At 44.6% G+C, this 71,455-nt stretch overlaps 1 protein-coding gene across 2 annotated transcripts; it reads left to right on the top strand.

Annotated features, from left to right (window-relative positions):
* Positions 1 to 6,122: 6,122 nt before the first annotated feature.
* On the top strand, positions 6,123 to 31,446 carry NUCKS1 (nuclear casein kinase and cyclin dependent kinase substrate 1). 2 transcript variants are annotated; one of them, XM_079696599.1, is made up of 7 exons: positions 6,123 to 6,219; positions 21,556 to 21,605; positions 23,147 to 23,252; positions 25,993 to 26,048; positions 28,977 to 29,129; positions 29,898 to 30,044; positions 30,984 to 31,446. In XM_079696599.1, the coding sequence occupies exons 1-7, from the start codon at positions 6,203 to 6,205 to the stop codon at positions 31,181 to 31,183; spliced, it is 729 nt and encodes a 242-aa protein (XP_079552725.1). In that variant the 5' UTR covers positions 6,123 to 6,202; the 3' UTR covers positions 31,184 to 31,446. The 2 variants fall into 2 exon arrangements, with proteins under 2 accessions (XP_079552725.1, XP_079552724.1); XM_079696598.1 differs by having other exon boundaries at positions 6,124 to 6,219; positions 29,895 to 30,044; positions 30,984 to 31,440.
* The last annotated feature ends 40,009 nt before the right edge of the window (positions 31,447 to 71,455 follow it).

Raw genomic sequence — 71,455 nt, forward strand, 5'->3', positions numbered from 1 at the left:
CAACCACTGCGCCACCAGGGAGGCCCTGTATGTGTATGTTTTGATGGTGGCATCCTTGAAGTTTTCCCACATAAATATTCAGTAAGGTGGGAAGAAAGAGTAATTTATTAAATGGATATACAGGTTTTCAAATACTTTTATGATGAAAAATTTAAATCTACTCATTAAGGAAAATGGAGAAAAGAAGGAAAATCCAAACCACTACAGACCCACAACCCAAACAAAACCTCTATTTACATTTTGATAAATTTGTGTTCAGTCCATTGTTTTTAATGCAGAGATTTTTTTTGTCATGTACTTGTATTTACACTTAAATCATTTCTGATTACATACCTTTTATGTATCCAGTATTGCAGTAGGAGTTGTGGGGGATATAGAGATCTATGCCATAGAACTTCAAAGAAAGAGGGCAAGAAAGGTTTCTTAAAGGGAAGTAGGACAGGAGATGGACACCAATCGAGAAGGAGGTGGGATAGGATTTCAGGTTGGGAAGAAAGGGGGTTTCGAATTTTTACACAGGTTTGAGAAATAGCCAGTAGACCAAAGGGCTCATGTTGTAGAGCAGTGGGAAATAAGGTTAGAAAGACTGTGGACAGATTATATAGGTCATTAATTAAGCAATAGTGGCACACCTACCATGTGCCAGGTACTTTATTAGAAGCACGGGATGAGGCCTGGGGAAGAGCATTCAGACTTTATCATGGGAGCTGTAAGGACATATTGAAAATTTGAGTATAGGAATGCCATGAGTGCTGTGCTTCAGGAAGGTAGCATTGTCTGTTGTATCCAGCACATATTCCAAAAAGAGAAGAGAAGCTGTCGCAGTAGTTTAAGCATGAACTGGTGACAAGGGACATGGCGAGTGAAAAGTGAATTTGAGAAATGCAATGAAGAAAGAATCAAGAGGTCTCTACACTGAAGACAATGAGGGCTTGGGGTGGAGTCAGTGGCACCAAGGGGTTGAGCTCAGGTGATTAAGAAGAAGGTGCTGCTGGCAGAGGTGCAAGAGTCAGGAAAAGAATGTGGGTAGGGGAGATAATTTGTTTGGCATAGATAAATTGAGCTTGTGGGTATTCAAGTGGAAATATCTGTTAGGCAGTCAGGATACTCGCTGGAACTCAGAAGCAGAGGGGCTGGCAGTAGTTGGTAGAATGATGCCCATACTGGGCATGGTCGGAATACATCAGTTCTCCTAGGAATGGTTAAGAGAGAGTGGAGAAAGAGCGACAACGCCTTGGACATTCACCGTGGTCGAAGATGACTGTCATCACTTCTCACTGTCACCTTTTCTCCATCTGTATGCTGCGGGCAGTGTTCGTTAACTCTGTTCCCAGGGCTCAGGGATTGTTATGTTCTAGTGGAGGAACAAACCAGCTGTTGGATTTGGGGTTTTTCCTTCAGTGAAGACAGTGTGATCCATGCTGCCTCCCAGAGTGCTTCACAGTGTCCAAACTATTATACCTTCACAAGGGAGCCCTTTTGGTTGTTATTGTTATGCCAATCTTGTGAAGGCTGTGAGGACCAATATAATTATCCCCATTTTACAGGTGAAGGAGCAGAGGCACAGGAGTTTAAACTTTGCTGAAGGTCACCTAGGTAGTAAATCACAGTGCTCAAGGCCAGTAGTTTTCATTACAAGTTCAGTGCTCTTTTTTGTTATACCTTGGGGTCTCCCCTTTCGGTGCTGTTCACTTAAAAGTATTTGTTGGTGGTTTAGATGGATAAGGCTCTGTCTTCTTCAATGTTACAAGGGCAAGTTTTCTATGGATTTTATTGGTGTTGAGCAAAGCAACAAGTGTTAGTCTTCTGGGGTTTCTTCTTCAATTTATACTGGATGTCAAGTTGTACATCCTTTTTATTTCAGTGGTAGAAACCCATCTAAACTTAGCTCTTAACATTCTAAAAGTAGAGAGGAAGATGGAAGTCTGGAGCAGAAGAAATATACACTTGAGAAAATGAATGTAAAAGTTAAAACTGGGGACTTCCCTGGTGGCGCAGTGGTTAAGATTCCGCGCTCCCAACGCAGGGGGCCCGGGTTTGATCCCTGTTCAGGGAACTAGATCCCACATGCATGCCGCAACTAAGAGTTCACATGCCACAACTAAGGAGCCCATGTGACGCAACTGAGGAGCCCGCCTGCCACAACTAACAAGCCCGCCTGCCACAACTAAGACCCAGCACAACCAAATAAATAAATAATTGTTTTAATAAAATGAAAATAAATAACTAAAAGTTAAAATTGACTTTGGCCCAGTTTTTTTCTGGCTGTGACCTGAGGCAAGGGAGCATCCTCTTTAACCACGCACCTATCTCCAAGCAGGTTTTTGGCCTCTGGGGTTACAGAAAGACTAACCAGACACACAGCTCTTCTATCCCACCCTTTCTTGTGAGTGTTGTGATGGGGCAGAGAGTCAGCAGGTTGGAGATAGAAGAGTAAAAAAGAAAAAAAGCCTGGAGAATCTTTAACTTCCTGGCAGAGTCTTCAAAGACAGGTCCCTTTCTGAGCTCCTGTGGTCAGTAGAAGCAGTGTCTATCTTTAGACCTGGTTGGCTGTTTTTCATGAGGCCACAGAACTGGAAATGCCCAGCACAGAGTAAGTGCTCGAAAAGTTTTACGAAGCTCCTGGCAACTATAGTATAGCCTTGAAGGAAGTGGGTCCTTTTTTTTTTTTATTTTTGTGCGGTACGCAGGCCTCTCACTGTTGTGGCCTCTCCCGTTGCAGAGCACAGGCTCTGGATGCGCAGGCTCAGCGGCCATGGCTCACAGGCCCAGGCGCTCCGTGGCATGTGAGATCCTCCCAGACCAGGGCACGAACCCGCGTCGCCTGCATTGGCAGGCGGACTCTCAACCACTGCGCCACCAGAGAAGCCCAGAAGTGAGTCTTTGATAGGGATAGGGAAGAGCCATCAGGCCCATCACCCATACGCTGCCAGGTTTTTTTTGTTTTTATTTATTTATTTGGTTGTGCCAGGTCTTATTTGCAGCAGGCGGGCTCCTTAGTTGCGGCATGCATGTAGGATCTAGCTCCCTGACCAGGGATTGAACCCGGCTCCCTGCACTGGGAGCTCAGAGTCTTAACCACTGCGCCACCAGGGAAGTCCCTGCCACTTCTTACTGTCTTTAACATATGCAGGGGAGAAGGAAAAGGCTACTTCTCAAAATATAACTAAAATCCTAGGAGAAATTAAGCATTGGGTTTCAAAGCCCATTAAATCTCATTTCCAGGGAGAAAGAATAACTGTCTTTTCTGTCTCCTGAGCCTGTTTCGTTTTCACAGTTTCTCGTAGTTTTATTACATGTATTGTCTCTTCAAGGTTAACCGACATGCATCTAAGATATAACCTGTCATATGATCAGTGTCTTTCTTCAGTTTCCTACACACTGGCTGTGCTTGAGACGTGTCCATTGAAGATTCTCTGGGGATGCACTGGAAGGATCTGACCTTGGAGGCTGCACTCCAGGTTCTCCTGACAGGCAGGGAATCAGTGCCAGGGCTCTTGTAGGCATAACTCTGTACTTTCCCACTAAAAAGTAAACTAGAAGTTCAAGTCTTATGTTACTTCCTTCCTAAGAGACAGTGTTTGTTGAAATACTGAGCGAATAAACAAGCAAATAGAGGGAAGACGTTAGCCAGAGCTGAGATGAGGAGAGAGATAGGATACGACCCTCACCTTGGAAGAGGAAGAGCCTTCATTCAGTGGCCATCTATATATAGGCCTTGAAGTAAACTACAATGCCAAGGCCTGGAAGACCTGTTCTGAACTTTCCACCTGCCTGGACATGTAGACTATGGCCAGTTCCTTTCATTACCTAATAAGTAAGTAACAAGAATTCCTCTGCCTCATCTCACGATAACAAATATTGGTATTTGCTAAATAATGGCAATCTGACCTAATAAAAGAGCCTCCAACAAAGTCACTCATGATCACTGCACCACTCCAGCCTCTGCACTGGCATTTTGACAATAATATGGATGACAATACACTTAGTCAAAACAGATTCCAGCACCCATTATGCTCCATCAAAAAAAGCAAAATAAATGTTGACAAGATATGGAGAAACTGGAACACTTGTGCACTGCTGGTGGGAATGTTAAATGGTGCACCTGCTATGGAAAATAGTATGGAGATTCCTCAAAAAATTAAAAATACAATTACTATATGATCTAGCAAATCCACTTCTGGGTATATGCTCCAAAGAATTGAAATCAGGGGCTGGAAGAGAGATTTATACACCACATTCATAGCAGAAATTATTCACAATAGCCAAAATCTGGAAATGACCCAAGTATCCACTGACAGTTGAATGGATAAACCAAATGTGGTATATACATACAATGATATATTATTCAGCCTTTAAAAGGTAGAAAATTTTGATACATACTACAACATGAATGAACTTGGAGGACATTATGCTGAGTGAAATAAGCCAATCACAAAAGGACAAATACTGTATGATTCCACTTATATGTGGTTTCTTGAGTAGTCAAATTCATGTAGACAGGAAGTAGAATGGTGGGTACCAGGGGCTGGGGAGAGAGGGAATGGGGAATTAGTGTTTAATGAGTATAGAGTTCAGCTGGGGAAGACGAAAAAGTTCTGGAGATGTGAATGTACTTAATGCCACTGAACTACACATGTAAAAATGGTGAATTCTGTGTTATGCATTTCTTTTTTGCTATTCTTTTTTGCTATTCAGGGGCGAAAGGGTGGAGTGACATGGAAGAGGAGATATATAACTTGTTTAATGCTTTACTGGTGGACTGTGCTATTCTCTTCCCTTAGGGAAGCCAGATTTTACAAGGGGAGACTTTCAGGAGGCAATAGTGATGGGTTGGTTTGTTTGTTTATGGAGTGTAGCTTCAGTTGGTTATTAACAGGCTGCCTGTGATAGGGATTGAAGTCTATTTTACAATGGTCAGGTAAACCTTGGCCGTTCCCATAGGGATCCTGAGCTCTGCCTCTGAGAGTTTTATGCATCCAACAAATGTTCATGGATTTAAATGGAATGATCTGAGTTATCCTCAGTTATTTGACTTGAGTCTTGAGCCAATCCCTCCCCCATCCCCACCCAGGGATAAGGGATTGAATTTAACAAATACTTACATTGCACTTACTGTCTGCCAGAGACTGTCCAAAAGCCTTTTCATATATCAACTCATTTAATACTAATAATCCTATGAATTAAGTACTATTCCCCATTTTACACATGAGAAAACTGAGGCAGGCACAGAGAGGTAAAGCTATACAACTGTTAAGTGGTGGACCTAAGGTTCAAACTGAAAAACCTTCTGGCCCAGCGCTCATGCTCCTAATCATTAGGCCCCGAAGGTCCATGTCTGGGGCTTTAATGACCCTGAAGTGATCTCAAGGTCCAGAATGGAGAATGGAAATTGGTGGTTAAGTTATTCCTTGACTGTGATCCAGCCTCCCTGCTCCAGCAGCGGTTGGGCTCCTGAGGTCTAATGCTTAAGCAAGGAGAAGGGGCTTGTGGGTTTAAGGTCAAAATTTTTGAACCTATGGAATTTCCCTCCAATTCAGAATCAGTCCCTTGCTGACGAATCAGCTGCCTATCCCACGGGTTTTGCTATCAGTGGAGTTTCTAGATGATCAGGGCAGGCGAAATGATACATCATTAAGCTAACATTAAATGACACTAAACTCTTAATAAATCTTTTTTCCTAGTCATCCTAAGACGCAACCCAAGACGAATCTGCAACTCTGGAGTGGAAACCAGGGGGCGGGCCGAGCAGCGACCATTTTTGTTTTGCGGCCGTGCGCTCTCAGAGCACCTTGACTAACAGGACCTCACGGAGGAGGCGGAGCCTATCAGTGAGTGGGGCGGAACCTGGGAGACGTGATGATTCAAACGTACGAATGAGCTCTGCGCATCTGGCAGAAGCCGCCAATGACCGGTCGTGTTGGGGCGGAGCCCACAGGCCCTAGTGGCTTTGGTTGTACGGCGGCTTTGGCGCATTTTCGGCTGGTTTGATTCATCCATTTTGAAGAGACAGGGGAGCGGGGGGCTCGTCTGATTAAGGGGCCCTGAACCTAGGAGCGGCGGAGTTTGAGAAGCCAGCAGCTCGGGGCTCGGCGGCAGCGGCCCCCTCGGCCGAAGTTGGGGGGGGTGGGGCGCCGAGCGCGCGGGGTGGGGGGGGTCCTGGTCTTTGGCTTCTCGACTCGGTCCTGTTTCGACAGCGAACATGTCTCGGCCTGTCAGGTCAGTGCGGAGTCCGAGGCCTGGAACGGGTTGGAGGGGGTTGGGGTGAGTGGTGAAGGAGTGGGGGACAGAAGCCTAGAGTCGGCCCTCTCCTGTGCCACGCGCGGCCTCCTCCCTTTCGGGGCCCGCGCGCGCCCTTGAGCGTGGGGGGCCTTGCTGGCCCGCGGGGCTGCGCGGGGGTAGCGGCCGCGCGCCCATGCGCGCGCTCTTCCCCGCCCCGCGCCGTTGCAGGGCTCTGGGCTGCTTTGCTGCCTCCCCCACTCGCCGCACTGGAGCGGGCGGGGTGTTCCCTGAACCGCCAGCGGTCGGAGGGGGAGGGGTGTGAAGTCAGCGCCCCCACCCAGGCCCCACCTCCTCCGGCCCGGCCCCTTGGAGCCGGCCGCGGGGACCAGCGGACTGGGTCTCGGACCCCACCTTAATTGGGGGGGGGAGGGCGGAGACGCCGTATTGCCCCTTCCCCCCTCGGCTTGCGTGGGGGTGGGGGGGACTCAGCCCTTTTTCTCTAGCGGACGGGGGTGTTCCATGCAAAGCAGGAGGGGCAGCTCTGCCGCCGGGCCCCGCCTCCGTCCTCCGGGTCGCTGCAGAGCCCCGCCTCTCGGATCGGGCCGGGCGTGGGCGGGACGCGTTCTTTTTCCCTCCGCAGCAGAGAGAGTTCGGGACTAGGCCCTGGAAAATGACTGCTGTGTCTCCCCCAACTCGGAGTTTTGAGCTGGTTAACCCCCGCTCTCCCCGCCTCGAGTTCGTTCTTTGCCTCCGACTAGAAATGTCCTTCCTCGGAAATGTCCCTACTCAGGGAGGTGTGGGTTAACTGCACGACCTAAATCCCGTGTGGTTCTCGTTCCCGCTACCTCTCTCTCCTCTTCCTCGGCGTACACGTCTCGGATGTTTTTGTAATCTTATCTTTACCTCGAATAAGTTTAATAATAAACGGGCTAGATTCGGTTAATCGTTAGACTTTATTCTGAGAATTTCAACAAGTTTGCTGTTCCCCAGCGGATGGTGGAATCGCCCTTGGCCGTCCTCCCGGCTATCGTATGGAATGTGCCATTTATGGAGGGGTGTGGCTTAATCCAATCTGTTGAGGCCTTACGAAGGAGAGCTGTTGCAAATAAATATTACTTTTAATATAATGTCCTTGGCGCTTTCAATGTAAGGAATTGGCTACTTTGCATAGTGGTTTATGGATAAATAGGTTTAGTTTCTAAATGTTTTAATAGTTGTTGCTTCCCCTTCTTCATTCCAAGTTTTGTGAGGAACGGAAGTATTTTGAGCTAGAGCTCTAAAGGGAGGTTTGGAACTCCGGAAAGGGTTTTGTGCTACACCATTCTGTCTGCAGACTAGAACAGCAGTCTCCAGCTGGTGGGGGTATGGGGCTGCCTGCTCCTACGCTCGGGGTGGGCGTGAGGAGAGTGCTAACTAACTACCTGACAGCTTTTCTGCCTAATTTAAACCCGCATCTCCGATAACTCACCATCGCCACCGGGAAGAGTTTTGCCTACATTTTGGCACGGAGTCTGAATAGATATTTCGAATTATAGTTTGCATACTTTTTTTGGCATAATAAATGACCAGTGTATCCCATCAGTTTATGTAGAGTATTTTCTTTAGGATCAGGAGAAATAGACAATATCATAATAAAGATTTGTTTCATCTGGATTGGATCTTCTGTCTTCTGGGAGTAAATTACTGTGTGGTGAAATTGGACTATTACTTTTCTTTACCTTTTAACTGCAGTTCACTAGGTTTTGATGACTTTTAATTTTATTATTGTAATTTTACTCATTTGCCTGAGTTTGTACTCCCAAATTTAGATGCTGGAACACGAACAGAACTTTTTTTTTCTTGAAAACTTGGATTTTTAATGTCACCGGGTAGGGGTAAATATATTAAGCACGTTCTAATCAGTTTTTTGAAGGCATTGGGATTTGTGCACAACTTTTTTCTTGCTCAGTCTGTTAAAAGTAATTTTGACTGTATATTTGCCCCTAATTGAAGAATGAAGTTAATATATCATGGGCTTTTTTGGGGTCACTTTCAAGTTATTAATTTTAAAGCAACTTGGTTTTTGATTATATATTTTAGTGAAGAAATCTCTTTGTAACTTTTTTGAAAGCCTTTAACATACTCTTGACCAATAATAAAGCAGAAATAATTAAACTTGACTTTGGTGGTTTGTTAAATTTTGCAATAAAAAAGTTCTGCCTTAGGGAAGTGCTTTTGTAATTGAAGAGTCTGTGTACTTGAGGGAATGTAACAAAAAAAAGATAGATGTTGACCCAATATCAGAATGATCAACCTTGTTTAAAAACAAACCAAAAACAAGAAAAACATGTGTTGGAAAATGTGTCCCTGCAGCTTCTTTTGGGATATGTTTCTACCCTTAGGCCTGTATATAATTTTGAGGATTTTCTGCTTTTCATTTTTTACTGTGACTGTTATTTTCATTTTAATATTAACCTAAGCATTTAAGGAAGATTTAGAAATGTACTAATGGCTGCTTGACACCAGTTTCCAAATGGATGGAATGATGAACTGACCGGCTACAGCAGGGTTTTCCATAGACATGTGTGCAGCACATATCTAAGTAGTTTTGTTCACACTGTATTGCTGTCACCTTTTACAGTATCTGACTCATATATAAATGAGAGCTGAAATATTTTAGGCCTTGGATTCAAATTTATAGCGTAAAATTGCAGTCTTAGAGCCAGAAAGAAATTTAGGCAAATTCATTTTACGAGTGACAATGTGGGGACCTGGACAAGTGAAGTGCCTTGCATCACACACTAGTAGATGCCAAGATTGGGCCTAGAACCTAGATTCTTAATTTACAGCCCTGCTTATCCTCATCCTACCCGCTTTCTACATAATAACCGCTTGTCTCTTCTACCAGATAAGTGTTGATGTTATTTTAGTGTATGGCACTTTTAACTTTTCAAAATGCTTTCATGACTCTTACCCTTGTGAGGTAGGGAAGAAAATGCTGTTTCTTTTGAAAGAAAGCTCAGAGATTTACTAACTTGCCCAGCCTAGAAACCAGGTTTTTTGAAATTTACCTTTGTATATTCATTAGAGATCTTCCTCCCTTATTGAAAATGGTCCACATCACTCAGATCAGTCTGTTTGCTCCTTTCTTTATAATGTAAGTGTACCTGATGTCTTGTCTTCTTTTGTTTAGTACTTGAGACTGCAAGGAACCTTTAACATTGAAAGTTTAGATGTGAAAGCATAGGCTTTTACAGATTGATATAAAAATTTTTTGGTCATTTTTTATTTATGTTGAGAATCAGCTTCCCCAAGATTCCAGATTGCTTTCTTTTCAAAGAGAATTCGGTTGGAATGTGTCTGGATTTCTAAAAAAAAAATTGATATTCTCTCTTACCAGAAAATCAGTTTCAAAAAGCCCTCGGTTAAAGGGAAAAACTTGGAAACCTGAAAATTCAAGGTAGCTTGGAATTAATGATACCAAGTATACACAGGAAGACACTTAAGAGTTTAGTATACTAGTAAATGTAGTTTTTAGATGAGCCTGGTTCCTTGTATCTGATCTTATTCTCTATGTCCAGGTCGTGTGTGTGTTTGTGTGTGTGTGAAAGAAGTGTGATTTTATTAACCTTTGATCTGTACATTTATTATTACTTACATGTCACTTTCTTCTAAAAAGACAAACTCTTCTGTAGACTTTACCTTCAAAGATATCTCACATAATAACTTGGAAAGCCTGAATAATGGAGGAGTTAATTTTATAACAACACTTAAGTATTCAACATTTCCCAACATATATGTATTTAATCTGAAAATTACAAGAAGACAATGTTGGGAATTCCCTGGCGGGCCAGTGGTTAGGACTCAGCACTTTCCCTGCCGGGGCCCAGGGTTCAATCCCTGGTTGGGAAACTAAGATCCGGTGTGTGGCGAGGCCAAAAAATAAAGTGCCAAAAAAAAAAAAAAATTTAAAGTTTGATTTTTTTTTAGAGTAATTACCAAATAAACATTTACTAAGAGTAAGTGCAGAGTCAGGTACTGAGGATTTCACTTTATCTTGTTTTATCCTTATTACAACCCTGTAATAGAGGATTTTTTAAAAAATTCCCATATAGTAGATGACGAAATAAGCTTAAATAATATGTTACTCAAGGTCACAGAACTGTGAAACAGCCAAGATTTGAACCTAGATTTTCTGAATACAGTGCTGGCATTCTTTCTGTGGTAACACTCTTCCCTTCCTAGTGTTTGGCATGAAGATGGTCAAATGCTATTTTATTTTGTAATCTGTAAATAATGGTGAGTGCATTCTGTATGCACTGGTTTTTAAGCTCTATGTAGAAAATATTTGAGGGGAAATATATGGCCAAAATATTTTAAATAGCAGTTTTTTCAACTTACTCTTCAAAACAATTCTCAGAATAAGTTTTAATTAAAAGCATTTTTTTTTTTTAACTAGAAAGAACTTCTGAGATTAAGTCCAGTTCCTTCAGTTTACTACTGATGACTTAAGTCTAGGAGCTAAGGCGTAGAAATAATAGTAAAGCTGAATTTAGACTGCATGAGTCTTACCTATTTAACTCTCCATTAGATTTACATTTATTGTATACATTTGATTCCACGTAGAATGTTTTACAGGTCTACAATCCTTAGTTTGAAACCATTGGGGACTATATGTGTTCAGAAGTTCAAATTTTTTCAAAAATTTAAAAAAGATAACAGGGCGCCTATACTGTATATATAATGTACCATCACCAGTCTGGGGTAGTGCTCCTATAACCAAACACATTAATCTCTGTGGTAAAACCTAGGAATTTTCACACTAAAAGAAAATCCTAAAAAGCCCCTCTTGTTTGCCCCACATATGTTTACCACCATATAAATTATGAAAAGACTTGGTTGTCAGAACTTTTTGAATTTCTAAATTGTAGATAAGAAGACTAGACCTTTAACAGCACAGTTCCTTTCTCAATCTTCAATTTTAGAAAAAATAAAATTACTCGAAACTCAATAGAGCCATCACTTAACGAGCAACACTTTTTTTTTTTTAAGTTATTCTTTTTTTTTTTTTAATTTTTTTTTTAATTTTTTGGCTGTGTTGGGTCTTCGTTGCTCTGCACAGGCTTTCTCTAGTTGCGGCGAGTGGAGACTACTCTCCATTGCGGTGCGCAGGCTTCTCATTGCAGTGGCTTCTCTTGTTGCAGAGCACAGGCTCTAGGCGTGCGGGCTTCAGTAGTTGTGGCGCACGGGCTTAGTTGCTCCGCGGCACGTGGGATCTTCCCGGACCAGGGATCGAACCCGTGTCCCCTGCATTGGCAGGTGGATTCTCAACCACTGAGCCACCAGGGAAGTCTACGAGCAACACTTTTTGTGCCAGTTCTGCCGGATACTTCTCATGTTTTTCAAAATCTTGAACAACTCTGAGCAAGGTATATATTATCCCTTATTTCATATGTGAGAGGGCTGAGGCTTAAGTAAATTAAGTAACTGATCCAGTTCACCTAACCATTAAAAAGGAAACAGGAATTCAAATAGAAGTTGTGGCCAGTGTGATCTTTCCGGTCAGACAGTGCCACGGGGTGTTAACTCTCATGGTAGTAGCACATTTGGGGGTTATGGTTCATAGCAGGACTTTGGTGGGGAAGACCAACTTTAAAGTGAGCTGGGGGGGGCGGGGGTGGAGGAAAGGAAAATTTTTTCGAAGGAATAAGAATATGTGAAGGGGTTAATTAAAGGAAAAGACACCTGAATGTAGAGGAAAAAGCACTGAAGTAGTGTGAGGCTTTTGTGGGAGGAAACATGAATGTTAGATAAGTGGCATTTAAGTGCATACATAATTCAGGGACATTTCCCCCTGACCAAAATAAGTGAATAGATTCCAAAGCCACCTAAAGGACACCACAGAAAATTAATGGGCTCATTTTACTTATATGTATAGATGCAAGAATGCCAAACAGTATTAGCTAACTGAATCCAGTATGTATTAAAAATACATATGATCAAGTAGCATTTGTGCTGGGAATAAAACTTAAAATCTGTCACTGATTTATATTAAAAGACCAAAGGAGAAAAACCATAGCATTTGAAAAGGTTCAGCACCTATTATAAAACTCATCAGTATATTACAATTAGAAGGAAATTAAGATTAATAAATTGGGATTGATTTAACTTGACAAAAGTTACCAAGGTAAGTGGTTGAGTTTTTTTTTTTTTTTTTTTTTTTTGCATTACATGGGCTTCTCACTGTTGTGGCCTCTCCCGTTGCGGAGCACAGGCTCCGGACGCGCAGGCTCAACGGCCATGGCTCACGGGCCCAGCCGCTCCGCGGCATGTGGGATCCTCCCAGACCGGGGCACGAACCCGTGTCCCCTGCATCGGCAGGCGGACTCTCAACCACTGCGCCACCAGGGAAGCCCAAGTGGTTGAGTTTTAGTGTTTGAAATCATTGCAATACAACTAGTTAATAAGGAGAAAGTAGTTTTGAATAAAGAAAGGGAGATTGATTTTATTTATGTTTTTGGTCTGTTTTCCCCAGAAATATAAAAACAAGGCCACCATTCTGTGTAACTCTGGGACACCATCTATGTTACATCCACATTATAGTCCATGTGAATAGTGCCCCTCTGGCATTTAGAGACTGCGGTGTTGTGGACAATAAGAGAAAACATTTCATTTAGTATATGACCACTTTGGTCAAAATGGGGCATCCCTTTGTTTTGTTTCAAAAAATATTACTATCTAGGTTCTAGGAAGTGGAACTGATTGTTACAGAATTGCATTGCCATATTTTAAAATAACTAGTATCTAAATAGCCATAATTATAGGTCTTTGAAATATTTTTGGTGAAGAGACCACAGGTTGCCAAAGAGTGTTTCAACTGGCTATAGCATATTTTCAGGTGCTTCTTAGGGCCTATCTACTTATTGAACTGTGCACCTGTTCAGTTACCTGCAAAGCAAGGTGATCTTCAGGGAGATTTCATGTGTCAAGATAAAATGGCCCAGAAGATGAATTACTTGAGAAACTAAAACTTAGCTCCACTGAGAAGTAAAAATCCAGCCGGCTATTTATTGGCCTGGGATAACAGACTATCTTCCACAGATATGCTACAACTGGCAAGATTTATAACAATGCTTCTTTGACTACTGCTTTCCTGCTACGAAAAGATTCTCTAAAATCAGACTGTCAGAAACTTTGCTATTTGAAATTATATCAGAGTGAAACATCACACTTTTATCAGGAAAAGCTAACTCCTTTTGACACGGAGAGCTATCCTCGATTTACATTTTTAGAGCTTCAAATGAGGGGTTGCTGGGCACAAAATTCACATCTACCTTAACTTCTTTGCCAAGAAATAGGACCCAAGGTCCACTTCACTGTCTAGACCTGATGTAGACTCCTTGTCACACAGTTGGCTGTGCTTTGAGCCTATCAAGACACTGCTTCATTTAAATTTCACCTAAATTGTACCCTTTCCCGAATCCTTTTTAAGTTTTCCTCTGTTTGGTGAGATGCTCCACACTTCTAACGTTCCATCACCTTTATTGTAATGAGTCAGTAAATCTTTGTCAGGCTACAGATTTGTCCCTGGTAGTTGAGTTAAGACAATTGGAAAAGTCCACTGAGGGTTCCAAGACTCTTGCTGCAGACAGGACTCTACTTGGTAATGTGCTCATCTGAGACCCCTTTAATCTCACCTGCTTGAGGTTTACTCTGTTCCTAATTGCATAGTTTTTGCACTCAACTTCTGTTGGGAAAAAGCTAGCCCATTTTATTTACCCAGTGCTTTGTTATACTCATTGAAATTTGTGTGTGACTTTTAAATAAAATAGTATACTATATGGAGAGAATATGGTGGAACTGAATGTATTTTGGGAATAAGGAGTGCCATATAAGAGTTCATGTTTATTCATCTGGACTGAAATATTAGCAAGTTGATAAAAAACATTTGGGAGGGCATTGTGACAACTATCTCAAACATACCTGGCTCATCATTCAGAACTCCTTTATTCCCCTTGAGTGCAGAAATTTACTTTTTCCATTTGAAAAACTTTGAAGAGCTATTTCCTGTAATGTTCTTGATTTTAAATATTTACTTTAAAATTTTTGCTTTCTTGTATCTTGTGACTGTTTTTGAATCCTGTTTAATTGTAAAAAACAGAATGGTATAAGATACAGTCAAAGCAATATATCTTAGCCAGAAGGAACGTGAAGCTCAAAATAAGCAACTGTGAGAAATTACCCTGAATTGAGTTTAGGTATCCTGGCTTCTATGAACTAATTTTCTTATATCCTGAGAAAACTTGGCGTATGAAGAATCTTGAGGGATAGAAGAATGGAGTGAGGTAAATGTCCTAAGTTTTAAGGACATTTGATATGTAGAAACTTCAGTATTTAGCCTTGAAGAAAAAAGTGGAAACTGTCACACAAATTTTAAGGGCTGCTCTATGCAAGAGGGTTTAGATTTAGACCGTGGTGATCCCAGGAGCTAGACAAGACAGAATTGGTCAGTGGACTTTAGAGGCAGATTTCACCTCGCTGAGAAGAACTGTTTCATTATCCGGTTTTCTTGGAATTAGTTGCCTTGGGAGATCATGAAAGGTTCTCAGTCATGCCCTTCCAGGGACATTTGTTGATAGGATAACACGTTTTGGGTAAGATTGGGTTAGATTGTCTAAGGTCCAGTAGCTGTAATATACCTGGTGGTGTATCACCCTTCCCTCTGTCCCCCACGGGCCACCAAACTTCGATAGGTGTTATGAGTGCTTAAGTTTAAAAAAAGTGGTTTTCTTAAAACAATGAATTAAAATAGGAAGAGATGCTATACTTCTGTGGCCGTGGATTAATAACAAATCGTTTTTTGTAAAGGTGAAACTAAAAACTACTTTGGAAATCATTTTATTCTATAGCAGTGGCTCAGACTTTTTTGATGAAGTTCCTATAAGAAATACATTTTACATTACAATTTGCTACACACAAGAATACAAATAGCTGAAACAAGTTTCAGGAACTTGGCAGTTATTTAGGTGTAATTTTCTCTGATATTTTCTATTTGCTTCTTCTTCTTTTAAAATGCTGGTTATAGGGAATTCCCTGGCAGTCCAGTGGTTAGGGTTCAGTGCCCTCATTGCCAGGGGCCTGGGTTCGATCCATGGTCAGGAAGTAAGATCCCACGCGAGCCGCAGCCAAGAAAATAAAGTGCTGGTTATACATCAGTAAATTGATTTCAGGACCCAATAGTGGGTTGTGACCAATAGACTGAGAAACATTGTTCTAGATGTTTATCACTTAGGTGATTAGTGAAAAGAGCTATGTTAGCTATTTTGGGTTTCTCAAAACTCAGATTTCAAGTGCACTTTAAGTGCCTAATGAGAAAATTGCTGAATTCTAGAAAATTAGCTAGGTGTTTCTTCTCCTTCCCTGCATTGGTCAGAACAATAGGACTTCTTTAGGGCAAAAATGGAAGATAGCTTGATTGAGCTAAGTAATGTAGTAAATTGTCTAAAAGTCTCTCTGATTTGCCTTGAGAAAGTGATTTTGTGTTCTTTAAGTAATACAAAGCTTAGGGTGTCAATAATTAAATGTGGGTTTCTATTTTAAGGTTCTGCTTCCTCACCTGGAACTTAATTGTTTCTCCATGTTTTGATGTATTCTTTGTTAAAGAGTAGCACTGAATTTTGTGGTTTTAAGTTGTTTTCTCATCTTTAAGGTTCAAAGGGTTAGATGCGATCATCTCAAAAGATGTGGTAGTTTCCATCTCTGAAATACTGTTGATCCTTGATTCTTGAGAATGTTAGTTTTACATACCTCACATTTCAGGAATTGGTCATTTCAGTGATTTGGTCTTGGATGGTTGCTGCTGTAAGAAAGAAAAGGCATTTTGGGGGTAGACTTACCAGTATTTAGTAGAAAGAAGATGATTAAGAGAATGGAAGAAAAAAAATCCTATTGCTTGAGTTATCCACATTTGGTGCCAAAAATGGATTTTTAGTGTTCTTTGTCTAGCTTCCAACTTTACCTTTCATTTTTGCACTTTGATGCAAAAGTAAGGGCTTATCTCAAAGCCCTCTGGTGATCATCTAGGAATTGGTTCATTTGTGACCAAGGTACCTTTAGAATCTAAATATAGCGATTATGTCAACTTAAAGTAAGAGCAGGCACATAATTGAAGTTTTTTTTTAACTTATTTATTTTTGGCTGCATTGGGTCTTCATTGCTGCGTGCGGGCTTTCTGTGAGTGGGGGCTACTCTCCGTTGTGGTGCGTGTGTGGGCTTCTCATTGCGGTGGCTTCTCTTGTTGCAGAGCACGGGCTCTAGGTGCACGGGCTTCAGTAGTTGTGGCGCACAGGCTTAGTTGCTCCGCGGCATGTGGGATCTTCCCGGACCAGGGATCGAACCTGTGTCCCCTGCATTGGCAGGCAGATTCTTATCCACTGCGCCACCAGGGAAGCCCCTTAGTTGAAGTATTTGTGTTCTTATAGTTTCTATTTTAAACATTTGTTTTCCTTACTGGGTTACAGTTCTGTTTTCTAGTGCAAACTTTTAGACTTACTTAGATGGAACTCCAGTTGATCTGAGTGATAGAAATCGATCTAACTTAAATGGTGGATTTAAAATAGCTACTGTTGCTACTTTATCTGGCCTAAATGGCAACTGAAAACTTTATCATAAAGTTGGAATTAATATAAAAATAGGGGGTTATTTTGATATTGCATTTTAATGAAATGAGCAACAAACTCTTAAAGACAATCTAAATAGCACTAGAACCAATACTCTAAGACATAACATTTTATTTTATTTTAATTTTTGAGACAATGGTTTTAAAAGGAGCAGCTTAATCGTGCTGTTCTAATAAATAAGAGTGTTACTTGTGTATTCACATGGGTTCAAGATTGCAGTAATATTCTGGGTGGAACAAGTAAGTGCTTACAAGAAATAGTGGCTGCTATTTATTGGATAATTGTGTACCTGGCCCTCGAAACAATCTTGAGAGATAGGTATTGTTATTCCTATTTTACAGGTGAGGGAACTGAAGTTCAGTGAGGGCAAGTAACTGGCAGAGCCAGGATTTCAACCCAATTTTAAAAATCTGTGTTTTTAACTTTTATGCTATATTGAAATTTTGTGTTGTCCTCCCAATTCCAGTTTTTGATGCTCATTTTACACTGAAGAGTTGGTTTAGCTTTGGCATTTAATTTAAGTAATAAAAATGAGAATGTTTCTTTGTTTGCAGCTAGAGGTAGGACTTCCTATGCCTTTAGACTTAAATATTGCCTTCTTAATTTCAAGTTTGCATAGGAATAAGTTCATCAAAAATACATATCAACCCTGAATAAGGTAAATCTCTAAGTAGTGGGAAACAGTATGTTTTGAATAAGCATCTTTAGAAAGCAGAAAATGAACCAAACTATTATTATAAATCATTATAATGAGTTTTTGTGAATGACCCTTGTTATCATAGATCTTTTAATTAATTAATTAATTAATTTGTTTACTTATTTTTGGCTGTGTTGGGTCTTCGTTTCTGTGCGAGGGCTTTCTCTAGTTGTGGCAAGCGAGGGCCACTCTTCATCACGGTGCGCAGGCCTCTCACTGTTGCGGCCTCTCTTGTTGCGGAGCACAAGCTCCAGATGCACAGGCTCAGTAGTTGTGGCTCACGGGCCTAGTTGCTCCGCGGCATGTGGGATCTTCCCAGGCCAGGGCTCGAACCCGTATCCCCTGCATTGGCAGGCAGATTCGCAACCACTGTGCCACCAGGGAAGCCCCTTTTATTTAAATTATGTTTTCTTTCCCCCTCTTTAGCATTTATAGATGGATTTTTTTTTTGACTAGTTACCCTTAAGACAAGAGTGCTTCTATATTCATATTTTGCTTTACTCAGGTTTTACAGTTTTTGCGATAAATAACATTTATTATGTAAGATAATTCTGGCCATTTTCACATAATTGAAAGTTAAAATATTTTGTGTTTCAAGGGAAGCAGTAGTCTTTCAATTTAGTTTTGAAATTTTTAAATTTAATTGCTTATATAATGTCAGTATAGCCTATGTGACATTTTTGTAGTTTTCCTGTGTTGAAAACTAGGATAGAAAAAACGTACTAAATAATTGCCTTTTAAATCTTTCCTTTTTTTTTTTTTTTCTTTTTTTGGCCGCACTGTGCAGCTTGCAGGATCTTAGTTCCCTAACCAAGGAGTGAACCAGGCCACCGCAGTGGAAGTGCCGAGTCCTAACAACTGGACCACCAGGGAATTCCCCTTTTAAATCTCTTAGATTTTAAATAACAAGTTTTTCAGTTTGGAGAAAACTAAGTTTTCTTTTGTCATTGGCAGTGGGATTAAATGTCTGATAAGTTGAAAACTCCAGTGGTACATGCATCCTCTCTACTGATTCCCTTTCCCACACTAATCCTTTGCAGATGCCAAGTCCAAGTCCATTCACTCATCAAGCCTTCCTTGAATTTGGTGTTCCAGATGAAGGAGAGACAACCCCTGTCCTTAAGATGTTCAGATATAATAGGGAAGACAGACATTTAGTAGTTTATGTAGTATCAATAAGGGATTAAAGTTGTTGAGAGGTGAGGTTATATCTGATATGAGTGAGGGTGATGTGAATAGCATTCTAAGCAAGGGAGCTGCATGACCAAGTGGTAAAAAACAACCTGATTGGTAGAATTAAGCCTCCTGGGGTTGCTTGCTTGTTAAGTGGCAAGAGATGAGATCTTAAAAGTCTTTAAGGTGATTGGATATTATCCTCTAGAGTATTTTCTAAAATTAGGTTTCTAACAGAGCTCTTAAAATTTGATCCTAAGAGCAAAAAGTTCAGAAAACATTTGAGTGCCTACTTTTTACCTTGTTCTGTACCAGAAATGTGGACATAAGACATGATTGTTACTTTCAAGAAGCTTAAGTTAGTGAAGAAAACAAATGGTACAGCGGTACATGTTAAAATGTATGGTGTGCAAAAGGATAGTTGACCATTTACAACTGAAAAAGTCATCTTTTTCATTAAACTTTGATAATTTAATTTTATAGAGCAGCTTTTTAGATCTCTCAAGCAACTTAGGTCATCAGTTCCAACAGATGAGGAACTGAGGCCCAGAGAAGTAAGTGATTTGCTTGAAGTTCTAGAACCCAGGATTCCTACTAACAGATTCTGTATTTTGTACTATATAATTCCTTTTTGGAGTGTTTCTAGTGATAGACTAAGGAAGTAACTATCATTAGTAAACTGTTAGGAAGTTCTTTATATTGAACCCACACTTAATCTGATCACCAAAGCTAACATGTTTTCCCTTTTGCAGGTTAAAAATCCCAGTTTATTCAATAGTTCTTCATATGATCCTTTGCCATATGGTTACCCTCCTTTATATAGTCTCGTAGGATGTATCTATTGATACCAGAAATTGATACCGGAAATTGTACCAGTATTTTAGCTGCAATTCCACCAGCTAACCTAAAATTATTATGCCCGCGATTTCAGAACCTGTACATAATTGTTAGAGATAAAGATTTAAAACTCCCTCTTCTGGATCCTTTTTCCCTGGTTCCATGTCCCATTTGCCTTGATCCTAAGTAATGCAGAAAATGGTCATCTTTGCACTGTGTTCATAATACTGTTTTTCATGGTATCTGTCATTAAAAATCACTATTTCCTGCAACATGATAAGCATTTGATTACTAGCGCCCCCCAAATAGGGTTTTTTTTTAAGAAAAAATATTTTTATTTTATTCTTTTTTTTTAATTGTGGTAAAATAACATATTTACCATTTTAACCATTTTTAAATGTACAGTTCAGTAGCGTTAAATACATTCACATTTTTGGGCACTCAATTTCCAGAACTCTTCCTCTTGCAAAACTGAAACTGTACATACCATTGACTCCCCATCCTCCACTACCCGACCCCTGGCAACCACCATTTTACTTTCTATCTCTATGAATTTGATTAGGTAACTCATGTAAGTGGAACTAATAGCAATATTTTTGAAATTAACTTTTCTAATAGAATGGTATCTTTAATATATAAACTCAGTTTCTTATAACAAAATATAGTTACAACATATTTTATAGTTTTGCATCTGGCCTCATTGAGGCAGTAAAGTCAGAAGATAATTCATTGTCAGTAGACTAAAGAAAAACAGAATACAAAATTCCTTAAGAGCCTTTCTTTTTTTTCTCTCTCTCAAATCAAGGATGTGGCTATACCTTCCTCCACATCTAAGCCCCAAACGTGTGTTCAGAATTCACCCCACCCTATCACTTTCTGCATATTATATAGAAGTTCTGCCTGCACTTGAATTCCGACTCTCCTGTTCTTGCATTTAAGTGGTGTCTTAATCTATAAAACCAGGAATAGTCCTCGACTTAGGTTTAAGTGTAGTTAGTGGCATGTTTCCCTTATAGTTCTTTCGGTTCACTTGTTCAGTTTCCATTTAGTTACAGTACATCTAAGGCTCTTTTAAGTTCCAGGCTGTTTGGATACTAACATAGAAGCTCTTATATCTCTCTAAGAGAGGAATTTTAAACTTTTAAGTTTAGAATATGAAGTAGGAAAATGGAAATTAAATTTGTTTGAGATATTAAAGATGCCTTACCTAGTAAGAAGTACTTAAAAATCACTGAGTCAAAAAAAAATCACTGAGTCAAGTAAATACATAAATTTGTATCTTTAATAAATGCTCTTTAGGGAGTTCCATGTAGCCTAGTGGTCAGGATTCCAGGTTTTTCACTGCTGTGGCCCGGGTTCAATCCCTGGTCAGGGAACTAAGATCCTGCAAGCTGCGTGGCATGGCCAAAAAAAAAAAAAAAAGCTCTTTAATAAAGAGCATCTTTTGAATGAATCCATGTTTTTCCATCCCTTCCTATGTAAGGCTTAACTTACCGTCACCATAGTGACCATAATTAACTATTATATTTAAAAGTCACTTTGCCGTGAAAAAAAACTCAGTAGTAACCTTATTTATCAGGTGTACACGTGTATAGCAGTAAGAATAAAGTAACATTTACAGTTTTGGTTTGTGTGCATATGATATCATCTCTGTATAATGAATATTTATGGTAGTTTGGCTTATTTTGCTGTTTTATGTACTTGTGGGAGGTTGTTTTGTAGGAAAGGATAGTATTTGGGCTATGCCTCAGATAAGCAATATGAAAATTGTCATTTGAAATACTTTTGGTTTAAGCTATACTTTCCTATAACAAAATGTGACATTTTTTGGCTGAGGTAGGGGCTTGTTGAAAAATAAATTTCAGAGAGCTAGTTCTAATTCTGTTTGTGAAGTAGAAATGTGGGTTCTGATATCTTAGAAAAGTCCTACATTTTTGTGATCTTAATTAGAGTCTCTTCTTTCTACAGAAATAGGAAGGTCGTTGATTATTCACAATTTCAGGAATCTGATGATGCTGGTAAGTTTTGTGATTTCAATAAGTTGTGAATTCGACTGACTAGTGGAAGAATACCCAGCTTGTGTACATTCTTATTATTCTTTTGAAATAGGTTTCATTTTTTATTTTTAGACTGTTGATAAATTATGTCAATCTGTGTCACTCAAAACAGACGTTGAACTTGCATGGATTTTAACTTTTCCTTAGTAAATCATTGAAAATAAACACTTGAATAATTTTTTTTCTTATCTGGTTTTGGAGTCCAGAGTTTAAATGTGCGATAATTCTGATGCAGTGTTTATTAGTTTAATATATCTCCTGCTATAATCACGGTAAAACTCGTACATTATAATAGGGAGTATGTAAATTTTTTGCATAATAAAGTACGATGAGAGTATTTTGTGAAATACCTTTGACTTGTGAACTAACTCAGAGTGAGTAGTGTATCTTAAATTGTAGCCATAAAAGGTCTTTTTAGAGTATGTCCTTATTCTCATTTTCCAGATGTGTTTACTATTCTTTTTCCTTTATTTTTTTAAAATCTAATTTTACTTTATAAACATAATATTATGTACCTTGGGAAAACCTAGAAAATGCAGCAATGTATAAAGAAGAATAAAAACATAATCCACCCTCCCAGAGGTAATACTAATATTTATTAAATGCTTACTAAATGTTTGCACTTACTCATTTAACCCTTAGATCATTCCTGTTAAAATGGGATTATACTATTTTTATTTCCATTTTACAGATAAGGAAACTGAGGCAGAAATATTATTCAAAGTCCTTTAGCCAGCAGGTGGCCATTTTAACCTTTTTGTCCTTTTTTTCCTTTTAAAAATATAGTTGACATCTTGCTATAGAATTGAGTTCTGTGCCCCTCCCACCCCATCCCTACTTATCTTGCTTGTGTTACTAAAAGTTTATGTTGGTTAATGGTTGTATGGTATTCCATAATTTATAATTATTCAACCATTTAATAATTGCTGAAGCTTCAGACTATTCTAGATACTCATGATTATATATGATGGTGTAGTAAACAGTTTTGGAATAGTCACTTTTTAAGGTTTTATAGGACTTTTTAAATTGGAGGTATTTTCCTCAAGTGCCAGAGTGTGCTATATATAATACTTTAGTTTAAAAGTAATTTACTTGATAACAGTAATTGTGTTAGGATTGTAGAATTGTGGGTTCTTTAAAGTCTAAAATGCTTGTAATATAACCATATTACTATAATAGTTTCCAAATAAATATGAAGATGTGGAAACATGTACAAGTCTTTAACAAATTAAAAGGGTAGAATATAAAGTAAGATATTTGACTGTGGGTATATTAAAATATACACATGAGGACTAGAGAGTAATATGCAAAAATGGAAACGATTTGAGTTAAGGTGGAACTGGAGTAGAAAAGATTTTTTTTTTAATGAAAGAAAATTATTTAGGAAATTTTGCCCTCTCACCTTTTAAATAGCATGAGAGAATTATCAGTAAATAGAGTGGTAATTTTGACATGTAAAAATCATAATATAGTTCATTGAATTTGAAAAATACTTTGCTTAGATGAAGATTATGGAAGAGATTCGGGCCCTCCAGCTAAGAAAATTCGATCATCTCCCCGAGAAGCTAAAAATAAGAGGCGATCTGGAAAGAATTCACAGGAAGATAGGTAAGAGGCATAAGTCTGATTCTTCTTACACTGTCACCACTCAGATGAGGATAGTGTCTGGTCTCTAAATTGGTAGGATCTTCAGTTACTTTGGGAAAGTGCTTATTGTTCACTTAATATTGTTTTACATGTTTCATGTTATCTCAGACAGTGCTTCTGAGTCTAGAGGTTAGCCTCTTTAAGGTCATGGAATCCAAGGTGAGCTCCAAGTATGCCAGAATGACTTTGGTGCTACTTCAAACCTCTGAACAAAGGCAGAAAGATTGTTTAAGTATATAATTTGTTGCCCAAGGTTAGTATTGGCATTTTCATTGTAGAAATGGCAAAGAATAAGTGACCTTTCCTATTCAGTCACAAATCATTGGCAGAATCATAACTAAAGCTTATAGAATGTTGCATTGCCTGCCGAGTTTTACTGTCTATAGTCAATTCTACTTTGTTTAAATAATTTAATCATTTTGGGCTGTTTCCTTTCCTTTAGTTTTATAAATGAATTCAGATGAGTTGTATTTTTAACTGTAATTGCCTCATGAGACCAGGGTATTGTAGCTTTCATCTCTGCTCTTACAGCTATACACATTCATTCACTCTCGTACTCAGTGTAGCATAACTTTAAGACCTCCTTGGTGGTGGTGGTGGTGGTGGTGATAGTTACCGTTTATGACTATTATGTGCCAGTATCTATTATATGCTAATTTATATTCATTATCATTTAATTCTCACAAAACCTTTATTAGGGTAAGTAATATTAACTTAGAGGGGTCAGTGATTTATCCAAGGACCAGCAAATAGACCAGTAGGTTTTGAAACCATGTCTGTTGGACTCCAAAGTCCATTTTTTTAACCATTAGGCTATACCACTTCCAAACAATACTATTAAGTATGAGCAGTTCAAAGAAATGAATTAATAGTTCTCACTAGTTCTTCTAAGTTATTTACTTTTGAGCACTAAAACCACTATAATCCCTAGGCAGAAATCTTTCCATTCTGAATTCACAGAACGCTAAGTTTGTAAAAATAATACTAATTAATAAATGTACCTAAGTATTTTCTGTTTGCTTGAATTGCTAACATCTAATATTTTCTTCCCTGGAGAATTTCAGAAATGTGGAAAAATTTTGAGGAAAAATAAGACAAAATTATACTGTAGGGAGACACATTTTCCATAGTTTCAGAATATATCTCTCTAATCCAGTTTTGTATAGCAGCCCAACTTAGAACTACCTTATATTATATTTATTTTATTATATTTCTCCTAGGAATGAGCATCTTCATGGCCTGTTGTAATGTCTCATCAATATAACTGATATCTAGCCTAAATTTTTCCTTGTTGCAGTCATCTGGCTTTATTACTCTCTGCGAAGTGTCCAGGAATGGTTGAAATAAATATAGCTTTTGTTGCCATTTGTATTAAGTGCCTTGTACGTTTATTCCCTCAGACCAATATTATGTTGCTTTTCTTGTTGGTCTCTACTTAAAAGTTTAGCTTTTACTTGACTTCACTGTAACGGGGCTCAAGGATTAATGGTCTCTATAAACTCAATAATAAAAGAACTAGAGGAAATGATACCGTTCTTCATCATTGTAATAGACTTGTGAATTAAATGCTTACTTTTCAAAAAATATTTATATAGAACAGTCACAGGTTTCAGAATTATAGTATATTTGGATCAGATTACTTAGTAAAGAAATGTGTTCGGTTTTTCTTTTTGCTTAGGAATCTTGGGTTCAGTAGGTTGTCATTTGAGTGTGGTCTAAATTACAGGAATACCAAAAGAGGTTTACAGGATCTGCTGTTTGAGAAAAGAAAGCTATCAACTTTTATGTGACTCCTTCTTTTTTTGTTTGTCAGAATTTCTCATGGAATCATAAAATTTTAGCACTGAAGAGTACAAGTGATTTGCCTAAGATCATACAACTAAATAATTCATGCCAAAGACAGAACACTAGAACCCAGATTTCCAGTTTAAGATTTGTGAAGATATAAAATGTGCATCTTTGTGACCTAAAAAGTTACTTTATAAAACTTTCCATTGAACTTTGAAGCTCCTTAACTTCTTATTTTACTCTGCAGTGACCTTTAGCTCGCTTTTATTTTCTCCATGATACAAGGCATGCCTATGTGTTGAGGTTTCTGATGTATAGAAATATTGGACTCCTAAATATTAATATTAGGAGGTAATTAATTAATTGATTTGTTTTCATTTTGTTTTAGATAAATTTTTTAGGCGTATTGTAATTTATATAACTAAACTCCAGTTTCCTTTAATAATTATAAAGGTGTTTTCTACATCTATATTTGGGGCTATCCATTTACTTGCCTACTTTACCACCATTGATACATTATATAATTTATTTTCAGTATATTCATACTTTGCCTCTGACAACAAAAAAATTTTCTTAGTAAATGTTCTCCTGAACCAGGTCTTATCCATAGGTGAAAAGTTTTTAGCCTATGTTGAGATACCTTCTTTTTTTCCTTTGGGTCTTCAGAGGGAGCAGTGTTTTCTAAAAGTAGATAAAATTGTTCTTAATCACCAGCATTAAAATTGTTCTTAATCACCAGCATTCCTATGAAGTAGGGAAATAATGCAAGCAGTTCCACTCCTCAGCATCTGTTTGAATATTTTATGTATAAAAGAGGTTTTCTTCAGCGTTCTTCTCCAGTCAGATACCAGAGTTTTATGTTCACTTGGATTTTGATCTAAGATTTTTAATCTTTTCCCCCTTCCGCTTACAGTGAGGACTCAGAAGAAAAAGATGTGAAGACCAAGAAGGATGATTCTCACTCAGCAGGTAGTAAAGAATTTTTAATGTAATAGGTGTAATTCTATTTATATATTTATTTATTGGACATTTTAATAAGTGGTTTATTATAATGCCAGGCTCTGTGGTAAATGCTGCATTACAAACGTGTTTCCACCTTCAAAGAGCTCACAATGGTTCTCAATCCTGGTGGCTTATTACAGTTTCCTGTGGAGGCAGTTTGTTTTGTTTTTTGTTTTGTTTTTTTTGTTTGTAGGTTTTTTTAAAAAAAAATTTTATTTATTTATTTGGCTGCGCCAGGTCTTAGTTGCGTTGCCACATGCAGGATCTTCATTGCAGCATGCGGGATCTAGTTCCCTGACTAGGGATCGAACCCGGGCCCCCTGCATTGGGAGTGTGGAGTCTTAACCGCTGGACCACACTGGGAAGTCCCTATGGAGGTTTTTTTGGTTTTTCTAATTAATTAATTAATTAATTAATTTGGTTTTGGCTGCATTGGGTCTTCCTTGCTGCATGCAGGCTTTCTCTAGTGGCGAGCGGGGGCAACTCTTCGCTACGGTGTGCGGGCTTCTCACTGCGGTGGCTTCTCTTGTTGCGGAGCACAGGCTGTAGGCGCGCAAGCCTCAGTAGTTGTGGCACACGGGCTCAGTAGTTGTGGCGCATGGGCTTAGTTGCTCCGCGGCCTGTGGGATTTTCCCGGACCAGGGCTTGAACCCGTGTCCCCTGCATTGGCAGGCGGATTCTTAACCACTGCGCCACCAGGGAAGTCTGTTATGAGGTTTTTATAACATACTTATATCCATCCCATCCCAGGACTTCTCATTCAGTAAGGTCTAGGTGGGATGTTGGGGCTTTGTTTTGTATAAGTATTTACAAATTATTCTCATGCATAGTCAAAATTGAAAACCATTTACATGAACAAATAAAAGATATCAAACTAAATAGAATAATAAGAATCAGGGGGAGTGATGACTCCAGTTGGAAAGCAAACAACGATTAGTTTCAATCTGACTCTTTTTACCTGGGAAGTAGACCTTTGAAACAGTAGCCACAGAGAAAGTTTTTTTGTAAGAATTCTAACTTAAAAGAATTAATGAGGGGCTTCCCTGGTGTCGCAGTGGTTGGGAGTCTGCCTGCCAATGCAAGGGACACAGATTCGTGCCCCGCTCCGGGAAGGTCCCACATGCCGCAGAGCGGCTGGGCCCGTGAGCCATAGCCGCTGAGCCTGCACGTCCGGAGCCTGTGCGCCACAACGGGAGATGCCACAACAGTGAGAGGCCCGCGTACAAAAAAAAAAAAAGAATTAATGAGGAACTGACTAAATTAAATGTTAAATCCTGATTACTCATTGGTATTTATTTTTTAAAATGTAACTCTTAAAAGAGTTGAGAGTTTATTCCATCTTGCGCCCAACCATTTTAGTTGTGGTCTATATTCCCCTGCTTTTGCCTTCCTGGATCCCCCTTTAAATGAGACTGCTGGGCTTCTCTGGTGGCGCAGTGGTTGAGAACCTGCCTGCCGATGCAGGGGACACGGGTTCGAGCCCTGGTCTGGGAAGATCCCACATGCCGCGGAGCAACTAGGCCCGTGAGCCACAGCTACTGAGCCTGCGCTTCTGGAGCCTCTGCTCCGCAACAAGAGAGGCCACGATGGTGAGAGGCCCGCGCACCGCGATGAAGAGTGGCCCCCGCTTGCCGTAACTGGAGAAAGCCCTCGCACAGAAACGGGGAGCCAACACAGCCAAAAATAAATAAGTAAACAAACCAATGAACCGACATTAAAAAAAAAAAATGAGACTGCTATTTAGCTAATATGTAGAGAGGGTAGACAGAGTTCCACTGGATTCACTCCACTGAGCTATTTTGCGTTCCGTTTTTTTTCCAAGTCTGCTAATTGTCTGAAAATAAATTATATTAACCTTTTGCACTATCTAGTGCTGTTGTGATAATGTAACGTACACTTCTATTCATCTGCCTTGTGAATTCTAATTTGAATCTCTTACATTTGTAAGCATTTGAGCACTTCAAGATGAATAACTCTGTACTAGTGTTAAGCTACTGTGAGGTGCGTTTAGTTTTGAGTCTACCAAAGTCAGTTCCGTTCCCTGTGTCTGTTTGTCTTCAGGTGAGGTTTTGGGTAGTGAAAGTGATGACTTGAACACTGACCATGGCAAAGCTTATAAGACTCGAGTGTTTCCAGAAGAGTAACAGCTAAACCTTAACAGAATAAGGGAGCCTCAAAGTCCAGGAGAAGGGCTGTAGGTAGAGACTAATAAAAATATAACTTGGTCTAGAGCCAATAGGCTGGCATCCTGTTGTTTAACCAGATTTATGCACAACCACAACTGTGTGTTGAAAAGAACTTTTAATTAATAAACTATAGTATATGAAAGTAATTTTTTAATAAAATTGTATTGAGATCTAATTGATATTAATATGTGTTTTAAAGATTTCCCTCAATCTCCTCTAAACTGAAATGGCCACACCTCATTCACTGAAAAGGATAGTAGTTTGGCATTATTTTAGGTTCTGTATGTTTTGTATCTTAGAATAAATATCATTGGAAGACAATCTTCCCCTGTTCTAGAAAAATATTTTTCTAACTTTAGTTTCTAAAAACTGTGTAGGTAGGTTTGAATGTGATTGCAAATTTCAGGGCAAAGCAATGGTACAAGTTTAAAGTATGTTATAGGAAACATGTGCTCACACCTTAATTCAGCTTTATTATTACTTAGAACTACATGCCTAAGTTATTTCATATGTACTAGTAGGTGCATAGTCTTATTCAAGCTCATTCTTTGAATTTTAGCTCTTTTGTATATTTTGTAGAAATTTTTAGGGATAAAATTTACCCTTTTTGAATGAAATAAAGCTGCAGGTTATATCTCATATCGGCTTTTCTAGTCAGCTGTCAAACCCATAACTCTTTGATCATTGCATTATAACTTGGATATTGCAGAGGACAGTGAAGATGAAAAAGAAGATCATAAAAATGTGCGCCAGCAACGGCAGGCAGCCTCTAAAGCAGCCTCTAAACAGAGGGAGATGCTCATGGAAGATGTGGGCAGTGAAGAAGAACAAGAAGAAGAGGATGAGGTGCCATTCCAGGAGAGTACGTAAAGCTGCCTTGTTACTTTGGTCATGGTTGTAGTTCGTGACCTCGATTACTTCCACGTTTTTGTGGATGCTCAGTGTTAAAATCAGTCGCTTAAATTAGATACTAACTATTAAAAGAGATGACTGTTTTGATATCTATGTATATTTTAAAAGGTTCAGAGATTCTCATGATCATTATGTCCATCATTTCTACTCAAATACTGAATGAACAATTGTTAGACTAACAGTTACATGGTGGGTGTTGTGATTAAGATTTGTATTTTGGCTTGGTGGAGAAGGGTGTAGACCTCTCCTTGCAAAAAAAGGTGTTAACTACATTTAGATGTTTCACAGGTTACTCAGATTAATTAATTACATGTCTATCTGCTTTGTATGTAGTTTTCTTACTTCATTTGTTTTTGGGCCAAACACACCAAATCAGTTCAGTTTCATTTCCCTAGTCTCATCAGGACTATATAGGAGTGATGGAACTACTAAAAGTTACTTGATGGCTTCAGTTTTTATCCAGATTAAGTCTTACCTTTTCCTGTTTTCAACGTACTCTTCAAACAAGTCAGTCATGTAACCCTCATGGTGCGTGCTAAACCATTTTACAGGTGGGGCCAGTGACAGCTCCAACCAGATTGGTAGTACAGCTGCAAATAGAATCCAAGAGTGTTTGACTTCCAAATCCATTCTCCATTCTTAGCACTCTCTCCCTTTGTTCACTTGGAAGGCTGTATACATTAAGTTGGACGTTGAAATTCTTCTTTCCTCTCAGAAGATTCCGGCAGTGATGAGGATTTCCTAATGGAAGACGATGATGATAGTGACTATGGCAGTTCAAAAAAGAAAAACAAAAAGATGGTTAAGAAGTCCAAACCTGAGAGAAAAGAAAAGAAAATGCCCAAACCCAGGCTAAAGGCCACAGGTGAGCTCTGCAGAAGTCAGATTAAATTACTGCTTTGAAAAATGTGAAGAACCAATAAACCTTCTCTACAGAAGTTCTTCATTAGGGCTTGGCATTGGCCACGTACTTAACAAAAATAAAAGGATCCTGTCTTCTATACCTGGAAGTATCACTTATTTATTAATAAGGACTCCAGCGCCTCTGAAAATCTGGTGGCTTAGCCCTGTTCTTCAACTACTGCCATACAAAAGTCAAGATTTGGGAATTACCTGTTAGTGTCAGGTACAGTGGTAGAAACACCCCACCAGCATAGTTACTACTGCCCTTTTTTCCCACTGATATCACAATCCCAGCAGCTAGTAAAGACTTGAAATTGTGAAAATACACACCTACAGTAATACATTTAAGTTCTGTGTTCTGATCCCTACACCATCCTCTCTGCTAGCAGAATAAAATCACACTTGACAGCATAGATTCATTTTCTTTAGGCCCTTGTGGTTTCTACCAGGTATTCTCCTGGTTGAAGCTAGTTGGTGATTAAATCAGAAAGCTGGATTTGCTTTTTTTTATTCTAGCAAATAGAACTTTTACTCATCATGTCTTAGTGTTAGTAATGATGGAACTGTTAAAAGTTATTTGATGGCTTTAGTTCCTATTCAGGTTAAGTTGCATCCCCTCTTCTTCACCCGAGTTTTAAACATAAACAATTTTTAGTTTCACAAGCCACTAAGGATGATGTGCAGTTTCTATAGCATCCTGTTTCTCTATTGTAAGCATTACTGCTAACATAACATTACAGTGTTGGTTAAAAGAGTTTGGAATCCAGTACCCACCTTCATTTTTAGTAAATTAGGGTGTTGTCTTTATAGATTTTTTTCTTACAGATTATTTTCTTTAGTAGCTGACTTTTGTTAAGGATGCTTTCTTCCCTTCCCCAAATTGGTATTTTTCTTCTTTCAGTGACGCCAAGCCCTGTGAAAGGCAAAGGGAAAGTGGGTCGCCCCACAGCTTCAAAGGCATCAAAGGAAAAGACTCCTTCTCCCAAAGAAGAAGACGAGGAACCAGAAAGCCCTCCTGAAAAGAAAACATCTGCAAGCCCTCCACCTGAGAAATCTGGGGATGAAGGATCTGAAGATGAAGCCCAGTCTGGGGAGGATTAAAAGTGATGATGGTTTGGGGAGAGATTTTATTAAAAAAAGAGAAAAAAAAAAGAAAAAAGAAAAAAAGAGGGAAAAAAAAAGAAAACCTACTTAAGATAGAATATGGTTTTGGCTATGGCTTGACTCATGGGCTTTCAATGCTTTTTTTTTTTCCTTTTGTTGAAAATAACATTTTCTTCTTTTTCTTTCCTTTTTTTTTTTTTTTTAAGAAAACCATTGTATGTGTAATTTACCTTTTTTGTCTCTGGGTCCCTTTATCACGACCCCCTCTTCTCCCTCCCCCTCTTTCCCAATGAAAGCCATGTTAAATTAATCACTGGATTGACTGCTTCATCTGTTTACTTTTAATGGAGGGTATGCCACAGTTGTAAAGCAATAAGATTTGAGGTGAACACTATGGAAAGTTTGCTTTTTGCTAAATGGTAGCAAGTTAAACAGTAATCAGAAAACATAGAAGGTTTTAGTTAAAAGTGATTGTTTCTCTACCTGAACTTTTTAAAAAAAACCAGTTGTCATCTAATACAAGTTTATATTCTATATACAAAAATATGGATGTCTAGAAAGATCATGACTTTAAACTTCCACTGATGGGGCAGGTAGGAGATAAAGATGAATTACGAATTGTTACTAAAAGTATTCATGTTTTTTTATCCTGGGGCAGCACAGGGAATTGAGGTTACCTGACCTTGTTTGAGGGTGTGGGTTATTTTTTTTTTTTTTTTTAATTTCATCATGTGTTATCTCTAAGAGACTCGGAGCCAGTGATCCTTTATCCTGCTACAGTCTTTAAGGAACGTTAAAAAAAAAAGTAAGGGCCGCCAAAACTTAAATCTTTCTTGATTTTCTATTTCATTCTCTAATGGTTCATGTTTTAAAATATATATATGTATCTATTCTGTTTCTTGGATAAAATTTTACCAAGGATCAAAAGAAGAAACCCTAGAATTTAAATGGGGAGATCTATATATCACAATGGATTTCTTCTCAAACTGACAATGTTTAGGTTTTAAGCAAATAAAGTACCAGTTAATGTGAAACTCAATCACAAAGACTTGACATTTTTGCTTTATGAAAACAGAGAATTGAAATTCTTGTATGCCATAAATGTGCATTCAGATCCCATGAACCATGCTCTGTTTTTATCTGGGGATAGAGTGTTTTCCTTTTCATACCCCTGTCTTCCCATTTCTTCGTAGAAACATGGTATGAAGTCATCTCTTGGATTCCTGCTAGTACATAGGACACTTCTGCACAGCCCCACCACTAATGTCTACCAGCCCTGCTCTAGGACATGAGTTCTCCTGGCTCTGTTCTTCACTTACGTTACATCCTGTGCTTGATGGGAGTATGTTAAATGCTGCTCCAACACTATTCAGTTAGCAGTTATCTTTTTACTGGTGCCCTTGCTCACTGCTCATGTTGCTTAAAGCAGGAGTTTAAGGGGCTCTGAGGGGCTGGAGAAACCATGCATTCAGGAGGTCTGTGTGTAGTTGATAACAGCCTTGTTACATGCCTTATGAAGGCAGTCACAAGACAGATCTGTAGGTTTGCTCCTCCATATTCTGGTACCATGAGCTAATAGGGGGTCTTAGTGTGCTAATAAGTTGAAAAATTAGTGAAATTTAACCTCTGCCTTTTTATCTAGATTTGCTTCCTCAATATTTACGTACACAGTTTTCTTTTACCTGTTGAGTTACAGCATACTTTTCTCTCATACAACCTGGTTCTTACAGATGTTCATAGAGCAAAGGTTATTTAAGGAATATTTTCACTCTGGTTTTTAAGACGGTGTAAGGAATATCCTTACTCTGTGATTTTTTTTTTTTTTTTTTTTTTTTTTTTTTAAAGAAAGCTCCCAGTGGCAGAGAGTCATTTCACTGTTGCACTATGCGTGTAAAGAATGAATTTGGAGATTTTAGTACTCGGCCAAAAATGTAAAACTTGAACATAAGTAGCAATTGGATTATTGTCTTTCATGAAGGTTAACTTTATAGTTGTGAACTTTGTAATGAGGTGTTAAAGATTATTCTGTTTGCTGTATGGGTTTGTTTAGGTATTTTAACAAGAAGGTTTGTGTTCACGTACTGAAAAAACCTATCAGTGTTTCCACCGTGCACTTCTATTTTTAGGGGTTTATAACTTTTGAGTCTTACATTCCTAGTAACATTTGTGCTTTCCTTAGATTATATTTCGTGAAGATTGGGGGCAAGTGTCTTTTAAAACTTTAGCCTTGGTATTTTATGTAACACAGTCTCTGTAATATATTAATCTGCACTAACATCTCTGTGATATATGCACATCCTTTAGGGGTAATCACATCTTCTAGGTTATTTGTGTGCGTTTGGTTGGGCTTTTTGTTTGGGATCCCTTTTTTAAAGATTAATTCATGAGATTGAAAAATGTATTATATATTTCTAATAGACTGGACAAAGGATCTGTGTCCCCAAGAAAGACAGGCTCTGAATGACCTTTGTTTTCTCCACTTTTTGCTAATGATTTAAAAACACTGGTCTTCCCTTCAAATCATGCATGCCAATAGGACAGTTGTGGTGTCTCAACTGGAAACAGGTGCTCAATAGTCAGGCTTGATAGTGATGTCAGAACGGGTTACAACCGATAAGCTGATAGTGACTGGCCATTGGCACCATCCTTGACTAAATGCCCTCTTTCTCTAGTGTGCCTATGGTGAGGTGGCAGTAGCATTCACTGTCTTGTTTTGCAGTGCTCAGGAAGTGGGACCTTCACTTTGAACGTGCTTGTTTGTATTATCTCAATTCTCTCTGTTAGCTCTGTTAGGTTTACCTCTGGACATGGATTTCGGCAGCTATGCTAACTGACACTACGTTCTAGTTCTTAAGATTCTTTTTTTCAGACCTCCCCAACGCGCACGCACACACACACACACACCACACACACACACACACACACACACACACCACACCCCCCAGAAATGGGTAGCGTCCATCTTATTAAATCTGTTTGTAGCCTGCTGCTGCTTTTAGCCTTGCCCACCTCAGATTAGAATCAATGGAGTGGGCCCAAAGGATACATCTTAATTTCAGTAATGGTATATTTGTCCTGCTTTCTAACACATCTCTCCCTTTCATATCTCCATGCCCTATTGAGTCCATGTAGGAAAATTAATGGGTGTGTCCTCCTTTATGGAGGTAGTGAGTGAAAAATCTTTAAATCTGGAAGAATAGTAGTTGATTTCCCATGTTAGAGCTTTGATATTTTTTTTTTTTTCTCACAATAACTGGTTTGCTCCAGGTTCAACCCTCAGTTCAATACTTACTCTTGGTACTGGTTCAAATAGCATTTTCTTATAGGTAACTAATCAAGAGTGGAATTTGAGGTTACAATCTAGTCGTTGTTGACATTCTTGTGGATATGATCAACTGAACTGAACTTGACACTTTTTTTAACGTTTTATTTTTTTTTAATCCATAAACATTCAATAACAAGTGGCTTTTAGAGTAGTGGTTGAGGAAAGGGAATAGTGCTTTTTTCCCTTTCCCTAGGAGATGCTTTGAGAGGGTTAGAAAGGCAGGAGCAACAGGGAAGGCTTTATTAAAGGTCATGTGGCCATTGTGGCTTTTATGAAGAAAGGGAGTTTTGATTTGAGCAGTTCTTTCTGTGCCTGCATCACCAGGAGCTATGCTGAGGAGAAGAAACTACCACTTCAGGAGTTTGGAAAGGAAGAAACCTGGCCTGTGGTTTTTATGGCATAGAGACAGTTACTTAGAAGGAGTGACACTTTCTGTCATGGGATAGCTCTTGAGGTTGGAGAGTTGTCCTTTTCTTTGTGCATGGAGCTGGGTTTATTTGAAAAGGGAGTTTATTTGAATATTGGGACATCAAACTACCCATAGCAAAATTTCAATGTCCAACTCAGTTTCCCTTTTTCTTGAGATAAGCTTGATACAAAATGAGTCTTTTTGAGTCCCAAATCCCTAAATTACACTTTTTTTTTCAAAGCCTAATTCACAAAATTCACAGTGGTGCTGTGTATTAACCACTATTGGGAAAAATCCTGTAAACCTGCCTGTTGCCATGCCAATGGAGTGACTGAACTGGTGGCATCTGTTTGAGCATGCTTTGTGGCTGGTGGAATGCCACCATTGTGCATACACTTTGTACATCAGGGGTGAAGGGAGGGTTTTCTAGATTATGGGGGGAGGGTAAAATTGGGATTTTTTTGTTGTTCTTTTTTGGTGGGGTGTAGGGGTATAGTACTCAGCTTATGCCCTAAATAACTTGTATAAAAACCCCTGAAGTATTGTGTGGGTGTGTGTGTGAGTGTGTGTTTGTTACATATCTGGCAGTTAAACCTTTGTCTTCTGGAAATTAGTGAATTCTTTTCTTTTTTTCTTCCAGAATTATTTGTTACAAGATTTGTAAATAAGAGCTCTACTTAGTTTGTTTACCAAGAACATGTTGCAGCAAACCTTATACACCTGATTCCCTCAAGGTTGAAGACTTAAGACTTGCCAGGTTAAGCAGCAGCCAGGTTCTCAGTAATTGTTCACCTTAATTCATCTTTCAGACTTCATTTTGCCAGCTCTAAAATTCCCAGTCTTCCTTAATTGTAGTCCTTAACCGTTTACGTTCTGAGCAGGAAGGGTAAAAGAGAAGAACCTGCTTAAATGTATTTAATTGTCCTTGGGCTGAGACCGGGGCATCCCTTCATACTGCAGTGTTGCTGGGTACATGTGATCAGACACCGAGGGTTGGGCATTCTTGCAATACCTTAACAGTGCTGAAATCTGCAGCATGGTACTAAGGAAGTTAAAGTTTGAATGTAACCACTTTATTTAAAAAAAAAATTTTTTTTAATTTAAATGAAAAGGGGTTGAAGTGAACATGATTTTGTTGACCATGTTCGTGAATTATAGATGCAACATGCATTGGTAGACTTGTGTGATGGTCTTTTGTGATACTTAATTTTTACATATCCCAGTCTCTGTATGTATCTACATAGACAAAGAAAAAAACAAATTCCTGCTTTCTCTTATTGAAGGGTTTCCAGGACTGCGTGTCTGTTCCTGAGCTCTGTTTTAAGTATGTGTATCCTTTGCTTGTATTTTGTATTAAAAAATAAGAAACCGAACCCTTTATTGTTGAGCATGTTGGCATTGTCCCTTTTATTTTTTTCTCTTTTTGGGACACATGAAGCAAGTTATTCTTTTTCTGTATCTTTTTTTCTTTTGTAAACTTTTTTTTGTTTTGTTTAAAAATGGCTTTATAAAAGGGCTTTTGTAACCCAGATGCGTGCTCTGTGTACTTCTTGTAATACTCTCAAGCAAATACACTGACTTACTATACAGCTGATCACCTTGGTCTGGCAGCTCCCAGTCCAGCCTGACTTTAGGGGGAACCCACTATCTGAATGAAATCTTTAGAAATTAGCAGTGACCATCACTGGTGTTGGGAACAAAAAAAGTATGCCTTGTCTTAATTAGTACTTCAGAGTAAGGAATCAAGAAAAGGCAGTATATTCGTTAACTTTTGGTTAATCAAGGGAGCACTGGGCTTGTTGCATGAGGATCCCTAGTTAGCGTTGTTTCTCATATTCATGTCCAGGTTATGAAGTCCTATGGAGGGAAAAATTCTTTAAATAATCATATATAATAAAGGATAGTGTTTATACTCGTAAAACAGACATTTGCGTTCATTTTCAAATACCTATAAAAACTACACTATCTTGCAGTTTATAGTTAAGTATTATCTCTTAGATGGAGAATATGGTACAAGATACTGTAGCTATTAGGGATTTTATCCTTTTCAACCTTTCCCCTTGTTCACATTCTTGCCTTGTCATCTGAATATTGTAATTAACATACAAACTCACCTTGGCTTTGAAATTAAGTGCTTTTTGCATGCTGTTACCCTTTAGTGACTAGCTAACTTGGCATTTATTTCTTACATTGTTGTTTGTCCCAGGTCAAAGTTTACTTCGGAAGAACGTTAACCAGCCACTTTTCCTCATAATCTTCAGGTGTTTTATGATTAACATTATCAAATTTCTGTTTCAGTACAATGCTGAAGAAATAGAGTCTGGTTTAAAGGACTTCAAAAACCATCAGGTAGGGCTTCCCTGGTTGGCGCAGTGGTTAAGAATCCGCCTGCCAATGCAGGAGACATGGGTTCAAGCCCTGGTACGGGAAGATCCCACATGCCGTGGAGCAACTAAGCCCATGTACCACAACTACTGAGCCTGCACTGTAGAGCCCGTGAGCCACAACTACTGAAGCTCGCGCGCCTAGAGCCCGTGCTCCGCAACAAGAGAAGCCACCGCAATGAGAGGCCCGTGCACTGCAACGAAGAGTAGCCCCCGTTCGCCGCAACTAGAGAAAGCCCGCGCTCAGCAACAAAGACCGAACTCAGCCAAAAATAAAGTAAAAAATAAATAAATTTAAAAAAGGAAACCATCAGGTAGACAGACTCATAGAGGTTGGGTTTGGTAAAAAACATTTGGAACTCCCTCACTCGACTCATCCATGAGCATTACTCTACAGTAACTTAACACTGTAGCTGTACAGCACTTCGCAGTTTATGAAGCCTTTTTATTTACATGGTACCTTATTCAGTTTTCCCAGCAACTGTGACTGCTCAGGAGTTGTTCCTCCAATTCTGTAGAAAATAAACTGGCTCAGGATGTGATTTGACGTGGCTAGTATGTGGTACAAGGCTTGAATCAGGTCGTTCTTTAAATTGTCACAGCTGTTCTAAAACCAGCTCCCATTATCTTATGTAAATGCATCCCTTGGGGCTTCCTACTGATAATAAACTTTTGAACATATTGCTGTTGTTCAGTATCACTACGTAACAGTGATACTTGAACCAGTCCAATGAGTTACGTCAAAGATTTAATGTGAAAAATGTCTTTTCAATGAGATATGAAAATTTCTCATTAAATACTTAAATTTACTTGAAAATCCCTGTGGTCCCTGCATACGAAGCTCCAGTTTATGTAAAAGCTTTCATTTCTTTTTATTTTTGATTATGTTTTAAGGTAATGGCTATAAAGAGGAAAATAGGTCATCTTGACTGCACCGCCCTTATCCTTTGCCAGTAGAGGGCGGTGTTAGCTCTCCATATACTTAGCTACTGGGGACCATTGCTTACCCCATCTCATCTTTAGATATCGACTCCTGGGCTCAGCGACCACAGGTTATCAGGACACTCTACCACCTGCTTGGGTTAGAGATGTTCTGTGATCAGTGTGCCCACTTAACACCCTAGTGTATGCAGCAGCAATATTTTCTGATTTCAAGTGCAAAAATAGGATCTCAATTCATGCACATCTGTCTGCTTATGTTGTTCCCTTTTAACAGTTGTAAAAGATGAAAGTATATGTTGAGATTTCAAAAATGCAACTGTGGATGAAGTGAGAGAGTGGCATTGACAATATATACACTACAAAACGTAAAATAGATAGCTAGTGGGAAGCAGCTGCATAGCAGAGGGAGATCAGCTCTGTGTTTTGTGACCACCTACAGGGGTGGGATAGGGAGGGTGGGAGGGAGATGCAAGAGGGTGGGGATACGGGGATGTATGTATACGTATAGCTGATTCACTTTGTTATACAGCAGAAACTAACACAAAATTGTAAAGCAACTATACTGCAATAAAGATGTTTAAAAAAAATGTGTCTGTGAGCTCTTGGCCCCGTTTGGAAACAGGTGTTGCCTTTTGAAATTGCCCTCCAGCTCAAAAGCCTCATTTCTTGCACAAGCAGCACTGGTAACATGTTCGTGTACAGCCATACTGAGACTTCTTTTCAAGGTAACATGGTACCTTGTGTTCCTTTATCTTGCTGGCATGCTTCTCTTTCCCTCCATTATTTTAGTAGAATGGACAGGTACCCATTCGAGATGCTTTGGCTGGGCCACCACGTGGAGAAATCAGCATTGCTCATGGGTGTAACCCCTGTTTCAATATTAAAGTCCTGGACAAATATAGTGAAATAAATGCTGTGTTGATTCTGAGGTCAGAGAATGAGAGTGCAGCCAGAGTTTACATCCTAGTAAAGAAAGTAGTTACTTAAAAATATGATAATATAAAATGTTAAAAGTAATAGTTTGCCTTGATTTAGCTCTAAGTTGGCACCCAGAAGTGATTTGTTTAAAAATCTAACTTTGGGGGCTTCCCTGGTGGCACAGTGCTTAAGAATCCACCTGCCAATGCAGGGGACATGGGTTCGAGCCCTGGCCCGGGAAGATCCCACATGCCTTGGAGCAACTAAGCCCGTGCGTCACAACTACTGAGCCTGCGCTCTAGAGCCATCATTACACAACTACTGAGCCCGCGTGCCACAGCTACTGAAGCCTGCGTGCCTAGAGCCCGTGCTCCGCAGCAAGAGAAGCCACTGCAGTGAGAAGCCCGCGTACCGCAACGAAGAGCAGCCCCTGCTCGCCTCAACTAGAGAAAGCCCGCGTGCAGCAACGAAGACCCAACACAGCCAAAAATAAATAAGTTAATTAACTTAAAAATAAAAAAATCTATAAGGAATAAGTAGTAGATCAAGGAAGATCACATATATATTATTATTATTGGTAATGTTTTAGCTATTAAGTTGAATACATATATATAGAGGGATAGGCGTACACACACACACAAACCCTTTTAATAGAATGTGTAAGACCACTTCTTTGGCCAATGTGGAATGTAATGTGCCTAATGGATGACACTTTTTCCACCCTGACTAGGAACAAGAATACATAAGGCTCTCCTGACTACATGAGATTAGGGCGGATGAGTTAGGTAAGGCTCTGAAGGAGGTAGAAAGTCACTGGAACAGGAAAAATGATGGCCTAAATTTTAGGGTAACTACCAATTTGGTAACTCTAGATGATTGGTTATGTGATAAAAATTGATTCTCATCAATGAACTCAATGTGTATAGTGATATAATTAATAAAAAGTAGATCGTGAAACAGTTGTCTTTACCCAAAAAGTGTATAGAGGCAGTTACATACACTGGGTCCTCACTTTGTGACTATAAATTTGTTCTCTAATACGACCTAATGGAATAAGGTACTGATCATTTAAAAAATATGGTTTTACATCTAAAGTAGTTAAGAAGAATGAAATAGCAAAGCTCTTTTCAAAGACACTAAATGTCTTTAAGAGTCACAGAGGACTCAGCTAACATTCTGTTTAGATCTTGGAACATAATCTGGGGCTTCAGTAACCTAACTTCATATCTAATGCATGCCACATCTCAGTTACAAACTCCAAGCTCCTCCTGTTTGGTCTTCTCCTCCTGCCTCTGACCTAATACACCACTATCTCTCTTTTCCTTTTTTCATTTTTGTGAATGAACAGTTTCTATGGTGTTAGTGTTTCTGAGGTAAATATATTGTTTATACATGAACCAGATAGCCCTAGAAGTGATTGGGGAACCAGCTGTCCTGTAGAGAGTCACAGAGTTGGCCCAAGTACAAGATAAATAGCATTTCCTGGTAAACCTGGACCAATGCAGAACTTAGATTCCAAAGCTCCACTGTAGGGCACTGCTGCTGCAACTTCAGGTATGCAGGATATACACGGTGCCTAGTCAAAGAGAGTGCTTGTTGCCCTAGACCTTGCACAATGGGCCACTCTTGGGTTATCACAAAGCAGGTCACTCCTTTTCTCATCTTGCTTTCCCTCATTCTCTTCCCATGCCCTCAAGTGAAGCAATAAGACCTAATATTTGGCTCACAGGCCACTCACTCCGAAGAAGTCAACAACACTGAGCAGTCACTGAGAAGCAGATGCCCCGCTCTGGGAGATCCAAGTCTAAGCGCGGACACACTCCTAATGCCAGACAGTAGAAAATGGAGTTCCTAGTACATCTGTTGCTTCTAGAGTTAACCTCTGAATTAGCCAGCAATTGTCAATAATGAAAATTCTGGTGACTATATTCCGAACCCAGAATTGGGACCTGTGGTATGATGAAGAGTTTTGTCCTACTCCTCGTTAGGAAAAAAGTCTAAGATACAGTCTGGATCTCAGAGTATTAGCATTTCTGTGATATTTTTATAGTTTAAGGAACTAAAGCGTGAAATATTTAAAATGGGATTACTCCAGGAAATGCATGTGACCTGTATAAAAAGTGTAACAGGGCTTCCCTGGTGGCGCAGTGGTTGAGAGTCCGCCTGCTGATGCAGGGGACATGGGTTCGTGCCCCGGTCCGGGAAGATCCCACATGCCGCAGAGCGGCTGGGCCCGTGAGCCATGGCCACTGAGCCTGCGCGTCCAGAGCCTGTGCTCTGCAACGGGAGAGGCCACAACAGTGAGAGGCCCACATACCACAAAAAAAAAAAAAAAAAAAAAAAAAAAGTGTAACAGGTGTTAACAGCAGAGTTGAGAATAGCATGTAACACCTACTAAAGGATGAGTTTGTTTTACTGAAGCCCACCATCGCCTTTCCTCATCTTGAGACCTCCTTTAAGAGAAGCTTTGTGGCTGGTTGTGGATGAAGCAGATCTGTTTAGAGAGTGATCTTGGGCTAGTCACTTACCCACCCAGCCCCCCATCTCTCCACACCCTATGCCTGTTTCTCCTTTTTATAAAATGGGGATAATAAGAGACTGACTTTCCTCTTCTTCAAAGGGACGCTGTGAGCATGAATGAGGCTGTGTGCACGTAACACCTGGAACCTAAGTTGCTGCTGGCTTTGTAGACTAACCGGCCTCAAAAGCAGCAAAGTACCTCTAGGCAAGGTACAGGGCCGGTGAAACCCTTATTCCTGCAGAACTCAAATCTCTTTAGTTTTGTCTCTGAAGTACAAATGAGTTATTTATTAGTGAGAACACTCTTGCAAAAGGGTAAACTTTAACCAGTCCCTCATGTAGGGTGGCTTTAGCGGGGAAGGAAGAGTGACAGTGATTCCCAAGTCACCTACTCTAGTGGACGGGTTTTTTACTAGTGGAGGTACACAGAACTGATTGGCGTTCAAGTGTTTCTTCAGCTTCTCATAGGAAAAAAAATTCCACCCAGTGGTTACAAACTATATTCCTAGTTATGGGACATACATTTCAAATGAGGGAACACTCATTTTCACTGGAAAACTGATTAGAAATACTTATCAAGAGCATATTTCTGGTGTATGAAGTCACTATATTTTTGTATCTTTGGTTTTTCAAGTTTAATACCAGAAAGGAAACCACAACACTATCTATAGGAGCCATTAGCAAGGACAGAACCCCGGGGCTCAACTGAACTGTTTTACTGCTGCAATGTGATAGCCTGTGTTCTCATGATCCTGGAGCCTCACTAGGATGCTTTCTGTGGAGGGCCCGTATCAGGAGACCCTGATGTTTGTTTCTTTTTCTGTTTCATCTTTATAGATGAAGAGCATCTTGCAACTGAACCCCAGGGATGAGCTGCAAGATGGATGCCTCCCTCTTCCCCCATAAATTCTCTTCAGTCTGTGGGGGAAAAAGACCCAATTTCAACAGATAGGGAAGAGGCCTTTTTTTATTTTTATATTTTATTTTTTTAACGTATTTATTTATTTATTCGGCTGCATTGGGTCTTTGTTGCTGTGCGTGGGCTTTCTCTAGTTGAGGTGAGCAGGGGCGGTGCGCAGGCTTCTCACTGAGGTGGCTTCTCTTGTTGCGGAGCACGGGCTTTAGGCGCAAGGACTTCAATAGATGTGGCATGTGGGCTCAGTAGTTGTGGCTCGGGGGCTCTAGAACGCAGGCTCAGTAGTTGTGGTGCACGGGCTTAGTTGTTCCGCGGCATGTAGGATCTTCCCGGACCAGGGATCAAACCCGTGTCTCCTGCATTGGCAGGGGGATTCTTAACCACTGCGCCATCAGGGAAGTCCAGAGACCTTTATAAAAAGTTTGATTTATATAACTTGAGTAACAGTCGGACTGTACCAATACTGAAATTCTGGTCAGCAGCCTGTTATCTTGTAATACTCTCTTCCATCAGATTTTTAAGAACACCATTTGTGCTTCTTGTGTAGATAAGATAACTCCCAGAAGTTGAAAGTCCCCACTTGTCGTGCTATCTTGCCTAAGGAGATAGAACTGGTTATCTGGGCTTTAGTAAAATTTTCACTTTTCTCAACCCAGTTAGCATCTCTGAGCTCTGTTAACGTGCATGACACATGCTTCCTCCTCATTAGGCGTTTTGGATAAGTGTCAGCATTTAAGGTCATGAGAACTAGAATTTTGTTCCCTCTTAAGAGTATGGTATTAAGAAAACTTAGCTGCACACTGGGATAGCTCTCTCTCACACACACACACACACACACACACACACACGCAGCAGGCTTAGCTTTCACAACATTCTTGTAGAGTCAGAATGCGGGCTGGGGGCAGACAGACAAACCAGGCAGGTTCTCAATAGGAAAGCATCCAATGGTGAAGGGCCAGCATGAAGAATAAGGAGCCCGCCTTCTTGAGCCCCATTTCTCTAATCACCTGACAGACCAAGTCAGTTCTTGCGTGTGTCAATCAGACTTTCAAAAGAGATTTCTTTGTTATGGGATGTTTGTTTCTTTTCCTGTTTTCCACATGAAATTCTTAATTGAGAATACACATATTCATTTTCTTATCAGTGTAATAGACTTAAATGACTAGTAACTAGGACTTCCCTGGTGGTGCAGCGGTTAAGAATCTGCCTGCCAATGCAGGGGACACGGGTTCGAGCCCTGGTCTGGGAAGATGCCATGTGCCGCGTTTGAGCCTGAGCTCTAGAGCCCACAAGCCACAACTACTGAGCCCATGTTCCACTACTGAAGCCCACGCGCTTGGAGCCCATGCTCCGCAACAAGAGAAGCCACCGCAATGAGAAGGCCGCGCACCACCACGAAGAGTAACCCCTACTCTTCGCAACTAGAGAAAGCCCATGCGCATCAACGAAGACCCAATGCAGCCAAAAATAAATTAATTAATTTTAAAAAATGTCTTTGACAAATCACAGATATTCATGTTCAAGAACAGAGCAAAAAGAAGACCATACATAGTAACATCCTTTAATAGTCTACATCTCACCCTGGAAAACTCATTTGGGCTGTACATCTTCCAGCCTTAAGTCTTTTTTTTTTTGTGTGGCCGAGCCGCTGCGCTGCATACGGGATCTTAGTTCCCGGACCAGGTATCGAACCCACACCCCCTGCAGTCAAAGTGCGGAGTCCTAACCAATCACTGGACCGCCAGGGAAGTCCCAGTAGCTCTTGTTTTTAAGTGCTTATGTGTAAGGAATCATCTTGAATGTTTATCATCCCTTCTATCATTGAATCCTCACAACAGTCCCATGAGGTCCAGGTAGTATCACTATCCTCAATTTACAGAGGAAGAAACTGAGGTCTAGAGATGGTTAAACAATGTGCTCCAGATCACATCTCCTGACAAACACAACATTCTGCTAATTTTTTTTTTCTGCTACTTTTTTATTGACTAAGGCCAACGTTGATCAATTGCATTAGGCTATTCCCCAGAATACCCAGCCTCTAGCTCAAATATCAGGGAGCAGTGAATTGACCAAAAATAGATGAAAAAGAGTGATATAATGAAGAAAAATAACAACTTTAGACAGAAAGTCAGGGATCCGGGTTTGAGTTCTCATTCTCCACCAACCAGACACTTACTTTCCCGGAGTCTCAGTTTTCTCAGACTGTTAACTATGTCAGTAACACCTACTTCTCAGGATTGTTAGGAGGACCATAAGTGAAACTGCCCAGCAAGAGGCCTCATGGTGGTATTTCCCCCCGGGGGCGGGGCTGTGGAGGAGTGTGGGATGAGAAGCTAATAATGCATCACGAGCACGAACAAGAAGCAGCCTCAGTTGCCGAGAACGGGAGAGCCCTTCATTCGTGCTGCAGAGGGGCGTTACATTTCTCTGTGTTTTCTCTTGAAGGTGGGATGATGGTGCAGTCCAGGTGAATGAGGGGATGGGAGGAAGGGCTGGGAACCACCCAGCCAACTTGTCTCAAGGCTCCTAGCTGCCTATCCTCTGTGCCTCCCAAGTGCCTTGCTTCAGGCACTGTCTGTTTATTTATACTTGTCCTGTGAAATAGCTGGCAAACAACAGGCTTCTTATGTACATTTCGGTACTTGTGGATGGAGCCAGACAGGGGTCTCTGTTGGAATGCCCTAACATCCAGGAAGGGCACAGGCCAGGCCTGCCTCAGAACAACATTCTCTTGGCTGGTCAGATCTCCTTGGTTAGGCAGTGGGGGTGGTGCATGGTGGAAACATAGAGAAACATCTAATATCCCGGCTCCGACTAGGAAAGAGGACAATAACAATGTGGGCTGGGGAGGAGGGGGGATGGTTGGGAGGGGTGTGAGCTCCCACTCAGCCCTCCCCCTCCGATGCTGCAGTTCCTATAGAGGAGGAGAGCTGGGGTGGGGAGGCCTGGAGTTTCAGCCATACCTCAGTGGACAGGCTACAACTGCCAGCCTAGCGCAGGCCTGTGGGGTCTCAGTCTTGGGGGAAGAGCTGGTGGTGAATGGAAAGCGACACAAAACAGGAAGAGGGGAGGTAAAGACCCCAAGGGAGCACCATCCTCTAGGAAGTTGTTTATGGCTGGCAGGCCCTGCGTCTGCCTGCCTCCTGAATCCATCACGGCGTGCTCCTAATTCAACTAGATTTCAAAGGTATTCCATATATTCTAGGACACCTAGTATTTCTTTTTTCGAGTGTGTGTGTGTATAAGAGAGAAACAGGCAGAGCCTGAAGTGTTTGTGTGTTCTGGAGGCTGGGAGGCTGGAAGGGGGGGCTTCTCATCCCTCTGGAGCCCCTCCTCTCTTGTCAATGTAGCCAAAGGACGCGTTGACTGCGGGGTCCTCCCATTTCCCCGGGGCTAATTACATGCCTCTTTATGAAAGGAAATAGTTTCTCCAATGAGCTGGGAAACCCAGGTCTCTGGTGCCCCCTCTTCATGGGTATCATGGGAAGGACAAGAAAGGAAGCAGCTGCTTTGCAGTCCTCCCTGCCTTCCCTGGCCTCTCCAGGAGCACCCAGCCCAGCCCGGAGACACGGACTGTCTCCTTCTCCAGGCAGAAGCCCCTGCAACTGCCACTGGGCCTGGCTGTGATGTGACATGGATGCTTTGAGGAAACCCAAGCAAAGGATGTGATTAGGTGGTGGATACAGGCTGTGTGTAGAAAGGACCCTAAGGAAGTTGAGTTGTTTATTCACAGCCCCTCAGCTGCTGCGTGGGAGTGAGAGGGAGTGTGGCTGTCCCCACCCCGGCTGTGTACAGCTGCTGCGGAGGCTGCTTCAAGCTTGGCTGGGGGAGGGGGTGTGGGGGAGGGTGGGGAGGGAGGACAACCCAGTGGGGGGGGGCGGGGGAGGTTGGCTGAGGTCCCAGGACAGGGCTGCAAGATCTTCCTCTCCCCCAGGCCCTCCTGTCAGCACAGTCCCTGGGAGGTGGTTTTAGAAAATAGCCCCTCTTGGGACTCTCTGTGAGAGGGATGCAGAGGCACCGTTATGGGAGCAGGAAACAGCTGGGCTGCTGCTTCCCTGGAAAGGTTACTCATGAGGCAGATTCCAGGATGTGAGGGTTATGGGCACCTTTCCTCTTTCCACCACTGGAGAGACAGACAGACAGACGGACAGGCGCAGAGAGACACAGAGAGGAAAGATCCCAAGAGCCACGGTCTCTGCAAGACCTGCAGTGAGATGGAGGAAGCTGCTCAGCTGGGAAAGAGCCGGGCCTCTGTTGCCTTTCTCTCACCGTTTAATCTCAGGGCTACCCCCAAGGTTCCAAGAGCCTCTCCCTCCAATTCTCCTTTTATTTTTATTATTTTATTATTTCATTTATTTATTTTTGGCTGCGTTGGGTCTTCATTGCGGTACATGGGCTTCTCATTGCAGTGGCTTCTCTTGTTGCAGAGCACGGGCTCTAGGCACGTGGGCTTCAGTAGTTGTGGCTCATGGGCTCAGAAGTTGTGGCTCACGGGCTCTAGAGTGCAGGCTCAGTAGCACGAGCTTACTTGCTCCGCAGCATGTGGGATCTTCCCGGACCAGAGCTCAAACCCGTGTCCCCTGCCTTGGCAGGCGGATTCTTAACCACCGCGCCACCAGGGAAGTCCCAATTCTCCTTTTAAAAAATGTCAAAGTTGGACTTCCCTGGTGGTCCAGTGGTTAAGACTCCACGCTTCCATTGCAGGGGCTGTGGGTTCGATCCCTGGTCAGCGATGTTGTGTGAGGAAATTGGGAATGGGGAAATCAGGAAGAAGAGTGAAGATTAACCTGAATTTGTGGCATTTCAAAGACCATTCAGCAATCTCCTCTGTGAAGAAGATCAGCCCACTCATTTATTATGCCTCAACTACATTCAACGCAGAGTGCGATAAAGAGGCAGAGAAAAGACACAGAGGACACGGTAGAGACTGTAAGCCCCTTGAAGGCAGGAGATCTCTCTCTCTCTCCCATATTCGAAATTTTTATTGAGATCATTGCAAATTCACATGCAGTTACAACAATAAGATTCCTTGTACACTTTGCCCAGTTTTCCCCAAAGGTAACATTTTGCAAACCTATAGTATAATATCACAACCAAGATATTGACCCTGATACAATCCACCAAACTTATCTAGATTTTCCATTTTACTTGTGCCTGTGCTTGCGTGTGTGTGTGTGTTTAGTTTTATACAATTTTATCAACTGTGTATGTTTGAGCTGTCACATTCCAGATTCTGAAGTTACAACATGACAGGGAACAAGGATCCTTTGTGTCACCCTTTTATAACCATCCTTCCCCCCCATTCCTGGCAGCCACTATTCTGTGCTCCATTTCTAAAGTTTTATTTCAAAAAATGTTATATAAAAGGAATCACATAGCATGTGTTTTTTTGGTATTTGCTTTTCTCTCAGCATAATTCCCTGAAGACCCATCCAAGTTGTTGTGTGCATCAATAATTCATCCCTTTTTATCCTTTTTATTGGTGAGTAGTAATCCATGGTATGTTGTTACTAGAGTTTATTTAACCATTCACCTTTGGAAGGACATTTGGGTTGTTTCCAGTTTGGGGCTATAACAAATAAGGCTGCTATGGACTTTTGTGACCAGGATTTATGTGAACATCATGTGGTTTTTCTATCCAGTGACAGCATCGAGTGGGCACACAGTGGATCCTCAGTCAATGCTCCTTGGAGACTGAGGACAATCTGCTATAGCACTTCATCCAGCAGAGAGTGAGGAAGGACGGGAGGATTATGGTGCATGAGAGGAGTTACCCTCAGCAACGAACCAAAAATCAAGGCACCGTCTGAAGAAAGAATTGACCAAAAGACACACGGTCATCATTGGCATTAAGCAGTTGGGACAAGGAGGGCAAGATTCTATATAGAAATAAAAGGCTTCATAAGATTGTGGTGAGGATGAGAACAATTGACAAGCAGCCTATGACAGTGTGAAACGATACACAAGGAAGTCATGGGGATGCTGAGGCAGCTCTAAGAGTGAAGAGAAGAGGGGCTTGGGAAGCAGACCTGATTCATATCCTGCCTGCACCATTTTTTAGCTGTGGTGTTCTGGGCAAGATACTTAAATGTCTCTGAGACTCCACTTCCCAATCAGTAAGACGAAGATAAATATCTTTCTCATAAGAGTAATAGGAGTAAAAGAAAAACAGGGTATATAAAGTTCTTGACTCACAGCAGCCCCTGAATAAATGTTCGTTTCCTTCCTCCCTCCACTCCCTAAAGAGAGGTAAGGGGAAATAGATATTGGAGCGGGGTTAATCGGAGAGACCTCAGGAGTCTGGCTTAAAGGAAGCCTGTTGGGGGGCATAAGAGTAACAGGGAGGATCTGAGCAAAGGTAGGGACGTTGGGGCTTCTCTGGTGGTGCAGTGGTTGAGAGTCCGCCTGCTGATGCAGGGGACACGGCTTCGTGCCCTGGTCCGGGAAGATCCCACATGCCACGGAGCGGCTGGGCCTGTGAGCCATGGCCGCTGAGCCTGTGCTTCCGGAGCCTGTGCTCCGCAATGGGAGAGGCCACAACAGTGAGAGGCCCGCATACCGCAAAAAAAAAAGGTAGGGATGTTGGACCCAGCAGTGGACTGGGTTAGATGAGGTGCCTCTCTTCAGCATCAGCGTTGACTCCAAGTAGAGCAGGACCCGGCAAACGCTACTTGGTCCAAGGGATCGCCAGTTTCACTACCACTTGGCTGGATACAGCATGCTGGTTGTTTCCACTTTCAAGGTGAGCTTATCCTTGCTTTATTAAAGGCCTGAGATGAACAGTGGGCATCCCTCTTTGGAATGGCTACTGGATAGAATGACTTCCCCACCAAACCCTTGCAAACTGTCCACTAACCTACCCCTCCCTTCAAATTCCAAACCCCAAGCAGCCAAAGTCCTTGGTGCCTCCAACGCCTTCCAGAAACTGCCTGGCCCCTGCACAGCCCTCCTCCCAGTCCGGCCTTTGATCTGACAAAGATGCTTAACCTTTTGATCCCATCATGGGACTATCCCCAGCCCTAGGCCACCAGAAAGGGAGAAGGAGAACCCTCCTTTCCTTGTTCCTACTCTTGTTTCTTTTGAACAAAGAAGAGAAAGAGATCACAGGCTCTTGACACCCCGTTCCCTGTTCCCATCCTGCCTCTGGCGCCGCCCAGGACCAGGCTGGGTCTAGAGGTGCCCCGGGAAGAGCCCCCGGCCTTTGAAACCGGTAGTTGGGGGGCAGGGGGTAACAGACCATGGCCCTTCCAATTGCCTTGGTCTTCTCACTCTGCCAGTTCTCTCTCCCCTGACCCTTTGGGTCTCCTCAAATGTGGGGGTGGTGGGGGAGACAGGAGAGGGGAGATGGAGGCAGAGCTCCCCTTGGGTGTGGCCGGTCCCAAGGAGCCCTTCCCACCCTGTTCAGGGCCCTCCAGGCCGCTCCCGTGGTCACAGCCAAAGTCCGGTCCTGTTCCAAACGTCTTCGCACCATCATCACTCTTTTCGCTGGAGTTATTGATACTTCTCCCTGCCAAACTCAGACCTCCCAAAGTGTTCTTTAAAAACATAAATGAGATCACCTCACTCCTCTGCCTGGCTCCTTCTAGAGTCCTGCTGTTGCCCAGGAATGAAATCCACACGGTCTGGTTTCTGCTCACTTACCCAACCCCGTCTCTACCGCCTTCTCTTCCCCTGGCTCTCTGTCCATTCCTGCACTCATCTGCCTCACAGCCTGGTCCTGCCTCAGGGCCTTTGCATTTGCTCTTCCATTTTCCTAGTCCTTTCCTCTCAGATCTTCCTGGGGCGGGCTCCTCCTTAATTTTCCGGATCTAGCTCATATGTCACCTCCTCAGAGAGTCCTCTCTTCCTTGACCTCCCTCCCCATCTCCTCCCCACAGGCCCTCTAACTCATCATCTTGTTTTACTTCCTTCATAGCCATCTGAAGTTATTTAGCTACGAGTCTGTGTGGTTTTCCTCTGGAATGTATACTGCAAGATGTAAGGACCTAGAGTGTGTCCCCAGCATCTAGAAGGGGCTTAACCAATATTTTGTTGGATGACAGATGGATCCTCTGAGGTTGTAGTTGGGCTGAGAGAGGCCCATAGCGTGGGCAGAATGCTGGCTGCAGAGACTAGAAAACCAAGTATAAGTTTGCAGCTCAGCTTTGCCATGTATTACCTGTGCAGCCCCAGACAAGTTGCTTTACCTCTTTGCATTTAATTTTCCTCATCTGTAAAATAGAAATGCTACCACTTGGCTTCACAAGATTGTGGTGAGGATGAGAGAATTATGTGAAAGCACAAAATAGATATGGAATAAGTCCTGGTTTAAAAATAAATCCACATGGTTATCCAAAGATAGTAAAATAGAGCCTAGGTGCTCTTTTCACACTAACCTCTTCACTTCTTTAATCAGCTTTATCATTTTTATTTAAGGAGGCTGGCACACAGGACAACTCTAATGGGATGCTAAACAGAAAACTACCACCCGCAGGCCAAGTCCAGGGCACTGCCAGTTTTTGTATGGCCCATGAATGATGAACGGTTTTTGCATTCTTAAGTGGTTAAAAAAAAAAAATCAAAAGAAGACTATTTCCTGACACATGAAAATTGTATGAAAGATTCAAATTTCAGGGTCCATAAATAAAGCTTATCAGAACACAGCCATGCCCACTCGTTTATGTGCTGTCTGTGGCTGTTTTTGTGCTACGAGGGCAGAGTGGAGCTGTGACAGAGGCCACCTGATGGTCCCTAAAATGTTTACTATTTGATCCTTTAAAGAAAATGTATGCGGACCCCTAGCTGATTTTAAAAAGTGAAAGGGCAGGTCTGAGAGGCTGCCTGGAGACAAGGAGAGGGACAGCGTGGCCCCTGGGGGCCGCTCCTCTTTCAGGGCTCTCTGTTGCTCGCTGTGGAAAGCCCTGTCTCAGCCCTGGTCACGAAGGCAGCATCAACTTCCCCGAGTCCAGAGAGGCACTGGGGGCAGCCGCACATCTGTAAGCCTCTGAAGAAGGCCCCCCACGGGGGTGCCCCACGGAGCCCCTTGCCCTGCTGCAGCTCCTCGGACCTCCCTTTGCTTTTCTTCTAGAATCTGGCGGGGGGAGGTTAAGTGGCTTAACTTCTGGGACATCAGCTCTCAAAGACAAAGGTAACCTACCCAGGGGAGGAACCCTAGGCACCCTCTTTCCTCCCAGAAGCTGTTCCACGTCCGCACTGCCGGCCCCTGTAGAGCAGCCTGCAAGAGCTCTGCTAGATTCTTCTTAGAAAAAAACAGGAGAGCTAGCTGCTTCGAGGATATGGAAAGTCTGCTCTTAATGACAGGCCTCTCTCTCCAGGGAGCTTATAATCACCTTGGGAGGCTCCCCCTTCTTGGCAGAGACTCAGGGTTGATGGAGCCTCCAGATCAAGGGGGCTGCTGTGTGGCCTTGGGGGCGGGCTGTGGAGGGAAGTGACAAGAGTCAAAATGCAAATGCAAAGGCTCAGGACTCGCAAAAGCTGGGGTGCTGTGGTGAACAGGAAGCCAAGAGCAGGAGGGGTCGGGCTGCCGTCCTAAGGTCAAGGCGGGGGCTCTGTGCAGAGGGTTACACTCGATGCCCTCGTCCCTCTCCTGGTCCTTCCTCCACCATCTCTGGGGGGTCGGGAGGGCGGGGCCAGACCCCACCACTGCCCTGATCCTTCCAAGGAAGAAAAGGTCCATTTTACCAAAGACTTCTCGGGGAGCAGAGACAGAGCGTGTCTGTCTCCCTGCGCTCCGGTCCCAGCAGCCAGCAGCCTGTGCGCCTGTGGCTCACCTTCCTTAGAAGCAATCATGGCCAGAGGGCCAGGGGTCAGGCCAGGCTCCAGCTCGTATGGCTGTGTGGCCCTAGCAAGTCACTTTCTATTTCTCCAAGTTTACGTTTCAGTCCTTTACTTGTCTCCCAAGGTCATCATGAGAACCAAATGACATGCTGCACATGAAACCACTTTGAAAACCATGAAGCCCAGGAAGGAATGTTCAGGGGAACAAGCTGTGGTCTTTGTGCCCACACCACCCAACAGACAGGGCGAGCCTACCGTTACACTAACGGTGAGACAGGGCCTAAACATAACCTAAACATAACATGCCCTGAGCAGAGTTAGGGGGGCTGGAGGCCTTGATTAGTGAGGGAGGAGGGCCTGTACCAGAGCTGGGAGGCCCTGGAGATGCTATCACAGCCTCACATCACAGTCAGGCCCCTGCTTGTGGTCTGATCTCAGCATCTCTCTGGCTGGGCCCAGCCTTCCTGGGGCAGCCCCGGCAGTTAGGCAGAGATGGCGGTCTGCTTCCCGCCAAGGCTGGTGCAACGGCTTCTCCCGGTCCTTCGCTTCTCTGCTGCTCATCCGCTCAGGGCTGGGAGGGTGGAGAACAGGTTGTCAGTGTGTGGATTTCAGGAGACACCCGCCTTCCCCTCCTTTATCCTGGGAAGGTGTTGGTAAAATTCTAGAGGCCTCACCCCCTACCCTGTGTGACCACTGGGGAGCTCAGCACCAAGGGTGTGGGCCTTGGGGTCTAGTCCGGTTCTGCCACCCTGTAGCCACATCACCCTTGGTAAGGACACACCCTCTCCAGGGCTGTGTCCTCGTCCTATGAAGTGCAGAATTGATGCCTTCCTGTCCGCTGCTCAGAGTACTGAGGAGCACATGGAAGGTGTCTGTGCAGGTGCTTTGAAAACAGGACTCCTAATGTCATGGAATGAGGGATGGGGAAGGTAGGGAAGACTGGCAGGGCGATGGGGACAGGCCATGGCCCTGAGCCTGGGGTTGGAGGCAGGGGACAGTGGTGGGGGGATGAACCAGGGTAGTGATTATTTACTGCTCTGTGACAAACATGAAACTCAGCACTCTCTGATTCTCACACAACTCTGTGGGATGGGGACCAACATCCCCATTTATAGGGAAGGACCTAGGCTCAGCAAAGTCATTTGCCCCAAGTTTACCCCTAGTGAGGCCAGCAAGCCCAAGCCTAACTCCAGAGTCCATGATCTGTGTACCCCACCAAGTACCTGGTCCTGGTCCGCCATAGGTGCCAGGGCTACTGCCAGCCCCTAAAGTGCTTTCATGCACATTAGGGAAAGGTAGGTGCAGCCATGAGCCTTGCCTAGTTGTGCTCGTGAAGTGAATAGCATGTATCAATACAACTGTACCTTGCAGCCCTGGGAGGGACTTTGAAATTAATTAAAGAAAAGAAAAACCAAACAAAATTCAGGATATAGATTTAGTGGCTTGTTACCCCTCCATTTCCTGGCCTGGGAGCCCAGCAGATGGGCCCCTCCCACCAATTCCTTCTTTCCTCTGGAGCTCCAGAGTCTGGGGGCTGGTAGCCCTGCCCAGACGGCTGAACCAGGCCTGTGCCTCTCTTCCCCACAGGCCTGGGAATAGATTGTGCAAAACTGGCACCATAACCTGAGGCAAGAGGTTAGTTCACAGTCTAGTTATTAATTACGTACGTACTTGCTTATTATCTTGAGCATTGCATCAGGACCGTGGGAATGGCTTTACAGACACTTACATTAGTATCAGCTCCCCTCTTCCCCCAGACACACACACGGGTCCGGGTACAGCAGTAAATCCTGCCAAAAGTCACTCCAGCCTCAGCCTATTGCCCACCACTCCTGGCACATTCAGGCCATCCCTGCCAGAATGGGAAACGCTGCCTAGCCAGCAGGATTCCCAACAGCAGCCCCCAGAGATGGGGCCAGCTGCAGGTCACCTCACCCTGATCCGTGGGCTGTGCATGGCACTGAACTTGGAGAGCTTTGGGGGGGATCACTTAAGGAAAGGAGGTTAGAGATTTCACACCTTACCTCAGGTGCCCGGGGAAGTCCCTCCTCCAGTCTGACTCCCATCCCTCTTGCTGCAGTTCTAGTGTTTTTCCTCTTGTTTGGCCCTCCTTGTCTCTGGTTGAGTAAAGACTGTGAGAGCACCTACCAGTGGGGACAGCAGTCTCCTCCTTTTATTCCTGCCTTGCAGTGGAAAAGTCAGCCTTACAGGGAGAATGGGAACAAGACCTTGAGGCCTCTTCCCTTGTGCCCTCCTGCCCCTCACATGACCCCTCTATCTTCCCCACTCTGGAGACTGTGGAGTCACAGCTGGCAACTAAATCCCCTTTGAGCTCCTCGGCCTCCTGATCTGGACTCTGTCCACCTGCTGCTGCTGGAACACAGCTGAGTGAGTAAACGCTGAGCTCTGCCCTCTGCTGCTGGGCAGGGAACCAGGGCTTGGATCCACCCAGATGAGGGGCCTCAGGCCCTCCCTTGCTTCAGCTCTGCCACCTTGGGCAAGTGACTTGACCTCAGTTTCCCCATCCATAAAAGGAGGTGGCACCTGCCTACCTTAGAGGTACTTGTAAGAATCAAACCTGCTGATGTCAGTGAAAGTGTTTGTAAATCCTTAAGTGTAGCACAGAAACAAGTAATGATCCCTCACCTTCACCAGCATACTGGCCTTAGAAACTCAGCTTAGAACTTCCCTGCTTCCCTGGATTTATCCCAGGGATACATGGGATAAATGAACTCCGATCATGTTTGACCTCTGGAACTGGTTTATGGCCTCGACATGTTTGCGCTTGCTGATGTGTCCCACCACTTTCTAGTTCCCAGAGAAGACTGTAACCTCCACGAGGTACCTCATATGTTCTTCCCAACTCCTAAATCGCATTTAGGATTCTGTACATAAGACAGAATGTACAAACATGGGTTGAGATTCTCCTCTAAATACATTATTTATGCAGTAGCCTTGCATTCTTCCCAAAAAGCTTCCTGCATAAGAATTAAGACTCTGAGATTAAATGACTTGCTTGCAGGCATAAAGTTACTATACCTTAGCCCTGAGGCTGATTCGTAATTTTTATTTAACAAATGTTTGTTGAATGAGAAATGAATGCCTGGATGCGTAGTAAATAGCACTGGATCTGTCTGATTCCCGAGCCCACATTTTTTCCACTGGAGCGTAGAGCTTCTCAGGGACTAGCTGGTGCAAGATCTCCATGGGGGCGTGGAGCTGGCAGAGCTCTGTCACATCTGGCTGTCCCTCCCCATTCTCCAACCAAACCCAGCCCGGTACTTAGCCCCTCAGGCGGTCTGAGCTTCAGAGTAGAATCCGGGGTATTCACAGTGACATAATCACCTCCTTGCTCCAGGCATTTTAGAACCCAGCCCAGTTAACTAAGTGTCTTTCCCACTAGAGACTTATAGGGGAGTTGTCTGCTTCACTCCTGAACCCTTAAGGGGAAGGAGACGGCATTACCTTTTTGCCTCTGCCTCGCTGCCCTGAGCAAGTCCCGTGAAGCGTTCCACCCCCAGTTCCAATCCTTCCTGTTACTTAGGTTTCTAAAACTAAGCCGTCGTGGCTCCAGTTCTAGGCTCCCTGACTGGGAGCTTTCTGCTGATGCCCCGAGAAAATCTAAGAGGCTAAAGGACTCAGTTGAGAGGAAAGTGGGACGGGTTTCATTGGTTCTTAGAGCTGGAAAGGGCTATTGTGTTCATCCAGGCTCACGCCTTACCTGGTGCCTGAGAGCCCTGCAAATGTCCCCGCCACGCTTAATCTGTTGAAAGCGGCTTGGGTCCTGCCCCTCTGTGAACTCACCTATGATCTGACTCCCCGTGACTCTCTCCGCTGGTCTAGGCTGGCCCTCTGAAGCCATTCCCTTTTGACAGTGACTTTGCTGTTGCCTGGAAAAGGCAACACCTTTCCATGGAAGAACAGGCTCAGCATTTCCCTCCCTCTGCTCCCCACTCAGCTGGCTTTCTCTGCTTTGGAGGTAATTTTGGTCTCGCCCCCAGTTCCCCATGGACCTGGGTGGGGCTCGGGGAGGACTCAGAAGGAGGTTTAAATCCAGAGGAAAGTTCTCTTCGTAAAAGAATTTCTGTTTTTGCACAGTCAGAGGGAAGTTTCCTGAAGAAAGTACCCTTGAAGGTGTTTGTTGTTGTTTTAAAAACTTCCCTGCGTGGGGTGTCACTCAGATTGGACTGTTCCCAGCTGCGAGGTGGGGGACCTCATTCGCCAGCAATTTTAAGGCTCCGCCTTCTAGCAGTGATAGTCAGGGGAGAGCACGGAGGACCTCAGGACCTAGAGGCCATGGTCATTCCCAAGCTTGAGGTTTGAGAGGGAAGATGCAGCTGTCCAGTTCTTTCAGTGGTTTCAATATCCTCCTCTCTGTGTCCATGGAGTGCTGGTGATGGTGGAAATATGGTCCAAGTGCGGGGGTAGACCCCCTCCACCCTTCTCAAACTGCTTCATCTTATTTCTTCACCCTCTCAGTTAAGGAGGCCCTGGGGGTGGTTTTCCTTCTCCGGTCCCTGATCTCCCCAACCCCTAACCCTCTGAACAGAAATGAGGTGCGAGAGTCCACACTGGGGAGCAGCCCAGGGGTGATTTCTCATTCCTCTTTCTTCCTCCGTCGTTTTATTTACTTTTTCCTTTAAAAAATAATATTTATTGATTCTTTTTTTTCTATTTACGAAAGCAATTTATGATCCACATAGATTTGGAGATAAGAGAAAAATTTCCCTAGTGCCTCCTCCCCTCAAAATCATCCGTCCTGTTCATTGAAAACCAGTATTCAACTTTTGGTTATGTCTTTTTAAAATCATTTCTTTTCTATAGATATACACCTAATTTTAAAACTTTTTAGTTTGTAATAATTTTAGATTTACAGAAAAGTTGCAAAGACAATAGAGTTCCCATATACCCTTCAACAAGTTTTCCCTGACGTTAACATCATAGTACAATAATCAAAACTGAGAATTAATACTGGTGGAGTACCACTCACTAAACTGCAGATTTTATTCGGATTCCACCAGTTTTTCCACTTATGTCCCTTTTCTGCCCCAAGATCAAATACAGGATATCACATTGCATTAGTATATAAATAATTTTTTTTTTTTTTTCTGCAGTACGCAGGCCTCTCACTGTTTTGGCCTCTCCCATTGCAGAGCACAGGCTCCGGACGCGCAGGCCTAGCGGCCATGGCTCACGGGCCCAGCCACTCCGCAGCATGTGGGATCTTCCCGGACTGGGGCACGAACCCACATCCCCTGCATCAGCAGGCGGACTCTCAACCACTGCGCCACCAGGGAAGCCCCTATAACTAATTTTTAAAATGTATATCCCACTATATGCACTATTTTGTACCCAGCTATTTTTGTTGGTAATATACCATAAGCATTTCCCCATTCAGTTAAAATTCTTCTATGTCATTACCATTTTTTAAAAACATCTTTCTTGGAGTATAATTGCTTTACAATGGTGTGTCAGTTTCTGCTTTATAACAAAGTGAATCAGCTATACATATACATATATCCCCAAATCTCCACCCTCTTGTGTCTCCCTCCCATCCTCCCTATCCCAACTCTCTAGGTGGTCACAAAGCCCCGAGCTGATCGCCCTGTGCTATGTGGCTGCTTCCCACTAGCTATCTATTTTACATTTGGTAGTATATATAAGTCCATGACACTCTCTCACTTCATCCCAGCTTACCCTTCCCCCTCTCCGTGTCCTCAAGTCAATTCTCTATGGTCATTACCATTTTTAACGGCAGCATAATGTTCAATTACATGGATTTGCCATAATTTGCTTAGCCAATGGCTTATTATTCCACATTTAAATTGTTTCTAATTTTTCACTATTATAAAGAATGATGAGGGCTTCCCTGGTGGCGCAGTTGTTAAGAATCTGCCTGCCAATGCAGGGGACATGGGTTCGAGCCCTGGTCCGGGAAGATCCCACATGCCGCAGAGCAACTAAGCCCGTGAGCCACAACTACTGAGCCTGCACTCTAGAGCCTGCAGGCCACAACTACTGAGCCCGTGTGCCACAACTACTGAAGCCCGCACGCCTAGAGCCTGTGCTCTGCAACAAGAGAAGCCACCGCAATGAGAAGCCCGCACACCACAATGGAGGGGTGGCCCCCGCTTGCTGCAACTAGAGAAAGCCCGCATGCAGCAACGAAGACCCAGTGCAGCCAAAAATAAATAAATAGATAAATTTATTTTAAAAAAAAAAAGAATGATGAGATGAACATCTTGTACATACCTCTGATATACGTATCTCTGGTTATTTTGCCATAAGAGAAATCCCAGAAATGGAATTCCTGTGTCCAGGGGACCGATCCTTCCCCCTTCTAAGTCCACGGTGAGGATTTGGGCCTGTTGATGGCCTTTATGCCTAAAGAGACTGTTGACCCCTCATCCTGAGACAGGCAGGGGAAGAAGCAAAGAACCCTCTCAAAGGGGACCACCACCTTTGGGTGGTAGAGATAGCAAGAAGAGGAGAAACCTCAAGGGAACTCCAAGTTCTTCATGGCTTCTCAGGCTTTTTCCAGGCTACCCAGCCCCAGATGGGTATCTTATCTCGGTAGAAAGAGGACAATGCTTGTTCTGAGCCCAAGGATAATGGGAAAGGGCTATGGATCGGGGGTGGAGCAGAAGCTGCTAATGCATTTTTGCCAGCATCTTTGGTTTCTCCAATATCCAGCCAGACTATTAGCAGTTCCCCAAGGATGGCCTTCCTCCTCACGTCATCCCCCACTTCCTATAAATGGGAAGTGGCTAGGGAGTAGGGAGTGTGCATGTGCGTGTGTGGTGGGGGAGGGAGCAGGGATGAAGGGAAAGGGACATGGTGGTTTTCCTATAGCTGACTTAGTGGGGAACTGATACCCAGAGAAGCTGTTACTAATCCAGAACGACCCAGCATTGTGGGGAGTAGTTTGGGTGTTAGGACTTTCATTAAGGCTTGGAAGTCACTGGTCAGGATAGATGAGGGATTGCTGCCTCTGCCTTGTTTCTGGGGCCCAGAGACTCTGCGTGTGTGAGTGTGTGTGTGTGTGTCTGTATTAGTAGTAGCAGTAGTGGTAGTAGTAGTAACGGGACTGAGGGATTGCTTCAGTTTCTTTATCTGAAAATGGTACCCATCACTTGAGTTGTCACAAGAATTGAATGAGTTAATACATGAAATGCATTTAGAACAGTGCCTGGCACAATCAGTAAAAGTTAACTACTATTACATGAGGCTACACCAGCAGAAAAAGGGGAGGGAGCATCTTCCCAGCAGAAGCCCCTACAGCACCCTGTGCTGGGTGGGGCCTGGAAAGTACATCCAACTGGCTTGGTAAAGAAGGGTCACCTGCATTAAGGAGGGGTGAGCCAGGAGAGGGGTCGGTGGCCGGCCAGGATGACGCGGGGTGCTCGGACGCAGGCCAACTTGCTTGGGGAGGAGTGAGGAGTTATTAAGGAGGGAAAGGTGGCTGAGCCTTGGCACTTATTCAGGTGGCCAGACCCGCTGGGTGGAGTCCAGTATCTCACAGTAGGCTGTCTGCTCACTCTCCTAAGCCCTCCTCTCCTTTCCTTCTGTGGGAGGGAGGGTTCCTATTCCTCTGAGGTGGGACAACTCCCACCTGCTCCCCCAGTGCTCCTTCCCCAAGCCTGGAAAATACCACCATCCACTCTCTCCTGGCTCAGTAATTTTCCAGCTGACCTGGAATTCCCTCTGACTCCTGCCCCCTTTTCTGGGGCAAAGGAGACACCAGCTCAGGGACCCAGGACTCCACCCAAGTCTCTCTGCTGGTCACAAATGGGTGTGCCAAAGGCTTTGGAAAGCCACTGGGGCACTGGAGGGTCACCTGCTGGGAGGTGGGGGGGGTGAGTGCGGTGACCCAGAAGGTAGATTCTTGGTTTTTCTCCCTCTGCTCTCTCCTGCACCCACTCTCTCTTCCCCACGGCCACCAGGGCTCCACTGTTCCCCCCTCCTTTCTAGATTTCCCATTCTTCTCTGCCTCCAGTTGGAGGTGCCCTTAGAGACCCTCTGACCAACTCCTTCTTACCAAGGTTCAGAATATGGAAGGGACTTGCCCAACATCACAGCCAGTTGGTGGCAGGACCAGCACTGGAGCTCAGTGCCCCAGTGCCCAGTCCATGGCTAGAGTCAACGAGGTCCTCCCCTTCAAAGCCATCTTCCTCCGATTTTTGTAGCATTCAGGTCAACAATGCACACAAATTGGAGTTCTCTCCACTCTAATAAAACTCCATGGAGGAAGAAAGACACAACTGGGCCTCCCACCCCAAGGCCAGCCTGGGCCCCCAGTTATCTTCCACCTGCATTGTTCACTCTTGTCAAGGCATTCTGGAAACAGGTATCTTTTGGGACCTTGCTCAACAGCTGACAAAGGGAACATTTTACTGTCAATGTGTCACCTCCTTTCCCCATACACACCCTTAAGGAGAAAAAAAAAATTGAAATTTGGCTTTTAACTTCAGGAAGAAGGGCTGAGTTAGCTATCAGGAAGCCCTTTATGCCTCAGAGAACAGCAAACAGTAGGAAGAGTAACTCCGGGAGAATGTGACATCTCCTTTCAAGGCTGGTCCTGGATGGGTGGGGTGCTGCTCGGACCGGGGACAGGGGGATGGCCGGAATAGCGCGTGGGGGTAATGGTCGCAGACTGGCTCAGGGGAGGGGAGGCGCCCCGCGGAGCCGGGCAGCTTTCACCTAAATGTTTTGGTGGCGAGGGGGCGGTGCACTGCCCTAGGTAATGATAGGGCAGTCTGGGGGCCACGCGGAGGCTGCCCGTCGCGGTCGCGGCTACAAAGACAGCTTCGAGACCTCCCGCTTTCTTCCCTTGGGTACCAGCCCCACCCCTCCATACCCCCTCCCAGCACCCCCCAGCTCCCTCCCGCCTCGCCCCGCCCCCTCCTGGCCGCCCCAGCGCGCATGCTCTCTCCCCCCGCGGAGTAACCTGGAGATTTAAAAGCCGCCCGCTGGCGCGCGTGGGGGGAGGCGGGGGGGACGAGCTCGCACGCGCGGGCCCCGGGTGAGAGCCGCGCGCCTCGGCCAGGTAGGGGCGCGCCCGCCCTTCTCCGCGGGGAGGGGGTCCCGGCGCGGGAAGGGGAGGGGCGCTGCGCGTCCGAGCTCCGTGGTGTCGCGTGTTTTGCGCCCCGCGGGAGGGGGCCGCGCCGTGGCTGTCCCGGACCCGCGCGCCCAGCCCCGTGAGTCCCAGGGGAGCTGACGGGGCTGCGGGCGCCCGGGCGCGCCCCCTCTTCCTGCACCGGGCGGGCTGCGGGGTGCTCGGGTCTCCGCGGAGGCGGGCTGGGCTGGAGGCGCCGAGTCCCCCGCGTCCCGGGCCGGGCGGTGGGGTGGGCGGGGAGAGGCGCCTCCGCGGAGCCCCGGGCCGGGCAGACGGCGGGCACACCGGCCGCTCGCTCCTGTTGCCGCCTCCCGCGTCAGAGTTTTCTTTGGAAAGTTGCATTTATTTTCTTCCCTTGTCTCGGCTTCACCGGAAAGGGGCAGGATGAGTCACCGTGGCGCGCACAGTCCGGGTCCTGGGAGCCGGGAAAGGGTTCGGCGGTCGGGACGACGCGGGGTGCTCGGGCGCGGGCCAACTTGCTTGGGGAGGAGTGAGGGGTTATTAAAGAGGGAAAGGTGGCCGAGCCCTTTCGGACGTTAGTCTTGGGGCTTGGCTCTGGGCAGAGAGTTGGGCTGGAGTGTGTGCCCCGTCCTGCGCCTCGGTTATCCCTCATGGGAGGAGGAAAAAGAGGGGGCGTCTTTATCCTTGCCTCCTGGGCTCAGGTAGGGATGGTGAGAATCCTGAGATCAGCAAACAGGTGTGATGAGGTGATATCTGGGCATCCACTACAGCTTCTCAGGGCTCTGGGCTTAGGCATGGCAGGCCTGCTGGAGAAGGCCCCAGAGACCCGCTGGGTTGCTCCTGAGTGAGGGTCAGTCCTTCCTATAGTCTCCTGTTCTCCCCAGGCGCTGCAGCCCTGTCAGTTGATCTTGCCCTTGACCTCTGAATCAGTTTCCTCTTCCTGACAGACACTCTTGACCTGCTCAGCTTTCCCCCCCTCCCCAGGGCCACACCTTCCCCTTTCTTTTTTCCCAAGGGGCCAGAGTTGAGGGTAGGGCGGGGTTTGGCATGGTGGGTACCTGCCGAGGACTTGCCCTTCAGCTGTTACACGGACCCGATCCCAGTGGAGCAGGGACTAAGAATAGCCCAGCTGCTGTCTTGCTGCCCTGGAGTCTGCAGCCGGGCACAGCCAGTGGACCGGGGCCTAGAGTGACCCTTGCTGGGCTCCTGAAAGCATTGTTCAGGGTTTGGGGTGAGGCCCTGGGGGCTTCTGGCTGCCTTTCATGATGCACTTAGCACTTCAGAGCGGGATAGCCTTGGTGTTGGACTCACCTGCCCAAGACCTGGGGAACAGGCTGGCATATGGGGGTGGGGAGGGCAGGGCCAGGAAGTGTAGGCTGATGATTTTCTCAGGCTTCCCTATAGAGCAACTTCTAGGGTGTGAATGCAGTTATTTGAGGTCATAGTCCTTTTTGCTGGATGGGTCTCATCCTCTCATTCCTCCCTTATCTCCTCCCCACAAGCTTGTCTGGAGCCGGGACTCTGTTGTTCTAAAAGTGCTCAGAAAAATGGAGCTCGAGTCGGCAGCCTGACTCTGAAGGTACAGATACAGTTGTGGGTGAATGTACAGCTGTGGACATTCAGGCCCCACCTTAGTGGAGATGTGATTGGGGCCGGGTGGGGGGAGTTTTCCTTTGTACTCACGGGGTGTATAGTGAACTCACCTGTTCCTCCTGGCTCTGAGGTGTCCCGAAGGAGGAGCTGGACAGCGATCCTTGGTGGCCCAGTGAGGTACCTCCAGGCCACTGGGTGGTGGGAGGATGGCATGGATTCCCCTCTCTCAGCCTGGGCAGGGCTCTGGAGGCAGAGAGGCAGGGATGTCTCAGGACTCCAAAAGTGAAATTAAGCTCTATCATTTGGACCATTGGAGCCTGATAACACAGCATTATAGATAACAACCCAGACTGTCTCAGGTGTTTATATCCTGGCTGCTCCAAACTGGCTGTGGGACGAAGGGCAAGGTACTTAACCTCTTTTAAGGCTCAGTATCCCTGGCTGCAAAATGGGGATGATAGTAATAATGATAATATCTACTCTGTAGCTTTGTTATTTATTAAATAATAAATTGAACAAGTATATATGTAAATATATAATTATATATATCTAAAATGTAAAAAAAAACACTATAGCTTTATTAAACCGTACATATAGAGCACTGGACTGTGTGCCTGATAGGTAACAAGTGCTCAGTAAATGTTAGCTGGTATTAGCTATATCTACTATATCTACACCTGTGACCCAGTGGACAGCAGCACCCAGCCTGGGCATCTGTTCTTGGGTTCTCCTGTAGACCTTTGTTTCTTTGGGACCAAGGCCTCCTGGACTTCGGGGAGTAGGTATGACTAGTTGAGACTGGCCTCTAGCCCTCAGATCCCTGGGTTTGAATCCCATTTCCTCTTGCACAAGTTACTTCACCTCTCTGTGCTTCAACTTCCTCCTCTGTAAAATGAGGATAACAGTACCTACCTCACAGTATTGTGGGGATTAAACGAGCTGATAAAAGCTCTGAGCCCAGCAGCTGCAAGTAAAAAGAGCTTGATAAATGTCAGCTGCTGTTATTTGGTAACAATGGAGGCAATCATTGTGGTTTACACTCAGGAACCAAAGTTTCTTAGCAAGGGAATTATACCATATACAACTATACGTAAACTGTGAATGACACATTTGCAGTTGAACTTGTGGTCTGGTGCAAAGAACACACCAGGACTTGATGTCCTGGTCCCTCCCCTGTGTGTGGTTTGTTTTTTAATCAGTCCAGAAACCCCTGCCCTGCCTGTTCCCTCAAGATGGAAGAAAGTGCCATGAAGTGATGGAGGTGAATATATATCCTGAAAGGTTAAGTGCCTTCTCTGCAGAAAAGGTTATTTGTTCTGATTTTTGGAGAAATTGTGTGAGAGGGAGGGAGTGTTCTGCTCTGTCCGCCCCACCCCACCCCCCCCCCAGCCCTTGGGATACTTTGCACTGCTTTCTGGTGTCAAGAAGAAAAACCCAGCCTGGCTTTCTGTGAACAGTCAGTGGCCCTGTTTGTTGGATAGCAAGGGTGGAGGCTGGACCAGTTGGTACCAGGCCCAGTGTCTTGAACGCTGATGCCACTTGACTCCCAGCAAATAGAGCTGGAGTGTGGAGCTTTGTCCAGTGTATTAAGTGTCCCTGCTTGGGGGCAGGGGCTGGTGACAGAGCCATCACGGGATGGTCCTGATGTCTGGCCAGAACTTCCTGTTTAGTCCCTTTTTCTGCTACGTGGTCTGTGTTTCCTCCTCCATGGGAAGAAGTCCACAGTTTTGTCACTGACCCTGAACGACTTGTGGGGCTTCTTGCTTCCGATGTTGGAGGCAGGCCTACCTCACCTGTTGGCCTTGGTTTCTGTGTCTGTAAAATGTAGATGATAACATTCACCTTGCAAAGTTATGGTGAGGGTTAAATGAGATCGCCATATTTAGCAAGGAGCCTGCATAGACCAGGTGCTCAGTACATGTTTGTTCCTTTCCCCTTCTTTGTTCATTCTGGAGATCACTGTCTCTGGGAAGTTGGGATGAGCCAGCAAGAAGGAGGTTGAAGACTAGTCAAGGTTTGGGAGAAAGGGGTCCTTGACAGCTCGAGGTCCAGGCAGCCGTGGAGGAGGTGGAGGACTTGAGCTGGACAGGGTTCAGGTGAAAGGAGAGGAGGTCCAGGGGAGGTCACTGGAACTGATGACTACTTTGAAAGCAAAAATAGGCCCAGTGCTGATGAGTAGCCCCGTCTTGGGCCCATGTCTCATGATTTGGGGTCTGGTGTTCTTTCCACCACCGCTGACTGGGGAGGGGCTAAAAGGAGAGGTGGGTGCATATAGAAATCCCAGGCTCCAGCAGCTGTGTTTTGCAGACATCTACCCTTTGCATAGTCCCTACCTACTGGTCTCTCATGGCTCAGCCTCCTCTAGGAAGCTCTGGAGGCACTGAATATGTCCCACTGTAAGGACTTGGGTCTCAGCCCCTGTACCACCTCATTGTGCTCTGTCTGCACCTTGGCCCTTCTTCTGAAGGGGCTGAAGTCAGTTGTTTCTGAATCCCCAGCCCTTTCACAGCGGGCTTGCACGCGCCCGGAGCTCAGTAGCGGTGGGTGGGTAGGCTTTAGTCTCTTTGACGTTTCTCTGGGGAAGGTGAGGTTGTAATGCACCGAGGTACACTCTCTTCCAGGGTGGGCAAAGTAGGGCTCTTTAAAAACAACAAAAAAACACATCTTTTTTGGAGGCCCCTCACGCCCTGCTCACCACTGAGTGGACTGTTTTGGAGAACACATCCCTAGGACTGAGTCCGGCCCAGAGCCCTCTGATGATAAATGGGGCTGGTCACAGACCTTAGGATAGCAGCGCTGAGAGAGCCTGGCCTCCTTCCTGTATCCATCACCTTCTAAGGGAGGCCAGGCAGCAGGGAGGGGACAAGGATGTGCATGGCTGGGGAGAGCTGCCTGGTCTGGCTGACTGGCAAAGTTCAAGTTCACTAGGAGGGAGGCTGTTCAGGTTTCACCTTGCAGGGGCTGTAGGGAGCAAGGGGGAGGGAACTTCCCAGTGGCCTGAACGTGCCAAGCTCCCCATTCTCCTCCTGCGTTCCTCTGCCCCCACCCTGGGCCAAGGGATTTCTTGGTACTGCTACCCCCACCTTGTAGGAGAGTGTTTATTGTGGCCCAAGTAGAGAAAGAATTTAGTTACTGATTTCTGCCAGGAACAGAGTCCAGCTCTGGGAGGGAGTAGGGAAGAGGGCAATTCTGCCCCCAGATGTCTTGGTTACTCGGATCAGTTTCAGGTGACCGCTGACCCTTGGCACTCTGTTGTACTGGAGCAATGTGTAGGCAGGTAAAGGATGGGGTAAGCGCAGCTGGGGAGCCCTTCTCCACCTGGTTCTCCTTGGCTCTCATTGGTGGAAGGCTATAACCCCCACCTCCCCACCAGTGCCATGTGGCCTTGTCAGTGAGCACTTATTGGGCACCTGTCCCTGGTGAGCACCCTGCCTGGGGGCGCGGGTGTGAAATCACAAAGCTGCACAGTTGTAAAGAACCTTAGACAGCATCTAGGCTAGCTCTCATTTTACGGGTGCGGGAACTGAGTCCCAGAGAGGTAGAGTGGCTTATTCTAGGCTACACAGTTATAAGAGTTGCTGAAACTGGACTACACTGTCCAGGCTCCTCCTTCAGTGCACTTTCTAGAATTTTCGAATGGTTTGAATTTTCCATTCAACCCTTTTTACCTGTGCAACTTTGGGTGTGTTAATGAATTTCTGAGACTCCATTTTCATCCTTGTGAAATAGGAATATTAAATAATTTGTAGGATTGTCCAAATGGTATGAATTAGAGAAGGTTTGGCAGGTACATGCAGACACCTCCCGGACGGTTAGCAGGTGTCAGCCGCTGTGATTATTTTCCCTGTGGCTGGGAACCACCCTGTCTCCTAACTGGGGTTGTTTATCCCACCCTCCCTTTCCCTGTGCAGCCTCCAGCACCAGGCAGGTCTGCTGAGTGACCTCTGCTCACCTGCAGGGGCCAGCACCTGGGGAGGCATTTACATTCTTGGCATTCCTCTTGCCTTTGGGGGCTGAAAGAGGCGCTAGTGCCCGGGTGGGAGGCACGTGGGTGGGGGGGATGGAAGCTGAGAAGAGAAGCAGTGTAGGTCCCCCTCCGACCTCTGCTGCTCCTGTTGGGAATGAGAAACCCCCTCCCAAGTTTCTCGGCTGAGGAAGCCCAGACAACTGAGGAAGTGGCTGCCAGGAACTTCCACATACTTCCTCCAAACACACTACACGACTGTGAAGTTGGTGGTATTAATCTAAGTTTCCTCGCCTGTCAAATGGGCATACTCATTGTACCCGCTTCATCAGGCGGTTGGAAGATTAAAACGCTTGGAAGGGTGCCTAGCATGCAGTAAACCTCAGTGTTAGCTGCTGTTAATAATTGCAGATGAGGAAACTGAGGCTTAGGGAGGTCAGTTAACAAGGTCACATAGTTACAGTGACATGTGGAGATGGCATGCAAACCCATGCCAGACCTCGGTCACCCTATAGAATGCACTGGGTTCGGGGATGTCTGTGCCCAGAGGCCTGTGACACCTGGGGTGGAAGAGAGCTCCAGGTTGAAGAATACTGATTGTCTTGGTTTGGAGGGCACTTGGTCAAGGTGACCCCGAGTGACCTTGGGTCTTAGCTGTTTGCAGAAAGGAAGTCTGATTGGGAGGCACAGGTGCCTGGAGTCAGACGTGTGTCTGTTTTGACCATCCGCATGGGGTTGCCACGTGGTTCTGGGAGGGGTGCTTCGCCTAGACTAGCCAAGGTGAGGGTCAGGCCAGCCCCAGAATTCCTGTCGCTGGATTGGAGAGGGGAGGGGAGGTCAGAGCAGTCCAGGGACTGCCCGCTGTCCTTTCCCCTCCCCTTCCCCCAACCTCCTCCGGCATTTGTTTCCTTTCAGAAGCTGGGCTAGGGCTCTCAGACAGGGCAACAAAAGCAACTTTCCTCCAAGGCGCTGCCACCTGTTGGGTTTTCATACATTGGGGGTGAGCAGGGGGAGGGAGCCGTTGCCCTTTTCCCAGTGTCTGCAGTGTGCCCCCTCTGCGCCCCCAGGGACTGGGATTCTCTTTGCTGCCCAGTGTGGCGGGGCTCAGGAGCTGGAGGGGGTGGGGGCCCCGCAGCAGCTGGAAGGGGAATTGAGCGGGAAGGGGCCGGTGCTGGCAGCCGGGAGGGAGTTTGATGGATTACTCTGCAGGCCGAGAGGTTTCTCCCTAATCCCCCTTTGTGTCCCGGCCTGCGGGCCCCTCACTCTCTCTGACAAGCTGCTAAGCAGAAGGCTTCCAGTCCGAGTGAAGAAAAGGCAGCGCAGCAGGGCGGACTCTAAATCCCTGGCCTCTGGGCCCTGGGGAGGCAGGAGCTAGGGAGCAAGTCTGGATGGGGGTGGGGTCTTCTCTCTGCTGATGCTCCAGCCCCTGTTCTTCTGTCTTACAGTTCCCTCGAGGTGGAAAGGTTGCACTCTGAGTGGGGTTCTCAGGTGTCTGTGGGAGCACTGGGAGGCTGTGGATCTGGGCTCTTCGTGGAAATCACTGTTGCCTTCGGTAGGGTAGGGTTGTGGGGAGCAGACCCTCGCTTCTTTGGAAGTACGCGTTTGAGCTCAGAGAATCAGAGGCTAAGTATGTGTTGGAAGGCATGGAAGCCGTGCCTAGACTAGTCCTGTGTCCCCTCTCCCTAGCTTCCCAGGCAGAAATTCCCACAGCGCAGCATCCCTGATGAGGGGGTCTGTCACGGTGGACAGCTCATTGCCTCACAAGGATGTTCATTTCCCGTCTGCTGTCTGGCCAGCGCAGGCTCTTTCTGGGCTGTCCCAAGACTCCTGTGGACCTGCCGTGAGGGCAGAGCTCATTTTGGGTGTGCAGTGTGCTGGGTTTTAAGAGGTAAGGCCAAGGGCACTCACTGGTCCTCTAGGACTTCTTCTGTGCCCCCAACCCAGAGGATCTGGGAGAGCACAACTTGGAATGAGATTCTGGGGTCCAGCCCGGTGTGGAGGAACAGGGGTCCCCCCTCCCGTGCAGTCTCACATCCTCTACCTGTGGGCTTCTCCCCACCTGCAGTCCTGGCCTGGGCCAGATGGCCTGGGCTGGGGTGTGCATTAGGGAGATTGGCCTGGAGTGACCCCACCCCTTTCCCTTTCTGCAGCTGAGTCATTATTCCTCGTGGCTGGCCTACCCCATCCCCAGTTCCCTTCTCTGCAGGGAGGGGCTTCCCAGTGGCCGCGTGAGAAAGAGCACAGTCTTTGTGAGCGTGGAGGGAGGACGCAGGGTCGCCCGCTCGCGGGGTCAGGGTGCGGCCGTTTGATGTGCCTGGCCGGCTGTGGGGACACTGGCCCGCATAAAGAGGCCATAGAATTGCTGCCTGACACTGGCCCGCTGCGGGGCTGCCCCCAGCCCGGCTCCCTCTGACCTCTGTCCTTCAGCAGAGGGAATCTGCTCCCCCAGCTCCACCTCAGCCGCGAGGGGTGGCAGGAGCCCCTTTGAAAGCCCTCAAAGGCCTCTTTATATATCCCTCTGACACTCCCTTCCCAGAGGAGCTATACCAGGAGGTGCCTTTCCTCCTGCCTCCTCCACTCTTGAATTTTGGAGAAAGTTCAGGCCAAGTTTGTTCCTGTTGCTCAGTTTCATTTCCCTGTGCTCCCTGCTGGGGCCTAACCTGAGGTAGGGGGGTGGGCAGGGATGGGGCATTCCAGCCTGGGAGGCTCTGTCCCATCCACTCACCACCTTTGAACGCTTAGGAGAGCTGCCCCCTCTGGGGGTCGGGCTGGAATTTCCTTGGTGCGTGGGGGGATGGGGGTAGGCACTTAGGTCTTTCCTATCTCTTCCACCTCCCACTCCCAGGCTGCTTTCAGCCATTTATTCTGTAGGTAAGCATTTCCCAGGCCCCTTCTCATGCTAGGGTGGGTGCTGGAGAGTTGCCGTGGAGCCTACAGCCTGCTCTGGGGGTGCACTCGAAGTCTCCCGGTATCTGGAGCTGGGTAGGTAAAATGCAGGTTCCCTGAACGTGCCCACGGCTCTCAGTCTCCCAGGGCTGGAGCTCTGCGCCCCCAAGGGTGAGGGAAGATGGCCTGGAGCAGAGCTCCCTAAAGGTTCCCAGAAGTCTCGGGTTTCCTCCAGCTTTCTTGCTGTCCCGTTATCAGGGGGCCCAGAAAAGGGCGGAGATATTTGGACCTTGAGAGGGACTTGTCCTCCTTAGAAGGCTGCTATTCACAAGGTTAGGCCAGACTCCCCCTTTCATGTACCTCCACTTCCCTCCTCTTCCCGCCCCCTCCCCACCAGGTGAGCCCTCAGGGGCTGGCTCCTCTGGTTGATCTTCTGTTTGCCGGACAGGGCACTGCAGGAGCAGTGGGGCAGGAGGATCTGAGTCAGAAGCATCTCTGAGGCTGGAGGGGAGGTTTGGATCCTGTTTCCCCACCTGTATTCCTGCGGAGGCAGGGGAGCTCCTGAAACAGCGGGACCCAACGGGGATCTGTCACTTTCAAGCTTTGGGAAGAAGTGTGCCCTGGGGCTGTGGATTGGAGTGGGTGTGACAAACTGCTTCCTGTTCCCCTCTGAACCTGGGACCCTGGGGCCTGGGCTTTTCTGTTTGGGTCCCTGGGAAGAAGGCTCTGGAGGGGCCGCTGGTGACTTGAGCTTGTGCTGTGGGAGTCCTCTGTAGTTTCTTCCATCTGAGGGCTGGGGTGGGGATGCAGTGGGGGAGGCTGGGGCACTGGGGAAGGTGTAAGGAGGAGAAAGGGGGCGCTTTGAAAGGGAGAGTATTCTTCCGGGCTTGGACTTTTCTCGGGCACTTCTGGGCTGGGAAGAGTCAAGTCTGTGGTGGCAAGAGTGCCCAAAAGAGGGAGGACGGGCTCAGCAACCTAAGAGGAGAGGGGTGCAGAGCAGGGCTGGAGCCCGCCCACTTCCCACCCAACTCCTTTCAAGGAATTCCTTACCTGGCCCAGCCCCTGGTCACTGGGTAAAGCACCTCTGGGGGGTGGAGAGAGGTGCTGGGAGGGGGAAGCAGCTGGGCGGGCGGGGGGAGGCGCTGGGCTGTAGGAGGATTTTGCCTTTCTCCCTCGTGGGCTGTGGAGGTCCTGCTTGGTCCTGGGAGTGGGGAGCTGGATTCAGGGAGGGAGGGAGGAAGTCAGGTGGGGTGATTAATGGCTGCTGGAGAGCTGCGATTTATTTAAACCACAGGAAGCAACCAGGGCTTGGGTGCATGTTGTGGGAGAGGCCGCGTCTGATAAAGTCTGTTTGTTCAGGGAGGACCTGGTCCCTTAAAAACCCAGGGCAGGTGAGTCTCCAGGGCCCTCCCAGACTGAGGGTGGGGAGTGGAATGGGCTGGAAGCCTTTTGACCCAGAACCCTTCCCTCCAGGTCGGATAGCGCCACCCGTTGGTCTCCGCAGCCCCCTGCTTTCCTTCCGGGGGTGCCATGGCAATACAGCAAGTGGGGAGAACTTG

Source organism: Hyperoodon ampullatus (assembly GCF_949752795.1).
Source record: "Hyperoodon ampullatus genome assembly, chromosome: 2".
Taxonomy (NCBI): Eukaryota; Metazoa; Chordata; class Mammalia; order Artiodactyla; family Ziphiidae; genus Hyperoodon; species Hyperoodon ampullatus.

Excerpts from the sequence above, each read along its gene's own strand:
- NUCKS1 (XM_079696598.1), top strand. Across the intron at positions 21,606-23,146 it reads TCAGGAATCTGATGATGCTG|ATGAAGATTATGGAAGAGAT; the intron begins GTAAGTTTTGTG and ends TACTTTGCTTAG. Across the intron at positions 29,130-29,894 it reads TGAGGTGCCATTCCAGGAGA|AAGATTCCGGCAGTGATGAG; the intron begins GTACGTAAAGCT and ends CTTTCCTCTCAG.